The 62,617-nt window shown below is 42.1% G+C and overlaps 1 protein-coding gene across 1 annotated transcript; it reads right to left on the bottom strand.

The window, feature by feature from the left end:
- Window positions 1-22,257: 22,257 nt before the first annotated feature.
- Window positions 22,258-62,176, bottom strand: HEATR3 (HEAT repeat containing 3). The gene is made up of 15 exons (XM_054049350.1): window positions 61,947-62,176; window positions 50,866-51,038; window positions 49,581-49,668; window positions 45,569-45,681; window positions 43,020-43,129; window positions 42,168-42,308; window positions 40,427-40,710; window positions 38,928-39,018; window positions 35,027-35,184; window positions 30,140-30,222; window positions 28,900-29,036; window positions 26,226-26,314; window positions 25,184-25,327; window positions 24,907-25,083; window positions 22,258-23,896 (listed from the first exon to the last, which is right to left on the bottom strand). Exons 1-15 carry the CDS (start codon window positions 62,079-62,081, stop codon window positions 23,774-23,776), a joined length of 2,046 nt encoding a protein of 681 aa, XP_053905325.1. The 5' UTR covers window positions 62,082-62,176; the 3' UTR covers window positions 22,258-23,773.
- Window positions 62,177-62,617: the final 441 nt, after the last annotated feature.

The following is a 62,617-nucleotide window of genomic DNA, read 5'->3' as shown; positions in this document are numbered from 1 at the left end:
ACTATTAGGAAACTATTTAACAGCATACAAATTAAACATATTCAAGGCCCTACTTGAATCGTGGGATGATTATCCAAAAATTGCATCCGAGTTGCAGAAAAGCCAAGGAAAATCATGTAAAAATAATAATGGACCTTATTATTTGCAGTAATAAGGTCCATTATAACTTATCCGCAATTTTCCACTGTGAGCTACACAGGGCTGAGAGCAGGGGCTCCTGCTGTTAGCTTACCCCCCCTGCTCACACTGTCAGCCCCACACACAGCAGGGCTCCCGCTGTCAAAATGGCAGTGGAAGTCTAATATTGCGGGATCTGCATGTGATGGGTTCCCCCTGACGTGCCACCTGGAACTGGGGTACCACTGAGCCTTCTGATGCACCAGCCTGGGCTTCCTCTCACACTGTGCTGCTGTGACAAGCTGCAGACCTGCTCCCAGTTTTACACTTCCACCAGCATACACACAGGTAGGGACAAACCCAGCTGCAGTTACATGCAGGCTCTCTGCCTCGCCACTGCATGAACCAAAAGTAGAAAGGCTAAAGCCAAGGTAACTCTCAGCTCCCCATGCACGCACCCCCTTTGGGGCATAAATCCAAAATTATATCGTCTTGTTCTTCACATGGAACTGTACAATGCAAGCTCAGAGTTCCTCCCCCCTCAATGTGGAGAGGAATATGCAACTGAGCTCAGATTCCCATGCATGTCACTCCAAACTCACTGGTTTAGATTAAAACATAAAATAAATTTGACTACAAAAGATAGATTTTAAGTGACAGATCAAAGCAGATCTAGCAATTAAACAAAAATGCTAACTAAGCTTAATATACTAGATAGATTGGATATGAATTAACAGATTCTCACCCTGATGGTACAAGCAGACTTGTAGATTCTTAAGGCACAAGGTGCATTAGCTCTACAGCTTAGGTTTCTCAGGTCTTCACACACAGGCTAGAAATCCCTTTAGCCTGGATCCTGCACTTTCCCCAGTTCTTTGTTCCTCAGGTATTTCCAGGAGTCCTCTTGTGTGGGGAGTGAAGAACAATCAATGATGTCACTCCCTGCCTTATATAGCTTTAGCATATGGTGGGACCTCTTTGTTTCAAAAAATGGTTCCCAGACCAGTTTGTGGAAAAATATTGATGGAATCCAGAGTCATGTAATCTAGTCACGTGATCTTGCATACCTTGCTGAGTTATAGCTGCCATTATTTACAGGCTGTCTGGAAAATTCACAGGAAGGTTAAGTTCTTCCAGGGTCCATTGTCTTTGCTGATGGGCCATCAGCCCCATCTGGCTTCTTCATTGTTGTACCTGAAAGGTTGGCTGTAGGTGTTTTCCAGAGTAAGCCCATTTGAAATACAGTTCCCTAGTCTATATTCATAACTTCATATACAAAAATGATACATGCATACAAATAGGATAATCATATTCAGCAAATCATAACTTTTCCAATGACACCTCACACAACCTGTGTTGTACAAAATGCATCATAATTATACCTTAAATATATCATAATAATATCACTGTAAAGAATATGGGGTGCAGTGTCACATTGCAATTTCCATAATATCATGAATTAAGTAGGGTCTTAAACAGATGATGTTTCATACTACCTTTCCAGAAAGTAATTGATTGTCTCATTTATTACAGGACAAAATTAAAATAATTAGGGGAAAAGATATAGAAGCAAAATGAAATTAAAGTGTAATTAGTATTCAGAAATCAGTTCGTGATCGGTACATAATTCAGGTGTTCGGGATGAATTTTAGAACTTCTGAAAGGAGCTGGCTTGACTGCCCTAGGGTTTCATTCAGAGAACAAATACAGACAATAAAAGCTTTCCCACACAGCCTTATCCACGTGCCTCAGCTCTGATCCTGACGCAGAAGTCCTCTAAGAGTGAGAGAGCACGACAGTCCTCAATCCTTGGCCTCCGTTGAGACTGCCACAAGGGTTTCCAGTCAAGTGTCAGGGTTTTTATTATGTGGACTGAGAACACCTGCTCATTTCATATATGCCAGAAAAGAGCCATCAGATAATTCCGTACTACCCTGAACTGGATTTGAATTTGCAACAACAGGTACAAGACTCTATATTCCTTATAAATCCCCTAAGAATATCTGTCCTGAAAATCAGTTATTGAGAGAAACTGAATTTTCAAGCACATGGTTTTTTATTATGCAACATACCAATGTTCCACAAGGTGTGCACTTCATTTATAATTATAAAACAGTGAACTGCAGTTGCATCCAAGTTCTGGTTTTAATGTAATAGTTTTTATAACAATATTGTGTTCTCTCACTTCACATCCCATCTTTAATTTGCTCTCACTTTTGTATCTTAAGTGAGAGAACATCACAAGCTACAAACAAACAAACCAATACTGCTTAAACGTTAGGCCTTTTGGAGCAATGGACAGTTAAACCAGTTAAAGCCTTAACTTTAATGTACATAAGTGAGGCATTTTCTGAATTTGTCAAAGCATGACAAGCCAAGTGTATTTTAACAAACACTTTTTTTAATGTTCCTGTTTGGTGTTTGTTTTTACTGTCTGTGAAAGAAAGCTAATAGGGACAATTATTCCTTATTTGTGCATCCTGGGATGCACCAATTCGCAGACTGAGGAAAAGGCAGAGAAGCAGCAAGTACTGCCTACCCTACTGCTACTGAGTGGGGAGCGAAGCAGGAAGTTCACTTCCCTGAATTCCTTTCTTTTGGGTAGTGGGCCTATTTATTAACTGGGATCCTAATTTTCCATGATAAAAAACAAAACAAAATTCTCCTACAAAAAAATACCAAAAATCCACATTTTCTGTGATTAAAATGAAACACTGAACTTTAGTTCCCCTAGCCACAATATATATAGGTATCAGTTAAACACAATGCTTTATTGATATATTTACAATTTTTAAGCTGACAGCCCGAGCCCCACCATTTCTCCTGGATTATCCAAATGTTTGATTATCTGATCTGACCCCGGTCCCAATTAGATCAGATAATTGGGGTTCCACTGTGTGTGTTTATTTTTTCCCAAAAATGTAAAAACCAAAGGTTCTATGTAAAAATACAAAACCCATGTTTTTCCATGCTAAGCAGATTTCTAGGATCCCTGATTATTAAACACATACGGCCATACTGAGTCAGACCAATGGTCCATCTAGCCCACTATCCTGTCTTCCGACAGTGGCCAATGTCAGATGCTTCAGAGGGAATGAACAGAACAAGGAAACATATTGGGTGATCCATCCTCCTCTGTCATCCAGGCCCAGCTATTGGAAGTCAGAGGTTTAGGAACACCCAGAGCATGGGGTAGCACCCCTGACCATCTTGGCTAATAACCATGGATGAACCTATCCTTCATGAACTTATCTAATTCTTTTTTGAAGCCAGTATACTTTGCCCTTCACACTATCCCATCGCAATAAGCTACAGATGGACCGTGTGTTGTGTGAAGAAGTCATCAAGAACACATATTGTGGGAGCGCTGAAATGTCTCAGATGGGATCAAAGTTGCATTATGCGGAGCGTTGTACAAACAAAAATAAAAAGAGAATCCCCTGGCTGCAGGGTTTACAATCTAAAAGACAGACTGGGGTTGGCGACAGGCATAAACTGACAAGCAAATGAATATGTTATCAGAGTAGGCATCAGAAATATAGCTAATTGTGTGACATATGAATTGATATAAGATGTTAGACCACAATATTCTCTGCCCTCTCTCTGGATCCTCAATGCAGGCCATATCCAAATCATTCCACTTTTTCCTTCAAAACATCTCTAAGATCTGGCTTTGTCTGTATCCAGATTACCAAAATTCTTATCTGCATCCTCTTCATCTCCCATCTGGACTGCTGTAACTTTACCCCCACTTTAAATCAATTTAAAAGGCTGCTTTCAAAAATTATCTCCCTAGCTCATCAATTCAGTTGTGCCATTCCCTCTTTTAAACCAACTCCTAATCCTTATCTTGCAGATCCTTTACAAATTAGCTCCCCCTTACTTTTCCAGTCTCTTATCTCACTAAGTCACTCCATTAGGAATGAGCAGCCTCTTCGCTGATGTGTAAAAGTGTACACTGTCTTCCATCCTGACCTGTATGCATGGAATACACTCCCCAAATTAAATTACACAGCCACTACCACATTCTCCCCCATGACCTCTCTCTTCTATGAAATCAACAGCTCAACATCCAATTGGGGTGATCAGGCAGATGATATCTTAAACTCCCTTATTCGCTTTATTTAAAAAACCCATGAATTCTCCAAACTGTACACTTGGCTAGTTATTTATTTATATTTATATTATTTCAATAAAGGTCAGAGCCCCATTCTGCTAGGCTTTTTACAGAGATTTTACAGCTGAGGTATGAGGGCACAATAGGTGGATGGAACAGATTAACAGGGACGGTAACAATAAAAACAGAGTTTAGCATAAAAGCAGAAGTCTGCGCTCACTACTTGCCTAAGCAATGCCAGATGGTAAGAGATCTAGAAGGGGTAGTAGGGTCATTTTGCCAAGTCCTATATAAATCAGAATGGATTACAGTCCAGGACCCCACCCACTCAGGTAAAGGAAGGTGCTGGGTACTACTGGTGAGAAGGAATTAACAAAACTTGTTTGGAATGGTTAGGTTTCACCAGGTATCCCTTCAATTTCATCCTGAGTTCATGATTAACTCTTGCGAATCAAAAATGGCTTTTTTCATTTAACTCTATAGCACTCATTATGAGCTTTCATAAGACCCCATTATACTGTAACTCATATCCAGCCTAACACAACCAACACACTGTTGTCACAATATGTATCCAAAACATATCTTTTAAGGTATCATGCGTATCTGGTGACATGCTGGTCAGGAATATCTTTGAGTGATGTATGTATGGATTATTTGTAAATAATTCTGTATGTGTGCTGGAAATATATTTATAGAATGTGTTTTGGAAGTAGTGCATAAATTAAGCCTGCCCTAGACAAAGGAATGTGAATTTACCTGTCTGACCAGCTTGATTGCAGGCAGAAGACAATGAAAGTACAATTACGTATAAGATAAACAAAGCAATCAAATAAACAAGCAATGGAGGACAGTTTAGTGAAAACACTGGGGGACAGTCTGCACCCCCAGAAAGTCTTCCTGGCTCTTGAGGCAGACACAATGGACATTGGGAAACATAAGGGGAACTAAAAGGCATTCTAATTGTCCATCACTTAGTGAACGGGAACTGTGAAAGTTGGATCTTGAAGGGCTAGAGCTGCTGGTAATTTGATGTGAGAAAACTGCTTAAAGATTGTAACATGCTAAAATTAAGTTTTTGTCACTAGAAAGTGTATCTTGTTTTGTTTGTAATCATACCTGCCTGTTTTTCTCTTGCTTAGTATCACTTAAATATCTTTATGAATAAATTTGTGATTAGTTTTTACTGTAAACTATCTCAGTACTGTTATATATAAATAAGTGTGAATCCTCAGCTATACTAACAGGATGGTATGTGTGCTCTGTCTCTTTAGAGGCTGCAAACTTAAATTCTGTGAGTGGTCAGTGAGAGGGACTGGACACTAGAGACAGACGTCTTTGGGGAACTCAGGAATTGGGGTTCATGTATTGTTACTTGCAAGACAAAGAAGACTTTACATGGTAGAGTCTTGAGTTTGCTGGGGAACTGGGCAGACTACACTCTTGCTGAGGCAGAGGGCTAACACAGTGGCTTATAGTTCTGGGTTCCATGAAGAGACCATCACATTCCCAACACCTAACAGCTCTGCCAGGGAGCAATAGTCAGTGCTGCTGTGCAGCTTCTCATCTACTAATGCAACTCATAGTAGCAGGAATAGTATTTCACAGGAATGGTTTGATGCTCGTTACCAGAGTTGAAAGTGAACTTTGTCATTCTCAGGTTTCTTGGCCACTACTGGGTAAAGTTGGGTCTGCTCAGCCCAGAAACTCACTTTTCTGCCGTTTGCTTCTGTAGTACAATTGGACAAAAACCTCTTGAAGTGCAGCTCCCTTGTCACTGATTTCTCTGTCTTCTATAAGCATTTCTGACCTGCTTTGCTTTTAAGCAGGAAACTCCCAAAGTGGAAAGACTCAGCAACCTGAAGTGTAAACCCGGTATCTGTGAGAAAGGAGGATTATGGGGATTATATAATCAGTCCCAGAATCTGAATAGGGGAAATGGGGACGAGAGAAAACATCATGGAATGAACACCCATAATCTTCTCTGATGGCAGCAGCAGCTGAGGCACTATGGGATAGTTGTCCAGGTTTTCTCCAATGCACTAATACAAATAGTACTCAGTAGCATGGGAGATGTGGAAAACCCAGTACAGTTGACACTTGGTTGTATTATGATAAAAGCTGCTGTGTGGACACAATTTTGTTGTAACTAGGTCAAATGAGTGTATCATGACCTGGTTACAAAATTGTGATTGTATTTGTATTTGTAGAATGCAGAAGCTTTGGAAAAAATGGAAAAACTCAGTAATAATGGGAAATTTCAACTACCCCCATATTGACAGGGTACAAATCACCTCAGGATCAAATGCAGAGATAGTTTTTAGACATCATAAATCACTGCTTCTTGGATCAGCTAGACCTGGAACTCACAAGGGGAGAGGCAATTCTTGATTTACTCCTAAGTAGAACACAGGATCTGGTCCAAGAGCTGAATATAGCCGAAATGCTTGGTTATAGCGACGATAATGTAATTAAATTTAACATCTGGGGAGAGGAGAAGAATACCGAAGAAACACACCAAAGTATCATTTAATTTCTAAAATGGGACCAACACAAAAATGAAGAAGCTAGTTAAATGGAAATTAAAAGGAACAGCCACAAGAGTGAAATGCCTGCAAGCTGCATGGAAACTATTTAAAACACCATAAGAGAGGCTTAAACGAAACATATATCCCAAACCAAAATAACAGTAGGACCACCCAAAAAATATCACCATGGCTAAACAAGAAAAAAAAAAAAGCAGTTAGAGGCAAAAAGGCATCCTTTAAAAATTGGAAGTCAAACCCTACTGAGGCAAATGGAAAGGAGCATAAACGCTGCCAAGTATAATTAGGCAGGTCAAAAAAGATTTTGAAAAGAACTAGCAAGACACAAAAACTAGTGGCAAAAATTTATTTAAGTATTTCAGAAGCAAGAAGCCTGCCAAATATGAGTGGGGCCACTGGACGAGCAAGGTGCTAAATGAGCACTCAAGGAAGACAAAGACCTTGCAGAGAAAGTAAATGAAACCTTTGCATCTGTCTTCACTGTAGAGGATATGAGAGAAATTCCCACACTTGAGCCATTCTTTTTAGTTGACAAATCTGAGAAACTGTCCCAGATTGAAGCATCGTGGAGGTGGTTTTGGAACAAATTGATAAATTCAACAGTAATAAGTCACCAGGACCAGATGATATTCACCCAAGAGTTCTGAAGGAACTCAGACATGAAATTGCAGAACTACTATCTGTAGTATGTATCCTATAGCTTAAATCAGCCTCTGTTCCAGATGACTGGAGGGTAGCTAATACAATACCAATTTTTTTTAAAGGCTCCAGAGGTGATCCTGGCAACTACAGGCTGGTAAACCTGACTTCAGTATTAGGCAAGTTGGTTGAGATTATAGTAAAGAACAAAGTTATCAGACACTTAGATAAATACAATACGTTAGGGAAGGTTCAACACAGATTTTATAAAGAGAAACCATGCCTCATCGATCTATTCAAATTATTTGAGGGGGTCGACAAGGATGATCCAGTTGATACAGTGCACTTAGACTTTCAGAAAGCTTTTGGCAAGGTCCATCACCAAAGGTTCTTAAGCAAACTAAGCTGTCATGGGATAAGAGGGAAGGTCCACTCATGGATCAATAACTGGTTACAAGACAGGACACAAAGAGCAGGAATTAAATGGTCAGTTTTCACAATGGAAAGAGGTAAATAGCAGGGTCCCCAAAAGATCTTTTCTGGGACCTGTGCTGTTCAACATAATCATTAATGATCTGGAAAAAGGGGTGAACAGTGAAGTGGCAACGTTTGCAGATGATACAAAATTACTTAAGACAGTTAAGTCTTAAGTTGACTTACTAAGGAATCTAATTAAATTGGGTTACTGGGTAACAAAACGGCAGATGAAATTCAATGTTGATAAATGCAAAGTAATGAACAATGGAAAAAATAATCCCCTATACATACAATATGATGAGGTCTAAATTAGCTGTTACCATGCAAGAAAGAGATCTTGGAGTCATCACGCATAGTTCTCTGAAAACATCTACTCAACATGTAGCAGCAGTCAAAAAAACCCAAACCAAAAAAAAAACAAAAACAAAAAACTACACCCTAAAAGAATGTTAGGAACAATTAGGAAAGGGATAGATAATAATACAGAAAATATCATGCCACTATAGAAATCCATGGTATGCCCACACCTTGAATATCGTGTGCAGTTCTCATCACCCCATCTCAAAAGAGATATGTTAGAATTGGAAAAAAAGTGTAGAGAAAGGCATAGAACAGCTTCCATCGGAGGAAAGATTAAAGACAGGGAATGTTCTGCTTAGAAAAGAGACAACTAACAGGGAATATGACATATCTATAAAACCATGGATGGTAGGGAGAAAGTGAATAGGGAAATGTTATTTACCTCTTCAAATAACACAAAAACTAGGAGTCTTTCAATGAAATTAATAGGCAGCAGGTTTATAACAAATTTAAGGAGGTACTTCTTCACATAACGCACAGTCCACCAGTGTAGCTCATTGCCATAATTTTGTTCTCTTTGTGGATTGAGTTATAGCTAGGAAGATTTGTATTTTAAGGTGGCATGTATGGCTTTTTATTAATGACCTATATAAAAAAAAAGCTATGTTGATTTTGTTCTGCTAAGCATTCTAACTGTTCAGGGTCAGATTCCGGAGTAAGGTACTAAAGGGGAGTAAGGATAGCATGGCCCACTTCAAGCATTGCTTTGAGGGAGTGTTGTGGAAAGTGCTAACTGTATTTAAAAATGTAAGTATAGTGTTAATCTCAGTATTTATGAGGTGATTACTATGGAAGGTCACCTTCCTGAAATGTTAAATCATTTCTGACAGATGGAACATATGGGGAGCTCCGCAGGCAAAGTCATTAACATAGTTCTGCTTTGCAGTTTAAAAGAATCTTGCAAACACGTCCCACTACTGAACTTCTGGCTAAGAGTATACTGCAGATACTAGGTCGATGTGCTCACACGCATGTCTGTTCAGAGAGAAGCAGGACCTCACTTATCTATTCAGGAGGATTTCTGAGAGTTTCTCTCTGTGATCTCTTTCTCCAAGCCTCTTCCTTTCCTCACCTCACAACTTCAATTATTATTACATGAGGAGCACTTCAAGATACTTTACAACACACACACTCTATATGCTATGTGTTATAGATAGAGAGAGTGAGGTACAGAGGGTGCTGAATGACTTGCCCAAGGTCACACAGGAAGACTGTCCAAATTGGGAATGGAACCCAAACTCCTGCGCCTTAAACACAAGTCCATCCTTTCCTCAATTTTCCACATTTACACAATCTATGCTACTTCCCATTGTTTTCTCCCTCCCTCATAGGATCTTTCCTCAGTCAATTACACTTCCTTCAGACCCCTCCTACTTCCAACTGCCACTCTTAACTGCCACGGAACCTTCTCATTCCCTCCTTTTCCCCCACTAATGGGGCATCACAAATCACGTTTTGCCTACTCTCTGATGAGCAATAGGAAGGAAAGGAATTTAATTGCAATCAGTTCCATTGGATTAGATTCACTTTCTCCTCTACCCCATTCACTCACTTGGCAAAGTATTTTATTTCAAAAACTTCACAAAATTTGTATATATTTTCAAACTATTCAGCCAGCTCTTTAACCTGCCTTCCATCCCAGCAGTAACTGAATTGGAAAGAAGAGCACTATCTAAATATAAAACACCCTAATCTTTCTCCATGGGTCCTTTAATTTGCTGGATCCCACAAATCCAATTGTGAGTTTTCTATTGCTTTCTATACATTAGCCAGTTACTGTCTTGGTACACAGATCATGCTAACAGACAAGGCAATGAATAATAAAGCATATAGCATCTTTCATAGAGGTTATTTTGTTTTCTTTCTGCTATGTTGCCAGTAGAATTTAAAAAGAAAAGTCAATCAAAAGAGGGTACCCACACTTTCTAACATTCAACCCTCTAATATTATAACAAAAACACCACAAATTTAGTATTTGATTAAATAAAACATCTTTGGTCCAGTGGAGCATCAAAAACAAGTCTCAGGGTTACTGATTATAAAAATCTTAACTTGCAGTGGAAGGAAAGGGCATGCTGTTCAGGTAGTTCGCAGGTGGTGATGGGAACACATGAAGGATCTAAAGGTGACAGTAGTGGGGATGTATAGGACATCCATTTAAAAGCATAGATAATCTTTACAAGGAAGATTTGGAAAAGGGCAGCAGGATCCTCCACAAGGGAATGGGAAGAAGGGCTAGAGTTTGAAGAAAGACCAGCAGAAATCAAATGCAAAAGCTGCTGCCTCAGCAATTTGTCTTCCTCATTTGTGCCTTTATCATAGATTTGGGCCCTGGCCCACAGAGATATGGATGCAAATGTCATATAGTGGTCTGATTGTACAAATAATTATTTTAATAGTACAGGGAAAATATGACCCTCTCTTTTGTATTGGTTGCCTAATGATTGTGACATGCTAAAGATCTGCAGACTCAGGCCATTGTAGGGTTGCCAATGTAACTCACCAGGTAGCTCTTTTAGCTTGTCTTGGGGCTCAAAGTTTACAAGTAGTAGTCATTTGCAACTTGGCTTAGAATATGCAGTTCAAGGGATCATGAAGGGTCGTGTTCACTCAGCAAGAGTGCTTTTCGGAAGGAAAAATTCTAGCAGCTCATCAGTCCTACAAGGACAAAGGGGAAATTGTACCAGATGTTAGAGCAGGAGGGAAAGACTGAGGAAGGTAAAGGCTGGAGGGAGCAGACTACGCTGCAGAAAACACTACTGTGGAAGTAGTACATTTATTTCTTTTTCTAGTGGTAACAGTAGTTGTTTTCATAGTAGCTCCTTGTCATGTTCTGGAACAGAACAAGAAACACTGTCATATCTAAATTAGGATACCTTTTCTTGTGTCTTCATACCTCAAAACCATGCTACTATTCCACACATAAAATGGACAGATACAGATGTTTCCACACAAATTAGGAGATCTACTAATTACCAGTACATGGGGGCCACACAGACTATTAAAAAAAAACATCTTAAATTTACTGTTACTGACCAATTCTGTGTTGAACTAGACACCCATGACAGTAACATTCAGAGTGATATTACTCCTGATTCAAACACCATTTATGATCAAACTTCTGAGACATAAGATGGAGTTCAACATCCTTAACATCTGAATCGTGGGCACTTCTAGGAAATATTTGCATTTCTAGAGCAGGTCTCTCTAAACAACTACTGAGGCCAAAGTGAGAACAGGAGTGCTACAACTTAAAATCCAAACTCCAGGCTCAGAAAACCCACATGCCTTGCTGTTGCTTTAACCCCAAATGAACACAAGCTCACCTTAGAAAGGAGCACACTTTCATAGGGGTGATGGGGGCCCTTAAGAATTTAAAAACATGGTTCAGCCATAGATACACAGGAGTACATTTGATAAGTAAAACTACTAATAATACCTATTTCAAGACAAATTGCAGAGGGAAATATACCTAAAGAGGGGGGATAGGAAGCCTCATTTTAAGAAGCTATGTATACCTGCAGTAGTTTTTGTTTCAAAAAGATGCAGATGTGATTCAGTAGATGTGTTGCAGGTACAAAGATTAAAAAATTGTACACTGCTCTTTAAAAATGGTCTTCAATAGAAGACCAAAAAAGCACAGCATGAAAGCTGGTTTAAAGTTTCCACTATAAACTTTTAAAAGGAAATAAAGGACTGAATTTTATTATTACAAAACATGGTTAGTAGAAAGGCCTATATATGAACAGGGCCTGCCCAGGGAATCTCAAAAAGAGTATGGCTGAAGTTTAAGATATTTGGTCCCAATCAAGGAATTTTAGTATGCTGGAGCAGTAGTGCTCTATTGCAATCTCACTGTCTGTCCTTTAGCTAGTAAAGGTAGATAGAGCTTTACTTCAGTTGGTGTTCCTCTATCAGCTAAGTGAAGAAGTATCTGAAAAGCAAATACCAATCAGTGACAATTATGTGAATCAGAGAGAGAGAAGTGGGTGGGTAAATACAGAGATAAAAGAGGTTAGAAGCAAGATATACAGAAAACAAAATCTCAGGGACACAGACCCCCAACTCCTACCTACAAAGTTTAAAAAAAATCTTTTTCAAGTGATTAAAGCTTAACTCTGACGCAAAGGAAGGGTTAAAGAGGCCGTAAATAACCATTTAATACTAATTTGTTATGACAGTATAGCTGAACACAGCCTTATGGGATGAGGAACAGAAATTGCATGCATATTAATTAACGCCATATAGTAAAAGGCTTAAAACTTTTCAACGCAATTCTGCCATGAACTGTGACACAGACTAATCAAAACAAGGGAGTAACAAGTCTAGATATTTTTCCGTCAGATATTATCCAAGCCAAACTGATTAAATTATCAATCTGAAATTAACTGACGTATGGATGTAACTGCAAAATTGTTTTAACATTTAGTCCTGATAACGCAGTCATGTACAATACTGGAAGACTGCTCACTGACTAAACGCCATGCTCAGAGAAGAAATAAATATAAACAAGTTAAACTGAGAGGATAGGTACCCCAACTAACAATTTTAGATTCATTAGAGTTTCCTTTTTCCACTCAGATAAACTGGAAACATTAGATAATTTCCTTATTTTATCACAAATCCAATTAATCAGTGGATTTTCAGTCTGGATATTTAATAGTAAGACTAGCTCTGAAAAGGCGGTCATTAAAGCTCACCAAGTGAACACTTGGCCTTCTTAGATTTTCTTATCTTTACAGTATTTCTAACATCAGAGACATTAGACATTCATCCAGCACCTCCTCCACCTATTACTGTAAAATTAAATCAAATAGAACCAGATATATTTTGCTACTTTTTATTTGTGACTAATGCTATTAAATGATAGAAACCATCTTTAGCAGTCTGAAGAGGAAGTTACACAGCAAGTAACTGATGTTCACCTTTGGGATGCGCTTCTCTCTGGTCGTGAGCCCAGAATAGTTTGCTAACAGTTATTCTTGGAACATGAAACCCTACCTGCATGGAAACCTCTGGGATGTTATAAAGGGGAATGGCTTCCAACTGCCTCAGCTCCTTTCCAACTAGTATGTAAGTTATGTTCTAACAGAGAAAGGAGGAGTGGGGATCAGTGGGAGCAATAGACACAAGATCATCACTTAGTAGTAATCTTTTAAAGAATTGCCTTCCCAGAGCCCCACCTTTGGGAGATTAGCAAAGTGCTAAGTTTGAAGGTGGGTCAATGAGTAACCTATATTATAAAACTGCCCTTCCGACCTGAATACCAGACTTTGATGTCAGGACAAGGAGGGAGTGTCTTGTAAAATCTGAAAACAACAACATGGAGCTGATCTACATGTTACTGTACATGGAATGCAATTTTTAATTAATTAATTTTAACAGTTGGCCACAGAGGCCTGCCGTTAGCTGAATATGCCTGGAATCCTGATGCTGCAGCAACACCACCTAACCCATAACACTTCTGGATACAAACATGTTACAAACAATCTAGGAGTTTCTGAGTTCCTGAGGAATTCACTCCCACCTAAGGGCTTGTCTCCACTTACAGGGGATCTATGCGCAGCGATCAATTCCCCGGGGGTCAATTTAGCGAGTCTAGTGAAGACCTGCTAAATCGACCGCCAATCACTCTCCTGTCGACTCTGGTACTCCATCAGAAAAAGAAGCATAAGGTAAGTCGACAGGAGAGTCTCCCATTGACCCAGTGTGGTGTAGACACCGCAATAAGTCGACCTAAGGTACGTTGACTTCAGCTATGTTATTCATGTAGCTGGAGTTGCGTAACTTACGTCGACTTAGGGAAGGTCTACACCAGGGGTCGGCAACGTTTGGCATGCAGCTCGCCAGGGTAAGCACCTTAGCGGGCCGGGCCAGTTTATTTACCTGCTGACACGACAGGTTCAGCCGATCGTGGCCCCCCCCACTCGCCGCGGTTTGCTGTCCCTGGCCAATGGGGGCAGCGGGAAGCCGCAGCCAGCACATCCCTTGCCCACGCCACTTCCCGACACTCCCATTGGCCCAGGACGGTGAACCGCGGCGAGTGGGGGCCGCAATCGGCCGAACCTGTCGCGTAAGCAGATCAATAAACTGTCCCGGCCCACTAGGGTGCTTACCCTGGCGAGCCGCGTGCCAAACGTTGCCGACCCCTGCTTTACACTATGGGGCTAAGTAAGCACCCTGTTCACATCTGAGGTGTGTAACCTGACCTCCCCAGATGACTATGGGGTTTTGGGAATAATACTGGTGGGTTTTTTTGGCTCTAAAGAGCATGTTTATGGACCACAGGCGATTAACTTCTTGCTATCCTAGGGCTTGTAAGTGCCATGTAATTTTCCATGTCTAAGGGACAGTTACCAGGGCTGACTTAGCAACCTACAGTTTATCAGATCTTACTTGTCAGTGCCCTAAATATCCAGCTCCTGAGGACAAAGCGTTTTAAGTTTGAAATGACTCTTTCTATCTTCACAGACTGTAGAAGACAGGACAGTGCAGGCCAGGCAAGAACTCAGTTACACTCTTCCCTCATGAATTCTTCAGGCTCAGCCATAATCAAGCCTGGAAAAGGCTACAACAGGCTGCAAGGCTTAAATGACAGAAAGATACTGAAAAAACCAAAACCTGAAAACCCACTAACAGTTAGGCTAAGAACTGCAAAACCAAAACCTAGCACCAAGGGTATGAACAAAAATTAGGCAAGAATTTGCTGTCCGTGCTATTGCAGCCAGCTGACCGTGGAAGAAACCAAGGCAGTTGGGCACCATGTAACCTCATTGGATTTCTGTACACATGGAGCTCATCAACCAAAGTCCCTGGCAGAAAATGGGTCTGGACTTGCGGCCAGAGTTGCATTATCTTAAAGGGTGAGGCCTATAAACAGATTAATAGATTATAAGGCTATAAGGGGCCTGTGATGATCTCGACGGCAAGATTTCTTACCCAATAATTTCCTTTCTGCTAGCAACATCTCCCATAATTCTGATATGTATTGGCTATTTCCCTATCTCCGGGTTCCGGAGGCAGTTCAAACCTATAGCACAGCCAATACTAGCCATACCCCTCTTCTCTGGCCTGCTGCCACAATTCATTCCAAAACTGTGTAAAAACTTATACAATGTGATTAGTAACAATAACTTCAATGCCAACTAATAAATTATGTACAGTCGGCTATGGCCTACAAGTGTAACTACCAAATTAAATACTGTTCCTTGGCTATTAAGCCATCCACAGAGGGTAGAATTATAGAAGATACTGCCAGCAGGAAGGAAATTATCTGGTAAGAAATTTACCATTCTGCAAGCTTAGCATCTCCCACTATTATGATAGTTATGGGAAGCAGCAAGCACTGAACAGAAGTAGGGATGGATAAGAAAAACAGAATGCGTTTTTGTGATGTTTCTCAGCACATCCAAAGCTATGAGTCACCTTGTTGCCATTGTCCTGCAGCCTTAGGGAATCTTGTTTGTGCCAGCTGAATGTTAGCTCCCTAACACAACCAGCCTGTCAACCATTCAAGCACTCTCTTCTGGGCTATACCAGTCTTAACGGTTGACAAGAGATGCACCCCAGCTACCGAGTCCCTGCAAAGTGTCCCCCTGGTGTGTCCAGCCCCTGTTCACTGGACACCCACAGAAGTCCCAGATCCTCCATTCTCAAAGGAACAATTCACCCCAGTTAGCCAGTTTTACCTTAGACCACCAGTCCTGCATCAGACACAACACCTGAGATCAATCATAGTAAAACAAAAGGAAATGTATTTTAAGGATAGAGATTCAAACAGATTCTCACCCCCCACAGTTCACTACAGCGTTTGCTGGCCCCAAGGAGTCAGGGCAGTCTTTCATGAAGCACCCCATTGTTTCAAGGTGCCTAATCAGTGAGTGGCTCCAGGGTGTCTTTTCACACCCAATGATATACAGACTCAGCCTTCTGTCTTTACTCACAGACAGGGCGATCCCCTCACTGTCATACTGTTCCTCTTCACTTCCAAGTGGTTTCCATGGGTATAGTATATCTTTGATGTTTTTCCACTGACTTTTCTGTGTTGTTGCAATAGTAGGCAATTAAACAATACATTATATAATCCCCTCCTGCTTGAATGGACCATCACCAAGACACATGACTCCCTGGTGACTCACTTGCACTCCAAGACCACGCAGACATAATTTTCAAAATAGTTACATTATTCCTTAAATATTACCCATACACACATCTCGCAATGATTATAGGTATCAATAAGTTACAAGCTTTCAGCAGACCTCACATGCTACCCACATGGATAAATACCATGAAAGTGGTGTAGCGGGTGGAGTGAGTTTGTCAAGTCTGAGACAGAAGATGCTTGTAAAGAACAGTGAGCCTTTTGCCAATTGGCACCAATTGACCTCTGGGTCACAAGCCCCTAGAGTTAATTGCCCCAAATGGCAGTGCTATTACTAGATCAGTGCCTGCAGCACTTTCTGCCAAAGGAGGTCTCCTCAAAGGACAGAAAGACCAATTTATAGTGTCTAATAAAGGTGTTAACCGATCATCATGTTACTGACCCACAGACCTCTGTGGTAGAATCACAAGCTCTTTCTGCCTACAAGGTGGCCATAGATTTTGTGGCGTGTGCCTTGATGCCATCTGGTAGAGAAGCATCTGATGCTTTATATGCCTCAACAATGTATAGCTTGATCCATCTAGCTAGTGAGAGCTTGGATACCCTGAGCCCTTGGCACTTCAGATGAAAGGAAACAAACAAGGAGCCTGGTCATTTAGTTGATTTGGTGTCCTTGACACAACTTTTCAGTGCTCTTCAACATCTAAAATGTGCTACAGCTTTTCTATTTAGGGCTGTGGCTTTGGATAGAATGAAGGGAGGACAATCTCCTGTGAGGCATGGAAAAATTAATTCACCATGGGCAACATCTATTCTGGGATTTTTAGCACCACCTAGTCGTGGAATACACAGTGGAATTCCTGCATAGATAAAGCTGCCAGTTCAGAGACTCATGTAGCAGACATGATGGCGACCACAAAAATGGGTTTTGTAGGATAGGTAAATTGGAGATGTGTCAGAGGCTCAAAAGGGTAGGTTGTTAGGGCTTTTAACCCAGTGGTAGGTCACACTAGAAAAGTTTGGTCTAATCACAGGTTTAGCCAGCCTGACTGCTCTAAGAAATCTGGATACCTGAGGGTTCTCTGTCAAGGAACCACAGGTCTACTTACAGATGACACTGGACATGCTATGTAGCTGGGCTGAAATCCCTTGTCTATGGCTTCCTGAAGAAAATCCAGGATAACTGGGATACCAGGATTCATGGGATTTTGTGTGTTCTCAACACCATAAGCTAAACCTAGTTCAGGTGGAGAAGTAGGCTGTTAGTGTTGAAGCTCGCCTGCAGGAGAGTAAAGTTCCAATCACTTTGGAAGATCGTCCGAGCTAATGTTTCCCTTTCAATAGCCAGGCTACTGGTTGTAGCCAGCGTGGGTCTGGATGGAGGAATGGGCCTGGGTAAAAGATGTCTGGTCTCAATGGCAGCTGAAATGATGATTCCAATGTCAGTTCAGAGAACCATGGTCTCCTTAGCCAGTGCAGAACTCACACTATCACCTTTGCTTCTTCTCACCTTATCCTCTGGATCACCTTCCCCAGAAGTGGAAAGGGCAGGTCTTGTGACCATCTGTGTGAAGAGCATCCCTTCCCAGGGATTTGGGGTCTGCTTCCACGGTGAAGTTCTTTGCCCAGTTTTTGTTCTTATGACTGGCAACCTGGTCAGCTGCTGGAAGACTGCACTCCTATGAAATCAGAGTGAAGACCTCCTGAGTCAGACATCATTCTCAGTTGTTGACTGCACCAGACTGAGCCAGTCTGCCTTTTGGTTCAGCTCTCCTTTCATTTGTATTACTCTTATGGAAGGGAGAGTCCTCTCTGCCCATTCCATTATCTCCATCACTTGTGCGGGCAGAGTTACACTCCCTGTCCTCCCTTTGGTTACTGATATACCCCACAGTGATCCTGCTGTTGGATTGGACCAGAACACATTCACCCTTTAGGTAGCTCTGGAACCTCTGTAGGGCCAGTTTGACAGTTCTGAGCTCCAACAGGATGCTGCTATGGTACCTTTCCCTGGGGTTCCAGGCACCTTGCACAGTTCCTGTGCCCAAGATGCACTCCCCTTCCTGTCAGGCTGGCACTGATTGTATCTCCTGGTCTGAAAGGCTTATAGGAAGACCTTTGCAAATGTGCTGTGTGATTGTCCACCACTACAGAGAGATCAGCACCTAGTTCGGAACCATTACCATGCATTACAGTGACCAGTTCCATGCTTTCAGGAGAAGGCCTAAATGCACCTGATATGGGAACTTGCTCATGATGGGATTCCTGAACACAAAACCAAGAGGCCAAGTAGCTGCAGACAATGAGCTATGGTCAGCCCTGCACACTTTACCAACACGGATATCAGGTTCTGGATCTTGTGGAATCGACCAGCGATGGGTACACCTTTACCACAGAAGTGTCCATTTCCACTTCCATGTGAGCTATTTTTGAGGAGTGAATCAAGCAGCAATTCCTGGTGTTTATCACAAATCCATGTGCTTGAAGCAGATCTAGCATTTGGATTGTGGCACTGTGGGTTGGAGCTCTGATCAAGATGTCATCTAGGAAGAGATACAAGTGACTGCCCTGAAACCTGAGCCTGCCTAACTTGGCAAAGACCCTGGAGGAAGAAAACACAAAATAGGAGCATTTGGTATTGGTAGTGGACTGTGCAATATGAAAATCTGAGCTGTCTGTGGTGGCATGGTTTTATGGGAATGTGGAGATATGCATCTGCTAAGTCCACAGAAATGAGGAAGTCCCCTTGGGACAGGGATGCTAGTCTCTCTATCCCATTTTCTTCATCTAGTTGTTGAGCCATTTGAGTTCCAGGATGGCTCTGATACCCCTCACCCTCCATATGCTTCTGGACAATGAAGAAAATGAAGTATAGTTCTAAGAACCTTTCTTCTGAGGCAATCTTTTCTATTGCTCCTATTGTTCAGGAGATAGGAACATAAGAACAGCCATACTGGGTCAGACCAAAGGTCCATCTAGCCCAGTATCCTGTCTTCCGACAGTGGCCAATGCCAGGTGCCCCAGAGGGAATGAACAGAGCAGGTATCATGAACTGATCCATCCCGTCACCCATTCCCAGCTTCTAATATAAGTTAGGGACACCATCCCTGCCTATCCTAGCTAATAGCCATTGATGGACCTATCCTCCATGAACTTATCTAGTTCTTTTTGAAAACTATTATAGTCTTGGCCTTCACAACATCCTCTGGCAAGGAGTTCCACAGGTTCCTCGTGCAGTGTGTGAAAAAATACTTACTTTTGTTTTAAACCTGCTGTCTATTAATTTCATTTGGTGACCCCTAGTTTGTGTGTTATGAGAAAGATGTGAGATTTTGTTTAACACCAACTCACACTGGGTCACTCAAGAAGGGATTGGATGAAAGAGAAATAGGGCAGGGCCCTGAGTTCAAGGGAGTATTTACAACTCACTACCTCTCTCAACCACCTGTCTGTGGTTGACCGAGACCATTCTTATTAGGGCAGGTCTACACTGCCACTTAAGTCAATCTAACTTACATCGCTCAGGGGTGTGAAAAAGACACCCACCTGAGCGCTGCAAGTTAAAGCGACCTAAGTGCTGTCCACACTGGCACCATGCTGGCAGGAGACGCTCTCCTGCTGACATATCTTCTGCCTTTTGTGGAGGTGGAGTAATTATGCTGACGGGAGAGTGCTCTCCCATCGGCATAGAGCGCCTTCACCAGACGTGCTACAGCAGTGCAGCTGCACCAATGCAGCACTGCTAGTGTAGACCCGCCCTGAGAAGTGGGAAATTCTGCCTCCTAGATTCAGGCCTGGGAGGAGGCATGATCATTTGTCATAGTGGGCTCTTAGCCTGGTCTACACTGGGCGGGTGTGGTGGGGGTGTCGACCTAAGATACGCCGACTTCAGCTACGTGAATAGCATAGCTGGAGTCGGCATATCTTAGGTCGACTTATCTGGCCGTGAGGATGGCGGCGAGTCGACCCAGCCGCTCCCCCGTCGACTCCACTTCCGCCTCTTGCAAGCTGGAATTCCAGAGTCGACGGGGATTGATTTATCTAGACGAGACGTGATAAATCGATCCCCGATAGATTGATCCCTACCCGCCGATCCGGTGGGTAGTGAAGACCTGCCCTTAGAGATGGTGGATCCACTCTAAATTTTTCACTTGATCCCCAGTTCCAGGGTTTTCCCCAGTATCTGCTCTCTTTCTTCTGGTACATTTGTGAGGTAGATAGAAGGAGCGTTTGTCTGTTACTGGGTTTGTAGTCCCTTCTCAGAGTACTGAGTGGGGAGGCAAGGGGTAAGACTGTTTCAGTTTAGCTGTGCTGTCTGCCACTATTTTGTCTAGTTTTTACCCAAAGAGTAGAAAGCCTGTGAATTTAGATGATCACAGAATTTATTTGGAGCGAACATCAACCTTCCAGGAGCAAAGCCAGATAGATGTTGCATCTGGTTGATGAGTTGGATCCATGGCTCTGGCTAAAAATCTCATTGCATGCATTGTGGCATCAGCCTCTAAAAGCTGTTGCTAGGGAAATTTTCTTAAGTGTAGACAGAAAATCAGGATAGTCTCTGTCCTTCATGGCTTTAAGGTCATCAAGCCAGGACACTGGCTTTTGCAAAGCATGTAGCCATCAGGGGTGCCCTATGAATGGCCATCGAAGCTGAAAAGACCATTCTGACAGTGGCTACCACATTTATATCAGTTGGATCTTTGGGAAAGAATCCCTTTCAAATGGGATTACCCTATCTTTTGCTAGCGATACCACTGTAGCATTGACTTTTGGCATACCTATAATGGCATTTTTTGGCTCTTGCAACTTGTAGTATCTAAGTGAATGCCTGCTTATGCATTTACCCGTATCAGGGTTTCCCATTCCTCTCCGATTACATCCACGAAGGATGGGTGCAGCAGGATTTCTCTCTCAAGCAAGGATTTACATGGTAGGTATCTGCCTTTGGGCTTGTCCTCTAGTGCCTGCTCAGGTTGGATCTACACTGTGGATGCACGTGGTTTCAAACAGGAGGGTTAGATTAGATGACCTTTGCAGTCCCTTCTAGCCCTAGGATTCTATGATCTCAGGAGGAAAAAACTTTTATTGTATCTTTTGAATGTCCTGCTCAGAATCTGAACCCAAGAGCTCCCCTTCCTCAGTAGGGGATAAGGTATCGGAGTCAGAAGAAAAATACCTTTTAGTTTTTACTATTATACCTTTTCTTTTCCTTTTTGTTCTGCTCTGAGTCTCCAGATTGGGATGTTCTGTGCTGAAGTCATGGCTTCTTGAGTGGATAGGGGGACAACACCCAACATGCCTACCCAATTCAGTGCAAGTGTCAACTGGCTGAGAACAGGCAGGGCATAATTAGTTCTCCAAAGAGCCTGTAAAAGCTGCCTCACAAATAGAACATGGCTTGGATTTAGCTCCATATTTGCACAGCTCAATATCTGAATCAGAAGAAAGACAAGAAAGAAAGATTGCATGCTACTGCTGGACAAAACGGAAAGAAAGATCAGGAGCCAAGTGAACAGCCACTTGACTGCTCTTGCAGAAGCAGAAGATCTGGCAGAAGGCCGGAGAAGGGGTATGGATAGCATGGCTGTGCTACAGCTTCTCACTGCCTGCAGAAACTGCAGACAGGAGGGGACTAGCACAGAGGTATCAGAGTTGTAGGATGCAGAATGACCTCCTGCATAACACAGGTCATAGGTCTTCCCTGAATTAATTCCTGTTTGAACTAGAGCATTCTTGAAGAATAACCACCAAGTTAATTTTTCAACAATTAATTTCTCTAACTTTTACTGCAAAAAATATTTTATTAAAAAGTCTGCTAGTTCACACTTAGGAATGATTTGTATATTCACAATGGACAAACTCGACATTGTCCAAAAAGGAAAACCACACATAGAAGCCGGGAGTAAAATCTCCTCTTACAGAGGAATAAAGTAATATATTTTTTCTTCTCCACACTGGGACTAGGACACTGAACAACAAAGCAAAATACATCCATTCCTGGAATCTGGTAAAAACTCCTGGGCTGATAGGGGTAAAAATCTGATCATAACAGTTAAAATATTGAGTATTTAGAAGAATCCAATTTAGTGTTAGCTACTAAAACCTCTGTGGCACTGGCACAATAGCATCAGAACACTAAACACTTCAAATATTCCATTTCAATCATGCAACAAGGCTTAACAGGTAAGCTCTAAAAATACCCCCCCCCCCTTCCCCTCCCAAAAGTTTATACAATATTTGACATCTTTAAAGTGTTCAATTCTTCCCAATTTTATTTGTCTTTGAATAAGGCTCCACCTCACATAATGAATAAAACTGATTGGTTTTTAGATGTAATGTCTGTATTCCCAGTTCTCCAAAGCGGCCCCCCCCCACAAAACTTATTTTTCTACATTGTGTATTTGAGACACTTTTGTTTTCATGAATTGAACGAATACATTTTAAAACATTAATAAAAATTGTTTCATATATAAAAGTCCATCTTTGTCTTTATGCATCCATAATCAGTGACACTTCTTCAAAAACAGGTAACGTATTTTACAGGCATTTCACGGGTCTCAGTTTAAAATCTCTAACCAACACATTTGAGTAGATATCATTTAAACAATTTTTTAAAAAAATATTTTAGATCACATTTCAATACAAAACTAGTTGTATTTGTTATTAGGTGTATTACTTCCCCAAATCCAAACTTTTACCTTCACGTCGGAGTTACAGAAAGGAAGTAAAGCCTATTGAACTGATTTTCAGAAAGCTGAACACCCACAAAATGAAGTAAAAATCAGGCCGAATATCTTTTGCCGGTTTCTTCTAAACTAACTTCCACAATAGTTACCTGTCATGTAGGAATTTATTATACTGGATGAAAGTGAAATTGACATAGCTTTTTCTTTGATAAGCCTCGGAGGACAAAAAATCCAAATGCTAATCTATGTACCTATCATACTTTGCTCAGGAAACTTGCCAAAGCTGCCCTTTCAATTCTGAACACAGCTGACAGTATACCTTAACTTTCCTAGGCATTCAGCCACTACTTAGATCCTCTAAAAAAAATTCTAGGTTTCTTATGAGTTTTCTCAACTTTTTAGGTAACTGTGATTTTATTTTTTTAACTAATTTCTTGTGGTATAATTTTGTGCCAGGGTATATGAAGGTTTCCACACAATGAGAGTAAACTGTATTTACATATCCCAAGATTGCAACACCATTTCTTACCAGCACGAACATGACATTTCAAAGTAATGCAATACTTTCATATGCTGAATCCAGCTTTAATATTGCATCCTCCCAGAGAGTATAAAATATGCATGATGAAATGCAATGTTAACATAAAAACAGAACTTCCTCTCCCCAAAATTCTAGAATTCAAAACTTATATATTTGACAATCAATAAAGAAAACCTTAATTTAAAGTCCGTTTCAAGTAGTCTTTTTTCCCCCTAATGTCTCTTGATAGGCAATGAATCTTCTCAAATTCATTTTTACATTGTCAAGAACACACAACTGATCTGTACTGTACTGTCCTTTTCCTTCTTTCCGCATCTGCAATAAAAAAAAATACACGCACACACACATATATATATATATATATATATATAAAATTGAGAAGGCAGCTTTTCAGATTAGAACAGCCAAGCACTTCTCAGATACCCTCTGCTAGGATATGATGCTCCTGCCTTTCAATAATTACACAGTTAAATCTGTAACATGTATTTATCCTCTGTAGATATTTTAGGGAAAAGACCTAGCACTGCACTCAGAAATGTAATGAAGTGCAAAGCACTCACATTTAATGAAGGGTCAATTGGTGGAGTATGACAGCGCCTCTGCTACAGTGAATTTGTTGTGCCCTAGAATGATGGGCTAATAGATATTAGGCCATCCAGCAATAAACTATAGAAATAAAAGGTATCTATTTTAAAAGTATATTGGAGCTTTTAGCCTACTGGGTGTCACCTGGCTAAAGCAACACAATGCTTTGGAAATGTATCCCCCTTTTAAAGAAAAAAAAATTAATTTGAGAGATTGGAAGTTTCACTTGTATAATTTCACTTAACAGTACAGGATTCTGGTTAAGACCTATCTTAACTAAGCAGCAACAGGATAAGTATATGCACATTTGGACACCCATGCAAATTAAAACAAGAAGTCAAACTAGTTTCAGAAGAGGATTTCCTCTCTCCTCTCTAAAGGTTAACCATGTTTGGCCCTCTCTACCCATGGAGGAGTTGGCAAAATCAACGTACCAGGAGTTCAGAAAAAGATGGACAATAACTTAGAACCAAAGGTGCCTCATAGTAAATATGGGATTAATTCTTTATGCACATGGTTAATTTGACTGTCAAGAAAGGAACTTTTCTTCCCATCTAAAGCATACTAAGAGTAAGTGAGGTTTGGTTTTTTTTTGCTTTCTTCTGTGCACTGAATTGTTTAAAATCATGTGGGCATATTTCACAATTTCCTGGTAGTACAAGCAGCAAAACTAATCTCAAGCGTTAACTTAAACTGTGTTTTGAGGCCTTGGACTGGTTACTAGTTTGTGAGATGCCTACCCTTATTTTGAAGACTGGCTGGAATTCTTTCAGTGCAGGGAGCAATTTAATCTGAACTGCTGCTTTTTCAGCCTCTGTCCCATCTGCAAAAACATCAAAGAGAGCATCCAGAGCTTCTCCAGCTACCACAAGAGAAGAATCCTTCATAGCAACCTCAAGAAGAAATTTTCCAATCATCTGAAAAGAGATACTTATTTTTAAAAACATGGCATTATAAAACAATGGCAAGTAATAGCCGCTAAAGCAGTTTAGGGGTTGCTACCCATGTATTTTTTACCTTTAGTGTTTCAGCTGTATCTTCTATTTTTGCCAGCACGCTGCCAGCAATTCCCAGGATGCTAACTACATTTACTCTAACACTGATATTACTGCTATGAACACCAGCTTCACATAAAGACATCAGCTGCTCAGGAGTCATACACTGTTTAAAAAAAAAAGGAAGAAAAGTAAATGTCAGACAAATTTAAATTTCCAGAGAAACACTATTTCAGAGAAAAATCTTTAGGTCATTTGCTTCTATATAAGACAGACAAACTTATAGCAGATAAGCAGCATCTGTATATTATGAAAAAAGTTAAGACTGAAGATGGAATCAGCATGGAGCCAGAGAGGGGTCATGCTGCTGCTTCCAGGAGCTGCTTGAGATAAACGCCACCCGGAGCCTGCACCCCTGAGCCACCCCCACTGTGCCCCAACCCCCTGCCTGCCGAACCCCTCAATCCCAGCCCAGAGCCCCCTCCTGTACCCCAACCCCCTCATCCATGGCCCCACACCAGAGCCCGCACCTCCAGCCAGAGCCCTTATCCCCCACCCCGCACTCCAACCCCCTACCCCAGCCCAGAGTCCCCTCCCACACCCTGAACTCATTTCTGGCCCCATCCCACTACCCCAGCCCAGAGTCCCCTCCCACACCCTGAACTCATTTCTGGCCCCATCCCAGAGCCCTCACCCCCAGCTGGAGCCCTCACCCTCTCTCACACCCCTACTCCCAATTTCGTGAGCATTCATAGCCCACCATACAATTTCCATTCCCAGATGTGGTCCTCAGGCCAAAAAATCCCCCCCCCCCGTTGCAGGAGCATTTTTTTTCAGCAACCTTATTTATCTATGAGAAAAATTAGGATGAATTTTGTTAAACCTGTATTTCTAGCAGTGTTAATAAGCACTGTTACAACGCTTAAAACATTAAACATCAAGTTACAAGAATTTAGCGCTCTTTAAAGATGGGTTTGTTTCAAAACCATTCAAGTACAATCTGATGTAAATTTACTGAACCTGTATCTACCAGAATGCTCACATTTGTTAGAAAAACCTCTCACCTGAGATATATTCTTTGATGCCATTGTTTGCAAGAGAGCCCTCATAGCACTAGTTACGGCTTCCAGGAATTCAGTGTGTGTAGGAAATTCTGCTCAAATATAAACACAAAACCAAAGAGTCAGAACAAACTTCAAATCATTTTAAGGACTTTCTGCACTGAGAGCAGAGAAAAATTTCCTTCCATTCCACATCTATTGGTGCTGCTCCATGTTAAAACCTAGATTTTCAGAGACTGGGCCTCTAGCTTTATGGGTGGAAATTGCCAACAATTTCATGTTCATATTTGTATCTGCAACTTATGCCACAGATGTCTGAAGTCCTAGTTTTCAGACACAATCCAGGACTAGGACTTCTAAGTGACATCAAATATAGGTGTACAATTATGCATGCAAAAAGTGAGGCCTAATTAAGGCCAAACTGAAAATTTAGCACAAAGTGTCCCACACCAATATTTCAGACCATAAGTACCACTGGAGCACGAAGAGGAGCACTGCAAAGGAGCTAAGCAAGTATTTTAAAACTCACTTCCTAGCTCTCTTAAGAAAATCTGTAAGACGTCCAGTCTTTTTCCTGGGACTCTGAGCTCCAACATGCACCCAGAATATTAGCATCTCTACATTAACACCAAGAACGTTTTCACCTGTTCGTTTCCCCCTGGCATGCAGTAAACCCTGGGAAACCTAGGACTCGAACTGTGCCCACAAAATTTTGAATACTCAACTGCTCCCCAATACCAACTTCTTGCATGCATATTCTTCCGTATTTTAACACTTTTCATTCTCCCCTAATGTTCTTTTGTTGCTATTTACAGGCTTTTGCAGGAGTAAAAACCTGCAGCAGCACCTTACAGATTCCTATCCCAGTTAGGAGACTAGCACTTTGAACAGCTACTTATACAGTAGTCCACATAATTCACTACAGTGTTTTTAGGCCTGTCTACAATAACCGTGTGTTAGCATGATTATCTGCTACAGCTAGGAGCATCTGTCATCAGACACTCCTATTCACAGCAGAGAATCATGGGCTAATGTTGTTCTTGTAGTGTAGATGGACCCTTAAACTATTAATTTCCAGCATGCTTGTTCATCAACTGGTCACCTCTTAATCTGAAAGCAGCATTAGAAACTGGGAAATCTTCACAATAGCTCTCAGTGGTAGGGTTACCATACGTCCGGTTTTTCCCGGACATGTCCAGCTTTTCGGCAATCAAACCCCCGTCCGGGGGGAATTGCCAAAAAGGCGAACATGTCCGGGAAAAATACCGGCCGGGCACTTCCTCTCCCGCGGCTGCTCTGCTTCTCCCCGGACTCAGACTTCGGCTCTGTTTAAAAGCCAAGCTGCCCGAGCCAGCGCTACCAGCTTCGGGCAGCCCCGGTGCCGCCGGAGCAGAGCAGCTGGAGCCGGGGAGGAGAAGTGCCCGGCCGGGGACGCAGGGTCCAGAGGCATAGGGGCTGCCCGAAGCCCGAGTGCTACCGGCTTCATGGTTTGCCGGGCAGCCTCCAGACCCTGCGCCCCCAGCTGGGCGCTTCCCCTCCCGGGCTCCAGCTGCGCTGGGGAAGCGCCGGCCGGGGGCGCAGGGTCTGGAGGCTGCCCGGCAAACCGTAAAGCCAGTAGCGCTCGGGCAGCCCTTTTCGCGTGGCTGGGAGGGAGGAGGGGGAGTTAGGGCGGCGACTTTGGCGAAGGGGCGGGGCTGGGGCAGGGCCGGGGGTGGGAAGGGGTGGGGCTAGGGCCTGTGGAATGTCCTCTTTTTTTATTTTTTAAATATGGTAACCCTACTCAGTGGAATTAACACAGAAGCTTTTAGAGACATAGGAATAAGTTTGTTACTCCACAACAATACTGTTTTAAAAGAAAATTGTCCAACAGGTTTATCATCTTAATTCAAATCAAATCATCATCACACCAGGAAATTTGATAAGCAGCTTTGATGTTTAGTCGTAAATGTAAAATGTTTGGGGCAAATGATTAAATTTATTAGAGATATACATTTTCAAGAGTGGTACACAAAAAATACACACAACTTATGCCCCAGAGAAAGAGAGACCTGTTATATTTCCTATTTTGATAAGTATGCAAATACTAGAGTTTGTTTCAGCTTTGGAAATCACTTTGGGAATAGCTTCCTGTGATGCCTAATCTGAATTATAATGCTGGTGACATGTCATTTCAGATAAGTGAATTCTCTCACATTCAGATTTGTTTATACATACTCGGGAGATGTCCTGCTCTCCCTGACAATAGCTTGCCTTATGTGATCAATGGAAAAAACTGCCACCATCACAGGTATGACCAAATATAGATGTTGTGGTCTCACGTTAGGATGGGGCTCCCACACTGGTCAAGTCACTTTATATTTTAGTGCTTGCATATACTGATGTAAAACATACTATGCACTCCAAAAACTTTATTCGATCAGAGCTTTCCTAGATAAGGAGATTACGTGAGGTTTACATAGCTTGGCAGCATATTCCCAACATCATTTTTTTCTTACATTTGGAAGGCAGTGCAGAGGGGATTAGTAATAAAATTGTATTAAATTAAATGACATATCATTTAATATAAATGAACTTATAATTAAAATATATATAAAAATTATATAAAAAAATAACTTATAATAGAAGCAATCAAACCTTTCTGAGTTAAGTTTCTTTAATATTATGGCCTTAAACTTACCTGACTGAGAAAACACTAGCTGGGAGAGGTGCTGTGCAAGTGACTGAAGTGTTGAAGCTCCTCCAAGACAATCCACATCTGATACTAACAAAATGCTATGGAGACACGTTAGAGCTCTGCACTGTACCGTGTTCATTCTGGAACAAAGTAAATAACAGAAATATGCCTTTTGAGGCTCTATTAATAAAAAAATGACCAATATAAACAAGGAATTTTAATTTAATTATGCAATGTTGAGGTGGGGTATAATTTATCTGGGGATCACAAAGTATCTGTATGTAAATATTTGTATCTTGTTACTAAAACAATGTAGCAGACTTGTAAGGTCCAGTTCTCTAGGGTGACCCCACACACACTGAAGTATCAATGCAGGGCCGGCTCTAGGTTTTTTGTCTCCCCAAGCAAAAAATGTTTTGGCTGCCCCTCACCCGCACCCCTGCCAGTCCAACCCTGGGTTCTCCCCCCCACCCGCACCCCCTGCCACCCCAACCCTGGGCTCTCCCCTCTCACCCCACCCGCTGCCCCAGCGCTGGGCTCCCCCCTCGCCTCCAGCCGGTCCAGCGCTGGCAGGGTCAGGGTAAGCAGCGGGGCTCCTAGGCCGCGCCTCAGCACAGGGTCCCTCTAGCCAGGGCTCCCGCCTCCAGGACTGGGGAGGACAGAGCCGGGGGACCGCCCCGGCAGGGGGCTGAGGAGCCGGGGCAGGGCAGCCCCAGAGGGAACGGAGCCCTGGAGAGCGGGACGCGGGCCCTGCCCTCTATGGCCCCACTCCTGGCCGTCCTGCCGCAGTCCCTGGGCGGCTCTGGCTGCTTCGCCCAGCCCCGGCTGCGGCGCTGGGGGGCGGTTGCCCTGCGGCACCTGCAGGCGGCTCCATGTGCCCCGAGTGGCGGCCCCCAGCCTGAGTGTCCCGTGCTCGGAGCCTGCCCAGCCGTAAGGTGTGGGCGCTGCTCCCCGACGCGAACCGCAGTGGCCCCAGGGCGCCACCAGCGCAGGACACGCTGCTACTGCCAGGGCCGACTCTAGGCTTTTGCCACCCAAGCACCAAAAAAAAAAAAAAAAGGCTGGCTGGAATGTGGCCCCTGAAAATGTGCTGCCCCAAGCATCTGCTTGGTTTGCTGGTGCCCGGAGACGGCCCTGATCAATGTTTATGATCCAAAAAATCTTGAAATTGAAGATCTGGTGTTATATTAATAATTTAATTACAAATGCACTGAAAATTTTAAAAAGTCAAAGAAATTCCTACTTTCTAATTAACGGCTTCCAAGATGGACTGTGTGTACAGATGTCTACAGCAACACTGTTCGGAAAAGCGGTTTTTTCAAGAATCTGGAAAAAAAGTTTGGCAACAGGTTTTTTGGGGGTCAAGGACAGTTTAATGTTAGCTATTTCTTTGCTGATCATTCAGCAGAAACATTAACCTATATATTTATCCCACAATCCCAAACTGCCTCCAGTGCGTCCCCAGATGTCAAAAGTTCCAACCATGATTCACTCAACTGCTGGAATCTCCAGCTTCTCTCCTGACAACTTCTACGGTAGTTATGCCCTGGGTTTAGCATAAGATTTTTTATATTAAATTATAAAGTTCTTGTTTCCATATTTAATTTAAAACCTCTTTAAACAATTGAAAATGAATATGCTGCATAATTTCCACAATGCTGCAGAATCCAGGGACCTCACCAGAGATTTTAGGTTCAGTTTGCCACAGAGTACACGGGGCCTTGAATACAGTTAATCTTACGTAGACACCCCCTTTGTTCTCAATTCTATCACACTGCCATACTACTACTAGCACTACTACTACAACAACAAGATGAGGCATGTTACCTTCGCAACCCACAATTAAGAATAAGCTAGGCACTTTACAAATAAACAACCTTGAACTTTTGCCAATCCCTCATACCAAGTTTTTAAGGTTAAAAAGTTTAGGTAAGATTCCCGCAGCTGAAAGGATAGAAAGATTATCCAGGGAACCTCCAAAGATCTTCCTGTTGTTCACACAAAGAACTTGTTAGCAAGTAGGGAGGAAATTAGACAATCAAAGAATGACAGGAAAGGCTTTAAAAAAAATCAGATGTTATTCAGATCATCCAGTGACATTCCGGATCCTCGTTTGAAAGAAATCAAACTACTTCACCTGCACAGCTAGATGAAGCATTTTTCTGATATCATCAACCACTAATGGCAGAGTCCCCAATATGATTTTATAGTACATACTATCACTGAACAAAATGTTTGGAAGTTTGATCTTTTCATTAGAAAGGAACACCTTCAATGTGAAATAAGTCAATTTTCTTTCTAAATGTACTCAAACTTGCCTCAGATTTTACACCTAACTTGAAGTTCCCCTTTGAATTTTTGTTATTTTACAGTCAGTCCTATTTTCTTATCTCAAAAAATGTTTTCCTCTTCCTTGTCACTGCATGAAAAACCTACACACACAGGGGAAACTCACTAGCTTTTTCTGTGTAAAGTCAGGAGTGACTAAGCAAAAAAAAAAAAAAAAAAAAAACCCCAAACATTGTCAAATAAAGCAAACTAAAACAAATATTTTTCTCATGTTGCCAGTTACAGTTATCTGAGTTGTTACTTGTAAAAGTAGCAGGTGAAATATTTTTCCAGAAAAATGATTTTTTTAAGTTGGTGTCCTTTTAAGTACTAGAGGATTAAAGTTATTTTCCTGGGATGCATCAGTTATAAAGATGAATTAGAAATAAGTTTTAACAACCAAAAGCTTTTAACCTGTTAACAAAATATGGTGTGTTTTTGAGAAGGATCCAAGTATATATACATATATTTTAAAATAAACAGTAAGAGTCATGGCTCTGCTTCTGTTACAGTGGCCTAGAGAGCAAAAGCAAAAATTGTGCTAACCACAGAAACCTGTGCTGAGATTGGGGCAGGGAAGGGTAGGAACAAAAATAACTAGATTCATAGCTTCCAAGGCCAGAAAGGATCACCGTGATCATCATCTGACTTCCTGTTAACAGGCCATTGAACTTCCCTAAAATAATTCCTAGACCATATCTTTTAGAAAAACATCCAATCATGATTTTTAAATTGCTAGGGAAGGAGAATCCACCAAGACCCTTGGTAAATTGTTCCACTGATTGATAACCTACACTTAAAAAATTATTCCTTATTTCCAGTCTGAATTTGTCTAGCTTCAACTTCCAGTCATTGGAATGTGTTATGCCTTTCTCTGCTAGGCTGAAGAGCCCATGATCAAATATTTGATCCCCACGTAGATACTTATAAACTGTGATCTAGTCATCCCTTAATCTCATCTTTGTTAAGCTAAATAGATTGAGCTCTTTGAGTCTATCATTACAAGGCATGTTTTCAAAACCTTTAATCATTCTTGTGCCTCTTCTCTTAATCCTCTCCAATTTATCAACATCCTTCTGGAATTGTGGATGTAGTATGCCAGTAGCAATCACACCAATGCCAAATACAGCACTAAAATAACCTCTTTACTTCTACTTGAGATTCCCATATATGCATCCAAGGACTGCACTATAGCCTTTTGGCCACAAGATCACACTGGGAGCTCATGTTCAGCTGATTATCCACCACAACCTCCAAATCTTTTTTCAGAGTCATTGCTTCCCAACAGAGAGTCCCCCATCCTGTAAGTATGGCTTACATTCTTTGTTACTAGATGTATACATTTACATTTAGCTAACTGCTTGCTTGCGCTCCAGATTGCTCTCTATCGGTGATCTGTCATCTTCATTATTAACCACTCCCCCAATTTTTCTGTCACCGGAAAACTTTCAGTGATTTTATGTTTTCTTCCAGGTTATTAATAAAAATGTAAAATAGCTTAGAACCAAGAACCGATCCCTGCACGACCCCTAGAAACATACCCACTCAATAATGATTCCCCATTTACCATTACATTTTGAGACCTATCAGTTAGCCAGCTTTCATTGCATTTAATATGTACTATGTTAATATTATATTGTTCTAATTTTAAAACAAAAAGTTATGTGGTACCAAATCAAATGGCTTAAAAAGCCTATTACAGCAACACAGTTACCTTTATCAACCAAACTGGCAATCTCATCCAAAATAGGTATCAAGTTAGTATGACAAGATCTATTTGCCATCAACCCACATTGATTCGCATGAATGATATCGTCCTCCTTTAATTCTTTATTAATTGACCCATATCAGCCACTCCATTATCTTGCCCAGAATCAATGTCAGACTGAGTGGCCAATAATTACCTAGGATGTCCCATTTACCCTTTTAAAATATTGGCACATCTTCAATACTGCAAGCAGATCTGGTTGCCCCATCTCAACAATGATATATTGGAATTGGAAAAGGTACAGAAAAGGGCAACAAAAATTATTAGGGGTATGGAACAGCTTCCATATGAGGAGAGATTAATAAGACTGGGACTTTTCAGGTTGGAAAAGAGACAACTAAGGGGGGATATGACAGAGGTCTACAAAAGCATGACTGGTGTGGAGAAAGTAAATAAGGAAGTGTTATTTACTCTCTATCATAACACAAGAACTAGAGGTCACCAAACAAAAATAGGTAGCAGGTTTAAAACGAACAAAAGGAAGTATTGCTACACAGTCAACCTGTGGAACTCCTTGCCAGAGGATATTGTGAAGGCCAAGACTATAACAGTGTTCAAAAAGAACTAGATAAGTTCCTGGAGGATAGGTGCATCAATGGCTATTAGCCAGGATGGGCAGGGATGCAAAACCATTCCCTGAAGTGTCTCTAACCTCTGTTTGTCAGAAGCTGGGAATGTATAACAGAACAGGTCATCATCAAGTGAATTTCCTCTGAAGCACCTGGCATTGGTCACTGTCGGAAGACAGGATACTGGGCGAGATGGACCATTGGTCTGACCCAGTATGGCCGTACTTATGTTCTTAAATCACAACATTACCTTTTTCCAGTCTTCTGGAACTTCCCCAGCATTCCAAGACCTAAAATCAACATTAATGGTCCTGCAAGTTCCTCAGCCACCTTCTTTAACACTTTTGGATGCTAGTTATCAGGAACTGCTGATTTTAAAATGTCTATCTTTAACAGCCACTGTTTAACATCCTCTTGAGATATTAGTACACTAGAAAGAATGTTATATATGATATGATTAGGCTATGAAGTTTTTAGTGTTGTAGATACGTTGTAGCTATGCAGGATATGACACACACAAGATGGGTGAGATAATATATTTTACTGGACCAACTTCTGTTGGTGAAATAGACAAGCTTTCAAGTTCCACAGAACTCTTCTTCAGGTGACCTTCAGCTGGAGCTCAAAAGCTTGTCTCTTTCACCTACAGAAGATGGTTCAATCAAACATATTACCTCACGCACCTTGTCTCTATCTAGGTTGTGAAGGGTAGTCAGCACAGATGATTTATTTTGCCCTTCTTACAGCTTCTATAGAAATCTTCTCACTAGTTAAAGGCTAGTTGTTGAGGTTCCAGAACGGCTCATGCTACAGAATCAATCTAAGCACTGATGCAACAGAGAGAGCCTCCAAGTGTGTAGACACAGGGACTGGTGTACAGTGTTTAAGAAAAACTTTACTATAGTCACTTTAAAAAATGAACATTTCATATTTTCTGATGCCTGTGAAATCTTACTAAGATGAGTTCTGGGGACTCAACAGCAAACTCAGAATTGGCAAGTGGACTACCGAAATTAACAATTTAAGGGGAGGATGGGGGGGAAGAAGTTTGTGTTTATTTCAGTTTGCTCTCTGGCATTCTCCCCCAACCTGGCTAGGAGTGAAAATTGGCATTTATTCCCACGGCTTGTTCAATTTCCATTTTCTCTATGCAGGTCACCCTTAACATATCCAACTTGGAAAATCCTGTACAGTTTCAGAAAAGCCCAATATCTGACTTCATTCCTGACATACCGGAGGAATTGTCTAGTCCCATTTACACCACAGAATTATTTAAGCTAAGTCAACTTGTATGAATGATGCTGTATATCTAGGATTTTTTAAAAACGCTAAAGGTTGATTAAAAATCAATCTTCCTGTACTAAAGTTGGATTCGAATAATTCGTTGGTTTAAACTAAGGTCTAAATCAGACACAGTGAAAAGATTGAATCGGAGTTGTGATCAGATGATATACAGCGGTTCTACCTTCTTTGGAATGAGGTTGTTCATGAGTGCTGCGTGAACATCGGCAGAGAGGCAAAGGGGTGACATGGGCGGCCCACTTCCCTCATCGTAGGAGTTCTCCATAAACAGATCACTCTCATCACTGCTGGAGAGTTCTTCCCATTCGTCATCAGAGGGATCTGAGAATAGAACACAGATTTAAGAATGAAATCTGAAGTCACACACAAACTAGGCACCCCACTCCTGAATTATCTAGTATGCAAACCAGTGTCTGATGCCCAGTTTAACTCCAGAAAAATATTACAAGACAATCTCTAGGAACTAGTGCTCTAGTACATTTCAAGCCTACAGCCTTGTGCATGACACATACACAGTATCATATGAATTATTTTAACAAAAGGCTCATGTTTAGGTTAAGCTTATTCAATTTATCAAGTACTACAGGATGGAACATACTGCTGAGTTTGGTATATTTTTATTCTTTCCGAAACTGCATCTGTAGAGGGCAAGAGATATTTACATATATACATATGTAATATAAATATTATACATATATTACAATATATTTAGATATTTCCTCATTACAGATGATCCCCAGTCAAACCCACATTTGCAGCCCCACCTGACGACTCCTGCTCCCTGCCTTATGCCCCCATTGAGAGGAAGCCAGGACCTGGGGTGTGGAGTCTGTCTCATGCCAGTTCAGCTAATTCCCTTGGGTCCCCTGGTGAGCAGAGTATGTCTGTGAATTCAGTACACTGGCTGAAGTTCGGAAATCAAAATATCTTCGTCCCTAAGCAAACTGAAAATTAAGTGAACACCCATCTCTGGATTCCTCTTAATTTCTACAGACCTTATTTCTGTCTAATCATGGACTGTAATAACACAAGGGGGTTGTATTTTATAGTGAGTAAACCAACAGCAGGATATGCAGCTACCCACAAGAGATTTTCTAATTAAATGAGGAAATCTTATGAATTACTGTTCATTAGATGAGATATCCATTTAATAGGTGCAGAATTTTTCACATGGTAGAAATTACCAAAAGGAATACATGGCGTTAGTACGGTTTTCATCAGAACCAGCAAGATTTACTTAAGAAGTTATCACCTAAATGTGGGCAGCCCGGGGATCAAATTTACGTTATAGTCCGGAGCAACAGTGTCAGAGATTACAAGTTTCAGCTGCTCATTTTAATATTCCTGTTGAGGACTCCTCAGTTATTTGATTATTTTATTAACTCTCAGAAGAATGACTAATAAACCAGGATTGAAAAGAAGAGACAGACTAACTGCTGAAGAGACTAGTCAAAACTGAAAAAAAAAAAAAAAAAAAAAAAAAAAATACTGTTCCCCTTTTAAAAGGGAAGCAAGCTGTTTTCAAAAGAAGCTTCACGTATGTAGAGCCCTGTGAACTACCCGCACAAACCACATTGTCCGCATATAATTCCTATTGTCAGCAAAGTACAAAAGCTGCCTCTCCTCCCACTTTTGAAGTTGCATTCCATAATTCTAGGATGCGAAGACACTAAAGGAAAATAAAAGAGAATAAGGCTTGGTCTACACTACCCCCCCCAATTCGAACTAAGGTACGCAACTTCAGCTACGTGAATAACGTAGCTGAAGTCGAAGTACCTTAGTTCGAACTTACCTTGGTCCACACGCGGCAGGCAGGCTCCCCCGTCGACTCCGCGGTACTCCTCTCGCCGAGCTGGAGTACCGCAGTCGACGGCGAGCACTTCCGGGTTCGACTTATCGCGTCCAGACTAGACGCGATAAGTCGAACCCAGAACTTCGATTTCCAGCCGTCGAACTACCTGGTAAGTGTAGCCAAGGCCTAAGAAAGCCAATGCAAGATGAAGAAGATAGCTCCATAACAAGAATGTGATTGCACAGCAGAAGATCGATCTACTGTAATAAACTGAGGCTCCAATCCTGCAAGTGGATCCAGGTGCTCATGGAATCCTACTGACTGTCCAGGATTCTGCTCAAGAGCCACCTTCCTGCACACTCTATACAGATCCAAATGTAGGATCAAAGCCTTTAATAGCACTGAATGCCCTGGGACATAAAGAACGGGGGAGGGGGAGTGGAGAGGGCAGGGGAGAGAGAAGAGGTTTTTGTAAGTTATTCTTAAAAAGCCATCATCAACCTGAAAACCACATTTCCAGCTGAAAATGTTGTACCTACTATTCCTGCAAATAACCAGTAAGTAAGTTCACTAGAACAAAAAAATTAATGGAAAAAAAATCTATTTTCCCCCCAATGTACTAGGTATATTTGCACAGAATTTCATGTATTAATCAGTTGCTCTTCTGTTGGTGGTTAGTTCCATCACTTTCATGCATTGCTCTAGGGGAGTTTATGCACATTTTCTTCCCCAAGAGAGCGTTTATCAGTAACAGCAACAAAGCTAAAATTTAAGAGGTAGATCTATGCACATAAAGGAAGGAGGTGGGAAGAGAGGTGGGCCTGGGCAGGTTTAGTGTTGTTGTTCTCTTGCTTGCCCAGGAAACTTTCATAACCAAAACAAGGGATCAGAAAAGCCTTTATTTATTCCCCTCTCTCCCCCAATACATAAAAATGAAAGTCAGGGCATATTATTTAAAAAAGGGATCTATCAGACAGTTACTTTTTGAAATTACTTTCATGAAACTCAAGCTGACATTTTTACACAATTGCAAGACGACTGGGGAGGTTCTTAATATCCGCAAAAGAAAAATATCTGGTGCACAGATTAACAAAAACAGAGCTAAAGTTATTGTCATTATTTCAAATCTAAAAAAAGCAACTGGGATGCTTAACTGCAGCTGCTATAGCAAGTCCTATAGCAAAAATGGAGATAAAAACCAGATTATTATATATAAACCATGATTTAAAAACAAACTCATGATTCTCTGGCATCGTTGCACTCATAAGAGAAACTAAGAGATTCTTCACACAGAAGGTCCAAAGGATAAACAATGCACATTTCAATGGCGTTGTCCATTTCTTTTAAAACCAACCATTTATGACTTTATCATTTAGTGAGTAAGCAAAAGAGTTGCTGTTCCAGCTCCATAAAAAAAACATTTGCTACATTACTCTTTAAAACATTTCCCCCCTTTTTTTTTTTTTTTAAATTTAGAAGTATCAATGGTATCAGGTTCAAATTTCCCTCTGTGATGGTGGACCTGGATAGCAACACGTAGGGTGACCAGATGTCCCGATTTTATAGGGACAGTCCTGATTTGGGGGTCTTTTTCTTATATAGGCTCCTATTACCTCCCATCCCCGTTCTGGTTTTTCACATTTGCTGTCTGGTCACCCTAGCAACACCATAAAAAGCTGAAACCTGAGCTACAGTGCTCCCAGCCTCTAACTGAAGACGGAATAGCTATTGAGCCTTTGGCTCTGCCTACATTTGAAAGCCGGGCAAAACCTTCCTACCGTAGATGCAGTTATCCCAGCAAAAGCTGATACAGATTTCAGCCAGCAAAATAAGGTATGCCAGAAAAGCACCTTTTTTTTTTTGCCAATATAACTACAGACACTAGGGCTTCTGACAGCACCGCTATGTCATGAAAAAAAGAAAAATATCACACCCCTAACCAACATAGCTACGTCTGGTGGAACTTAAGTGGAGACTTGGCTTCAGATTGTGTATAATTTTGCTGAAGGATTCCAACAAAGAGGGAAGTTTGAAACTGATACACCTCAGATCTGCAATGTCAAACACAGAGAAAAAAGGATTAGAAATTAATATCTTGAGATTCTTTATGTACAGTAAGGGGCATTAAAGGATTCAAATCTCTGGTTTGTTCACTTTTAAGAATGGGAGGATTAGGTGGTCAAGTCAGATAAGATCCCAGAACAGTCCAACTAAATTTGCCATGTTACTAAAAATGGAAGCCTTGGTAACAATGAAAAAGCTGCCGACATACCTTCACTGCAGCACATGTTAACAATGATTTCCAGGGCAGTCTGCTGAGCCATCAGTAAGGCTGTCACTTGTTTCAGCTCCCACTTATCAGACTAGAGAAAACAAACACTTAATTTTGGAGCATAGCACTCTAGTTTTAAAGTAGCTAGACTGTCAACCAAAGCAGATAAAATACAATAATTGTGAATAGTTGTCACATAAAAAACTAACAAAATAGAGAATATCAAATGTTCTATTAATACTGGTGTGTGCCAAACTCCAGAAATTGTTTAGTATTTCGTTCTGCAGACTAACAGAACCTACTAATAGGCACAGATCACTTGTTATCCCGAAAGGTCTAATCTCATCATCTAAACCTGCCAAAAGCTCAGAGTTGTTCTGTTTTCCCCCTTTTCAATATGTCCGAATTCTCATAATTTGTAAAGAAGAATTACAGGTGCGACTGGTACCACTGTCTACTAAGGTTGCCGGGCACTTCCCATTAATTCAGTTACACTCTACCCCGATATAATGCTGTCCTCAGTAGCCAAAAAATCTTACCACGTTATAGGTGAAACCACGTTATATCGAACTTGCTTTGATCCGCTGGAGTGCGCAGCCCTGCCCCCACTCCCCCGGAGCACTGCTTTACTGAGTTATATCCGAATTCGTTTTATATCGGGTCGCGTTATATCAGGGTAGAGGTGCACTTCATAAACTTTAACCATGTGGGCTGAAATTTGACAGGCTGGGTGTCTGCCTCAGGCTGAATGTATTTTAAAAAATTTCAGCCAAAATGACTCAGCGGTTTCTGAGAATGAGGCTATTGTTTTGCCCTTGTTAAATTCTGACAATCTTTAATTTGAAAAGATTTAGCACCCCCATGCTTTGGAGCAGAGACCTGAAATTTGGCAAGGGTTGGGCTTCGTGTCAGGCATATGCCTTTTGCGGTCCCAATGAAAATCTGCCCAAATTTGGTCTAGTTGTAAGGCCTTTTGTAAACTGCAGGGTTAAAAAAAAAAGAATCCCAGCAAAATCATGGGTAAGGGTTGGAATTTCACAGGACAGGCACAACTGCCAAGCCCCTCTTCGCCTCCCACTCTGTGGGGAGGCTGTGGCTGCATGATGGGGGTTAGCATGATGGTCCTATGCCAGAAGGGGGTGGGTAGAGGAAGGGGGGAGAAGCCACACTCCAGCCCCAGCAGCCACTGCGGCTTCCTGTTTGGGCGGCAACCTGGCAGAGGAAAGGAGGCGGCACTGATACCATGCTGGTAGCTCTGCCTATAATTAAGGGTGAACCTTCCATTATAGGATCCTATTTTCAGTTTCTTATAACTTTGCCAAACTTTAACAGACCAGGATGGAATTCTCTATGCCAGGAGTCTGAGGCTGAATTTTTTGGGAAAGTTTCACCCTACTGCGAATGAGTTATGGGAAAATGAGATTGACAGTTAACCAAAAACTAATCAGAAGCATAACACTCCACTAAGTTCTATGTCAGCCACAATCGGCCATACTTACTGGAAGTAGATCTGAAACGTCATTTTCTCTTTTGACTTTTCCTTTAGGTGGTTCTTCCATTTCATCATCTTCTTTCAATACAGAGTTGTCTATTGTATCACTCACATTCTCCTCAGTTTCTGCCTCTGCAGTGAGTTTTAACCTTTGTGTTTCAGCTTCCTTCATGTGAATAACTGTTTCACCAGCATCCACCACTAGTGATTCTGAGAAAATCTTCAGGATAGCATTAATTGTGTTTGCCTGGCTACTGGATGGAATGGTGTCCTTTATATTCCAGACAGAGCCTAAACATGGGAGAGTTAGAATGTTAAAACCTTTAAGCGACATGGTGCATGGCCTTCTTGTAGCCATTGCAAAACCAGAACTTGTGCTAGCTATAGTACTCAGTATCTATGTCACATCTTTCATCAAGACTCTCACAGTACTTTTCAAAGACAGATATAGATCCCCATCTTACAAAAGGAGACTCTAAGGCACAAAAAAGTTTTCCCATGATCAGAGGCTTCATGGCATGGCTGAAAACAGAACCCATGTCCCCCAATTTCCAATCCCTTGCATTAACTGAGAAACAACTGCCTCCTTCAGAAAGGTACGAGTCCTTTATGAATTGAAATTTCAGAAGTTTCTTATAGACTTGTGACTTTCTGTTCAGTTCTTCAAGTGCCAACCTATATCGAACATTCAGGGCCCAAAACTGTAAGCTGGGGCAAACCTCATTATGTGAAGATGGACAAAATATTTCCATAGGGAAATCCTGGTGACACTTTGCCTGATAGATATAGCAGATCTTCAGGACACTGAATGAGTTTAATTTTGAGCTATTCGTGGTCTTAAAAGGACGAAGGGAGAGATTTTCTTCCACACTACATTGCTTGATTTTATTATTTGTCAGACCTATAAACAGTCAAAAAATAAAGAGAAATTAAATAAAACCCTCCCTTTCCAAGCACAGGTACTGAGTGCTTTAGACAGGAGAATTCTAGTTAATTGTACTTCAGTGTCAGAAAGCATCTTAACTGGAAGATGTAACACAAGATGGTGAAGCTAAAGGCAAAGCACCCAGTGGCCCAGGCCCTTTATATTGGGCTTTAAAAAACATGTTTGAAAACAGATTTTCAAAGTCCGTTTCAACACGCTTCCAGCTAAACCAATTTCAGACAAGTCTTGATTGGCCAGCCTGGACAGGCCACACTGTTGTAAAACTGCTTTCAAAAATCTCTGTTGCAGTGTAATAGGTTGGCCTCACACAGAGTGGCCAGATAAATCATGTTAGAAATGGTTTAAACATTGTTCTTGCTAAAACAAAGTTCAAAATCTATTTCCAAATGCTTCAAAGCCCAGCATAGGTAAGGTCAAGAGCAACATAGTTTCTTTAATATTTACTATTGCTTTATTTCCGTAGTAAGAACTAATGAATGAGTAACCATATTGGGACTGAAATCACAATCAAGAGACAGCATTGCCTTTAGGCATGATTCAGATATTGGCTATGTTACGCTATATGGTTGTGAAAGAGGACATATGAAACCCCAGGCTCTATGACAAAGGTATAACAGTGGCAGGAATAGATTTGAGAACAATCTACCCAACTCCTGCTTCTAAACTGGCACTTTGGCAACATCATAATTTGTTCCTATTACTTTGGCACGATGGAGAACTAAAACCTCTGCCGCTCCCATCCCACTTTACCTTCTATACAGCATGTTCCAAATATAAAAGTTAGGGTCCAGTTGAATCATACCTGCCGACAATGTCCTTAAAAGGATATGCTCCATGGTATTGTCTTGGGACAACATTATGGATTCCAATACTTGGTGTGCAGAAGTATTGAAAGAAGAAAGCAGCTCTGGGTTATCTTCCGTCACTGTCTGCAAGCAATGTGCTGTAGTGACAAAAACCAACCAAACAAAAGTGTATTGTTTTCAGATCTCTAACTGGATAGTACACTATCGTCCTGAAAGCTGCTCAATTTCAACAAGTGCGGGATAAAAGTAGTTTACGGTACTACACCGCCCCGACAATCTTTTTTCTACTAAAGATGGGTTTTCTTCTCCTTTTTTGTTGCATGAAAGATGCGTACAAACAGGTGAAAGTAACGCAAGAGCTTAGTCTTGCAAACCCTTTTGGGCATGAATAACTTTACCGAGGGAGCAGTCCCACTGAATTGAGTTACTCACATGCAGAAGTTATGTAGATAAAGCCCTGACTGACTGTATAAGAGAAACAGTGGAAGTGTTGTGAAGTACTTGTAACAATATTAGTTAGAGCAAACATTTTCAGAGAAGTGGGATTTTTCAATTGATGGTGCCCCCATTACAAACTCATCCCCTTTCCCTAAAAAAGCTAAATTAGTTTATTTTTCTCCAGAAAACCTTCCCTCTCCCTCAAGCACTACAATACATCACTCCCCTTTTGGAGTGAGAACAAGCATACAAGATTTCAAACTCCAAAGTGTAATTTTTAGAAGGAGCCTTTTTGAAGTTCTTATTTTCAGCTGTGACTCTATAGGATCATTAATATGACCTTATAATACAGTGTATTGCAGGGCTAGATATATATTCGTAGCTCAGACTACATGATGAACACCACTTACCTACTGAGATAGCCAGATCTACATTTGTGGAAAATTTCTTCAAATATTGTAACACAACATCCAAGCACCCTTCTTTATTAAATATAGATACTGCCGTACCATTGCACTCACTAAGAAAAACAAAGAATGATAAAACATTTTTAACTTTTAACAAAAGTCACTCTAATAGAACTCAAACAATTTATTCAAACATTTTATTTTTGGAATTTATATTTTTATTAATCAATTTTTTAAAAAAACTAACAGCTCCAGGACACATTTTCCACTTTAGGATGGTTCTTTTCCAGTCAGTAATAAGAAGTCATTGTTCCAGCACAGATAGTACAGACTCCTGAATGCCAACTAAGTTTCTAAAACCATCTGAAAGGTCCCATTTACTTTAATTATCTTACTGATCTTATTTGTATTTATTTAAATTGCCTCACCTATTTCACTTAGAACTAAAATATTAAGACGGGACTGTGACTTCTACAGATCAGAAACACCACAGAACTCAACCATGGCCAGGAAACTTGTGAGAATTATTATTTATCTAGTTCCCAAAATATGTTAAGTGCTTTACAAAACATGGTCCCTGTCTCAAAGTCACTTACATTTGAAATAAGACCTGACAAGTGACGAATACAAGAAATCTAGTTCTATCGAGGGCAAGGGTTACACAACAAAAGGTTATATGGCAGCACAGAGACTTGTGCATGCAGTTATTTTATAGTTCTGTGTGTGTCAGATACTAAGGCCCCAACCCTGCTACTACCCCATGCTGGTAGATGTCTGGAGCCCAAATGAAGACAGTAGGGCTTCAGATGGGCTCAAGGTTCCACCCCCATGGAGCAGCTTACATGATGGAGCCAAAATGAACAACAACAAAAAACAATTCTAGGTTGAAATTCAGTTCGAACTCTTAGCCCAAGTCTTTGTCAGATTGTGTCATCCCAATGTTTGCACTAGAGTTTCTATTAATATTGTTTCTGTTTCTCTTTGTGCAACCTATAATTTTCTTCATGTCAGTTACACAAATCAATGTAAATTAGTAACGGGACTATTCACATGCTTAAATATGCTTAAGCACTCATCCTGTATCCAAGCACTAAGGGGCACTGGGAACATCTGCAGAGGGAGGAGGAAGAAAAGAAATCCTCACTCTTTCCAATGGTGGCGCCTAATAGCTAAAAAATCATGGCTCTTATGTATAGCATAACTGGATGTGTTCCATTGCTACGAAGTCGCCCATCCCCACACAGGAGGTGGCAGGATTTGGCCCAACAGAGGAGATGCCTGCCTAAAACAAGTGGCATTTCTCTTTACAATGTCAGATAGCAGGAGGGAGGGGGAAGCTATTTCTAGCAAGGGTGGCATGATCCATCATTTTAATCTTCCCCTCAGGATTGCAGTACCTGGGGAAAGCACACAGTGGACAAATCTGTTATCAGGTTGTGCATTGCTTCAGTTGCCTTTGATTTTAACATTTTGCTGAACCCAGTCAGTGTCCCCTTTCTTTATGCTACAGATCTGCATAGGTCACTTTAAGCACTCTCTTCACTATTCTGTTACTCTTCTGCAGCATTCTCTCCATTACAGACACCCTAAAGGTTTACTAACCTCTATGTTCTATAGGTCTTAATTCTTTCCCTATTTCAATACTCCATATTCCTACTTAGACATTCTGCATTCTCCTTAATGTCCTCTCCCTCTAGATTCAGCACTCTTTACACTTTCACGGAGTGATCTCCAGGTGCTGATAGAATGGGCACAGGAAACTCCACTCTACCCCTTCAGTGGAGAATGCAGAGCCCAGCAGTATATGGGGCACCCTAGGTTTCCATTCTGTGGCTTTGCTATAAATATTAGGGGACTCCCATGTATACAATCCATGATTTGGAGCATTCCAGAACTCAAGAGGCCGGAATTCAACAAAATCAATTATAAAACTCCTCTTGGCTTCACTGAGCGTGTGATCAGGCCCACAGAGAGTAGTTTAATTGTAACAAAACATTAGGCTCCAGCAGCAGGGACTCAAGTGGGGCCTACATTCCCCATTGAGGCTGGGACAGCACTGGAGTCTCCTTGTTGGACTATAATGTTCCCCTACTTCTCCATTACAGAATGGTCCTACAGGAAATTTGGGAGGTGTAGTCTTCAATCTCCTATGAACTGCAGAAAAAGTCTTCATCTTCAGAGTGACTATGATACAGTAGTTGCACAAAAGCCAAAAATCACGGTTTAGGCTGAGTAGCTCTTGGAAGTCAGATTTCAGCACAGTCCTACCTGTTTGATTAATAATAATTTTAAAACAATAACTTTGTGGATCTTCAAGATCTTTCACTTACAAAATATGTTTTTTGTTATTTGCCATTTATGGGGAAAGGTATATAAATACATTTTCCAAGTTTGAAAAGGAATAACCATGTTAATATATAAACTACTTTCAGGAATGAAGTGATCAGATATTATTGCTTTTATCTTCACTGGGGCATATCAGGTCAAACCATTTTTCAAAGGAACTAGATATATAAGAAAAGCATCTGTGTTAATATTAAAATGGAGCTTACCATACATTCCACAGCACATTAACAGCCTCATTGGCTATGTCTTCAACACAATTTTTCTTTGTATCTTTGCATTTCGTGGGGGAGACCTCGTTGGCCTCTAGTCCAGCACTGCACTGTAACCAAATAGGCAAAAAGGAATTGGAAAAGAACTGGACAAGAGAAAAAAATTGAAAGTAGAGATCTCAGGACAGCTACTTAATGACAGAAATTACAGTTCATCTGCAACTCTTCATGGCAAACAGGGTCATATACAAATTCAACTATTCCTTTCTACAGAAAAGAAATTATCATACCTTTACAAAATCACCTTGTACGATGTCTTGTCACAAATACCCTCATTTTCAAAAGCATTTTCTTATAGATAAATAAACTTGTTAAACTTTTGTCTGACTGCCACAAGAAAAAACAGTGCCAGATACTTCTCAGAAACACTGGAATGTCCATTAATACTAATAATTAAATACTTTTACAGAATGTCATCTGCATATCTCACAGCACGGAGAGGATGGATTTGGGGAGACTCAGGACTCCAAGGGCTGTTGGAGTCACCCCTCAAGGAGTGACTAACGTTACAAACATGGCTAATGTGGAGAACTGGGAAATATGTTGTTTTTTTATAAATGTCATATGCCCCTCCGTGTAATCACCCTGTCTGAATGCATATTTAGACCAAAAAGGATTGTTAACGAAACCAGACTGGAAAGACTCAGAATTTAGGAGAAACACTGTTCTGTTAAATGATTGCCCCTATGCTGAGGGAAGCTATCAGGCTGACACAGAGACTTACTGGAAATTAGGGGTCTGCAGCAACCATGCTGTAACTTGGTGCCCAAAGAGAAGAGAGGGGCAGCAGAGCTAAGTCAGGTCTACCCAGGGCCTCAAGGGGAATGCCAAGTGTAGGTAAGACAATGTACGTGTAGATCTCTGTTAATTTAAATCCACTTCTCTAAGAGCTGAGTACCCTTTGGCAAAACAAATATTCTTTGTTTTCAAGAATCTGTTCCTGTGTCACTGCATACTATTCTTGTCCATAAACCCCCAGAGGAAAACTCTTGCAGGTGCCAAGTCCATGGGCTTACTACATAATATCGTTGACAGCTAGCAGGCATAAATCAGAGACCCAATGGGAGAGTGGAGGTTCGTGGAATCCCATCCCAAAGGGAAGTGGAGACCTTCTACTTAAAAGGGATGCACTCAGTGGACTGGAAAAGGGTCTCAGAAGGGCAGCCTACACAGGGATTAACAGTTATCCACATTTTATAAATGGGGAAAGTTAGGCACAGAGGTTAAGTAGCTTGTCCAAAACACAGTAAAGTCAGCGGATAGATGGAACCCAGGTCTTGACTCTCAGTCTTGGGCCTTATCCATTGGACCAAATGGAGACTATATAGTACAATTAGCGGTATTAGAAACACTATCTTACTGTGACTAGTACAACGTTTCCAACTGTAAATTCAATCATTATTTGGATTACAGCACTCACTGTGAACTTCAGTAGACATAGCATGTAATGTAAAATTGTAAAGATCCTGCAATCAGATTTGCTTGCATGATTCGCCCTCCCTATACCTGTGTGGGGTCCCATTAACTTCAATGGACCTCTGTGTGGGCACAGGGGTCTGTGCTAGCATATCAGAGTGCAGAATCAGGTCCTTGCTTGGGATCTCTCTCTAGATTTGCATATAATTTTGATAAACTCTCATAGAAATAAAGTGTTCCATTTGTATAATAATTTATGTGAAAAGGGATTAGTAGCAATTCCTTAGGGAGCTGTGACATTTTGGGGATCATCACAACCAGTAAAGGGCTCAGTCACTGCCTGCCCTCTGACCTTGGGGTGCCTTAATGCTCTGCTGCTAAGGCTCTGATTTCAAACATAAGCTCCTAAGCTGCTTTTTATCCATTGCATACAAGGACTCAGATTTTCTCATTCTCCCCTTTCCTTCATTATTCCTCTTGACCCGAAATAAACAAAAGAAAATAACCTGTGAGCTTGTACTTTGTTCCCTCACTTTTCAATCCACTAGGGTTTGTTCAGCAAGTGTTTGGAGTGTGAACCTTAGTTCACTGATACTGAAGTTTCAGAGTAACAGCCGTGTTAGTCTGTATCCGCAAAAAGAAGAACAGGAGTACTTGTGGCACCTTAGAGACTAACAAATTTATTAGAGCATAAGCTTTCGTGGACTACAGCCCACTTCTCGCATCCGAAGAAGTGGGCTGTAGTCCACGAAAGCTTATGCTCTAATAAATTTGTTAGTCTCTAAGGTGCCACAAGTACTCCTGTTCTTCTTTTTGCTGATACTGAAGTGCAACTCCTGTACCAACTATGCTACTGTGACATCTCGGAGATCATCCAGATGAGTAAGGAGCTCTGTAACCACCTGCCCTGTACCTTGGGGTGCCTTAAACGCTGTATGGCTCAGAACCCTGATATCAGTAGCTAGCCCACAAGCACAAGGTCTCACCCTGGCTTCCACCAGCTTAGTCACTCCTTGAGGGGTGACTCCATCATCCCTTGCAGTCCTGAGTTTCCCCAAATCCATCCTCCCCGAGTTCATAAATACCAGTCACCTGGACCATTCCTATGAAGGCATGAAACAGGCCCCCTAGTTATCAGTTTACTTTGGTGCACACACTCCACACAGTTTGCACAACAGATCTGCTTGGGGGTAAAAAACAAATACAAAAGAAATGGATTTAATAGAAAAACCCCAGATTCAAATATGAAATAGTAAAGGAAAGCAAACATACACAAGTTACCCAGCAAACAAAGATGCAGCCTCACCCTTGGTCTACACCACACACTTCCTTCAGTACAACTATGTCACTCAGGGGTGTGAAAAATCTACACCCCAAGCGACGTAGGTATACCGACCTTATCCTCCTGTGTAGACAGTGCTACGTCTGCGGGAGAGCTTCTCCCACTGACATAGCTATCGTCTCTCATGAGGTGGTGTTATTAAGCTGACAGGAGAGCTCTCTCCCATCAGTTTAGAGCATCTTCACCAGACTCGCTGCAGCTGTGCCAATGTAAATTTGTAGCGCAGAACTGCCCTCGGGGTTTACACTTCTATCTTCAATAAAATCCCTTTTCTAATACAAGTTACCTATTGCCTTTGAACAGTTAAGCTTACGCCCCAGATATTGGGGGGCATTAGCGTCCACAGACTGCTTCCCATCTAGAGACTGTCCCTCAGTTGCCTTTCACTTCCAAACCCTTCCATTTTAAAAGGTTTTGCAGGGTTTTCTTTTTCTTCAATCACTACAGATATTCAAAGTGGGAAAACACCCACTTGTCTCAATGACTTTCATTAACTTTAATGGCCCATCATTGTCTTTTCCTGGGTTGTGCAATGGTTACTTGAGTCTGATTGTGTGTGAACACCTGGCTCGGGAGGTGCCTCTCCCTGTCTGATTGCTCAGTGTCCTGCTGGGAGGTGGAGTTGAAGTTTATGAGCATATGAGTTCTCCATATACACAAATACATAATTTCTTAACCATAGTCTGTATACATACCTCATAATGATTTTTAAGTTTAGAACTTTACAACCTTTCACAAAAGACCTTATTTGGCATGTTTGTCTAGTATAACATAATTATATACAATCAGTTGATTCAACTGCTTATTCTTTAAAAAGAACAGGCACCTTAGAGACTAACAAATTTATTAGAGCATAAGCTTTAGTGGGCTACAACCCACTTCTTCGGATGCTTATTCTTTAGCATTCAAACCCCCTGTTCTCCCCTTGGGGTGTCTGGTTGCTGATTGTCACACGTGCAATTTATTTTCAGCTAATATCCTAATTCTGCTTGATTGTATCTACTACAAATAGAAAAAAAAACATTTGCAATTCTAACACTATGAGATATGTTAATCTTGCCAGAATTTCTGCTTAAATATCAAGTGACTCCTTCAGAACAATTTTACAAACACTTCACAGTAGTTTTGAAAAGAGAAAGACATGGAAAATTTAAAAATTGTATAGAAGTTAAAAAAAAACAACTAACATACCTCTTTCAAAAGCGCTACAAGGGGTGTCATGATATCTTTAGTCACCATGTCATCACAAACTTCAAATCCTCCACAAGCACTGAGATTTCTGGAACAAGTTAAATGCCTTGGATCACATATTAGAAAGTTATCTGCCTTGAATATTTCAAATATATTTAAATATTTCTACAGTAACAGATTTGGAGGTTATGACAGGTTTCACTTTTTTCTTTAAAGTAACGTTTAATTACTAAGGTGATACTGCATGAATCACCTGCTTTTAGTCTATTACATTTCTTAATCTAAAAATATATTAAACTCCGTTTTAAAAAAACAGACTTATGTAGCTAGCAGAGCAATGAGCCAAAGCCACGGCAGCAAGTCTCAGAGCCCAGGTCAACTGACTCAGGCTTGCCCTACGGGGCTAATAATAGATGTTTAGTGTAGATGTTCAGGCTCAGGCTGCAGCCTGGGCTCTGTGACCTGCTGAGGAGAAAGCGTCTCAGAGCCCAGGCTCCAACCCCGAGCCCAAACGTCTACACTGCTATTTTTAGCCCTGTAGCACAAACCCGAGTCAGATGACCTGGGCTTTCAGACTTTGCCATGAGTCTTCCCCCCGCAGCGTAGATGTCCCCTGAGCCTATTTTATTCCTACTAAAATATGGCAAGATTTCATTTGGGAAACATATCCCCAGGCCTTCCTTCTGATATCCTGGAAGCTAATCTTTAAAGCATGTGTGCGCAAAACATTTACAGGAAACTGTTACTAAACACATTTCTAAAGGAAACACGAACATTATGCTTTTGTGCAAATAAAGAAAGCCAACAGTAGGTCAGGGTGCAGTACAGTTAGTCCCATACAATTTTGTCAGATATAAAAACTAGCTATTTTGAATTTTCTCACTAACCCACTGCTCCCAAACCATTATCAAAACAAAGATTTCTACATGAAACATATTTTCAAGCATTTAAAATTCTCTCTCTTAGTATTTCTTTCTATTACAGAGATGGAAAACAACATGCCACAAGAAGCAGGAACCAGAGTAGCAACAACTACTAAGGTAAGCTGTGATCTTGCAATGAGACCCTTGTTGTGCTTTACTGAAGTTAATGAGCATCTGTCCATATGAATCTCATTGTGAGATCAGGATCATAGTCATTAGTACATCAAGACTTTTCTGATTACAACAACATATATAATAGGGTTAAAGTAAAAAAACCCAAAGATGACAATATTCAAGAAATTCCTCTTCTCTACTGTACCAATAGTAACTCCTCCTTCTATAATACATTATCAATCACTTACCGGAGAGCTCCCGCAGCTGTCTCACGAACAGCTAAACTTTGATCAAGCAACATGGGACCCAAACACCGGACAACATCTCTCTGCAGAAAGGCTGGGATTGCATGCTTCTGCTGCAACATTTTGGAAATGCTAGCACAGGCAAACTCTCTTACATCAGCACTTGGATGCTGCAGCTGAGGAGACAGGACAAAGGAGATTAGAAAGCAAGTTCACCAGAAGGTTACATTGTAGCAAGAGACAAATCTTGTCATTCCCTCCTCCCCCCCGCCCATCACTCTGCATTGTCTTCCCCCTCATCATGTTTTCTTATTTCTGTAAAGGAAGAAGACTTAATTTTTAAAAGAACTAAAGACTTCTAAAAATCAGAAGATCTTCACCTAGTTTTAAACTCTGAAAGGCAAAAATCATATCAAAAGAAAAATGAGCATACAAGAGACAAGGGAAGCAATGATTTGTTCAATCAGTTCAAGTAATCACGGACTACCAAAAGTCTGATTATTGAAAAACAGATTTGATTTCTCACACTCATATAACATGTCTACGTGAGTTTTAAGTGCAAACCTCTTCAATGACACTAGTGAAAAATGAAGGGTTATGATGGGTGAGTAGCTACATCTATGGGGGGGGGTGTTATGTATGTTCTCTTAATATTGCTGAGTCCTTGACGATCTCCTCTCCCTGTCTGCAGGCGAAAGCTCTGCTCAGGTAGACTCATTTTTTCCACAGGGTTTACGGCCCACTGGGTCAACAACAGCTGTTTCAAAGAGCAGGAGCAGCAGACAAGTGGAAAGAGGCAGAAGACGCACAGCTGTGCCACCCACCAAAGAAAGGCCACCACTGCTGCCCCTGCCGTCTCCAGTGACGTACTAGTTCCCAAGACAGGGCTTCTGGTGGCAAACAGGAAGAACACAGAGAAGTGGGTTGGTCAGGGGGCCTTACGTGTCAAAGACTAAACTACACTATTTTTCTTTCAAACGGAGAGCAAGTTTGGCCATTTATTCTGCGTGACCTTCCCTTTTACGAAAAGCAATAGTCAAGGAGAAAAAAGAGTGAGTCAAACTTCAGATGTCCAGTTGCCTCCTCTTTCCCTCCTCAAGAATGGTACCAAGACTCAAGGGAAGAGCTGAGGTATATGTGGCAAAACAGATGGCTGGTGAGATGGAGGCACCTGAAAGCTTGCCAGTGGAGGAAGGCAGAGAGGTATGGTTGTGTGTTAGACTCAGACTTTAAGGCCAGAACGGATCATCATAATCATCCAATCTGACCTCCTGCACATTGCAGGTCACAGAACCTCACCTGCTCGCTCCTGCAATAGACCCATACACTCTGGCTGAGTTACTGAAGTCCACAAATCATGGTTTAAAGATTTCAAGTTACAGAGAATCCACCCTTTACACTTGTTTAAATCTGCAAGTGACCTGTGCCTCATGCTGCAGAGGAAAGCGAAAAAAACCCAGGGTCTCTGGAATCTGACCCGTGGGAAAATTCCAACCCCAAATATGGTGATCAGTTAGTCCCTGAGCATATCGGCAAGACCAGCCAGCCAGACACCTGGGCAAGAATTCATTGTAACTCAGAGCCCTCCCCATCACCAGCCATTGGAGACATCTGCTACTAGCAGTCACAAATCAGCTACATGCCATTGACAGCAATCTTCTTATCATCTTCTTTTGCGAACAGGGGCTGCTAACAGGGAGTTTCGCAAGGGAGTTCTCCAGGTGAAGGAGGAGCAATACAGCAACCTTTTGGGCTGACAGGGGGCTGCAGACGGGAGTTTGACAGAGGGAGGCTTACGATGGTTAGGAAGACCCGCAACACCTGTGCCAGCACTGCTACTGTCTCCTCCACCTGTGCCTGTAGCCAGACAGAGTGCCTAAGCATGGATGCCTCTACCCAGATCCTGGTGTGGTTTTGCAAAGACTGTACCTTGCAATTTCCACTTACTGATATCCAGGCTGGGGGGACCATCCAATGTGAAAGGTGCCTGCTGGTGGAATCTCTCAGGCAGCAGGTGGGAGAGCTACAGGAGGAGGTGGCTAGGTTGAGGAGCATCCGTATCCACGAGCAATTCCTCGACAGTGTCCATGTGGAGACAGCTGAGGTAGCTGTCCCAGTACACAGGACTGCTGATACACCACTGGTGGAGGAGGAGATGGCTCAGGGTGGACGCTGGCAGCTGGTTACTTCTGGCAGCAGGCAGTGCTCCACCCTTGCTCCGAACCCTCCTGCCGTGGTTATAGGTAACCGTTATGCTCTTCTTGATACAGGAAAGAAGGAATCACTCCCTACAGTAAAGGAGGAGAAGCCTCGTACCCCTAAGGCTGGAGAGTCTGCTGCCACCACTGCGAATAGGAAACGTAGGGTAGTGGTGGTCGGAGACTCTCTGCTGAGGGGGACGGAGGCGCCCATCTGTCGCCCTGACATTTCATCTCGGGAGGTATGCTGCCTGCCGGGGGCCCGTATCCGAGATGTTACGGAGGCATTGTCGAGGATTATCCGGCCCTCTGACTACTACCCCATGCTACTCATCCATGTGGGCACAAATGATACTGCGCGGTGTGACACTGAGCGGATCAAGAGTGACTACAGGGCTCTGGGAGCACGGGTGAAGGAGTTTGGAGCGCAGGTGGTATTCTCTTCAATTCTTCCTGTTAAAGGTAGGGGCCCGGGCAGAGACAGATGCATCATGGAGGTGAATGCCTGGCTGCGAAGATGGTGTCGCCAGGAGGGCTTTGGCTTCCTAGACCACGGGATGCTATTCGAGGAAGGACTGCTAGGCAGAGATGGCGTTCACCTTTCGAGGAGAGGGAAGACCCTATTCGGACACAGACTGGCTAACCTAGTGAGGAGGGCTTTAAACTAGGTTCGACGGGGACAGGTGAGCAAAGCCCACAGGTAAGTGGGGAACATGGAGACCGGGGAAATGAGTTGGAAACAAGAGGGAGTGTGGGCTATATTGGCAGAGAGAAAGGAGAGTCAGGAAAAAACTGGGAGGAAAGATCAAACCAGTATCTTAGATGCCTATATACAAATGCGAGAAGTATGGGGAATAAGCAGGAAGAACTGGAAGTGCTAATAAATAAATACAACTATGACATTGTTGGCATCACTGAAACTTGGTGGGATAATACACATGATTGGAATGTTGGTGTGGATGGGTACAGCTTGCTCAGGAAGGATAGACAGGGGAAAAAGGGAGGAGGTGTTGCCTTATATATTAAAAATGTACACACTTGGACTGAGGTAGAGATGGACATAGGAGACGGAAGTGTTGAGAGTCTCTGGGTTAGGCTTAAAGGGGCAAAAAACAAGGGAGATGTCATGCTAGGCGTCTACTACAGGCCACCTAACCAGGTGGAAGAGGTGGATGAGGCTTTTTTCAAGCAACTAACAAAATCATCCAAAGCCCAAGATTTGGTGGTGATGGGGGACTTCAACTATCCGGATATATGTTGGGAAAATAACACAGCGGGGAACAGACTATCCAACAAATTCTTGGACTGCATTGGAGACAACTTTTTATTTCAGAAGGTTGAAAAAGCTACTAGGGGGGAAGCTGTTCTAGACTTGATTTTAACAAATAGGGAGGAACTCGTTGAGAATGTGAAAGTAGAAGGCAGCCTGGGTGAAAGTGATCATGAAATCATAGAGTTTGCAATTCTAAGGAAGGGTAGAAGGGAGAACAGCAAAATAGAGACAATGGATTTCAGGAAGGCAGATTTTGGGAAGCTCAGAGAGCTGATAGGTAAGGTCCCATGGGAATCAAGACTGAGGGGAAAAACAACTGAGGAGAGTTGGCAGTTTTTCAAAGGGACACTATTAAGGGCCCAAAAGCAAGCTATTCCGCTGGTTAGGAAAGATAGAAAATGTGGCAAAAGACCACCTTGGCTTAACCACGAGATCTTGCACGATCTAAAAAATAAAAAGGAGTCATATAAAAAATGGAAACTAGGACAGATTACAAAGGATGAATATAGGCAAACAACACAGGAATGCAGGGGCAAGATTAGAAAGGCAAAGGCACAAAATGAGCTCAAACTAGCTACGGGAATAAAAGGAAACAAGAAGACTTTTTATCAATACATTAGAAGCAAGAGGAAGACCAAAGACAGGGTAGGCCCACTGCTTAGTGAAGAGGGAGAAACAGTAACAGGAAACTTGGAAATGGCAGAGATGCTTAATGACTTCTTTGTTTCGGTCTTCACCGAGAAGTCTGAAGGAATGCCTAACATAGTGAATGCTAATGGGAAGGGGGTAGGTTTAGCGGATAAAATAAAAAAAGAACAAGTTAAACATCACTTAGAAAAGTTAGATGCCTGCAAGTCACCCGGGCCTGATGAAATGCATCCTAGAATACTCAAGGAGCTAATAGAGGAGGTATCTGAGCCTCTAGCTATTATCTTTGGAAAGTCATGGGAGACGGGAGAGATTCCAGAAGACTGGAAAAGGGCAAATATAGTGCCCATCTATAAAAAGGGAAATAAAAACAACCCAGGTAACTACAGACCAGTTAGTTTAACTTCTGTGCCAGGAAAGATAATGGAGCAAGTAATTAAGGAAATCATCTGCCAACACTTGGAAGGTGGTAAGGTGATAGGGAATAGCCAGCATGGATTTGTGAAGAACAAATCATGTCAAACCAATCTGATAGCTTTCTTTGATAGGATAACGAGCCTTGTGGATAAGGGTGAAGCGGTGGATGTGGTATACCTAGACTTTAGTAAGGCATTTGATACGGTCTCGCATGATATTCTTATTGATAAACTAGGCAAATACAAATTAGATGGGGCTACTATAAGGTGGGTGCATAACTGGCTGGATAATCGTACTCAGAGAGTTGTTATTAATGGTTCCCAATCCTGCTGGAAAGGCGTAACGAGTGGGGTACCGCAGGGGTCTGTTTTGGGACCGGCTCTGTTCAATATCTTCATCAACGACTTAGATATTGGCATAGAAAGTACGCTTATTAAGTTTGCGGATGATACCAAACTGGGAGGGGTTGCAACTACTTTGGAGGACAGGGTCATAATTCAAAATGATCTGGACAAATTGGAGAAATGGTCTGAGTTAAACAGGATGAAGTTTAACAAAGACAAATGCAAAGTGCTCCACTTAGGAAGGAAAAATCAATTTCACACATACAGAATGGGAAAAGACTGTCTAGGAAGGAGTACGGCAGAAAGGGATCTAGGGGTTATAGTGGACCACAAGCTAAATATGAGTCAACAGTGTGATGCTGTTGCAAAAAAAGCAAACATGATTCTGGGATGCATTAACAGGTGTGTTGTGAGCAAGACACGAGAAGTCATTCTTCCACTCTACTCTGCTCTGGTTAGGCCTCAGCTGGAGTATTGTGTCCAGTTCTGGGCGCCGCATTTTAAAAAAGATGTGGAGAAACTGGAAAGGGTCCAAAGAAGAGCAACAAGAATGATTAAAGGTCTTGAGAACATGACCTATGAAGGAAGGCTGAAAGAATTGGGTTTGTTTAGTTTGGAAAAGAGAAGACTGAGAGGGGACATGATAGCAGTTTTCAGGTATATAAAAGGGTGTCATAAGGAGGAGGGAGAGAACTTGTTCACCTTAGCCTCTAAGGATAGAACCAGAAACAATGGGTTTAAACTGCAGCAAGGGAGGTCTAGATTGGACATTAGGAAAAAGTTCCTGTCAGGGTGGTTAAACACTGGAACAAATTGCCTAGGGAGGTTGTGGAATCTCCGTCTCTGGAGATATTTAAGAGTAGGTTAGATAAATGTCTATTAGGGATGGTCTAGGCAGTATTTGGTCCTGCCATGCGGGCAGGGGACTGGACTCGATGACCTCTCGAGGTCCCTTCCAGTCCTATAATCTATGAATCTGTGAATCTATACAATCACCTCCACAAACTTACCAAGCTCAGGCTTTATATGTTTTTTGCCCCCACTACTACCCCTTAGGAGACCGTTCCAAAACTTCACTCCTCTGATGGTTAGAAACCTTCCTCTAATTCCAAGCCTAAACTTGTTGATGGCCAGTTTGTATCCATTTGTTCTTGTCTCAACATCAGCACTAAATAACTCCTCCCACTCCGTGGTATTTATCCCTCTGGTGTATTTATAGAGCACGATCATATCTGCTATCATCCTTCTTATGATTATGCTAACACAAGCCAAGCTCTTTGAGTCTCCTATCATAAGGTAGGTTTTCCATTTCTCTGATCATCTTAGTAGCCCTTCTCTGCACCTGTTCCAGTTTGAATTAATCTTTCTTAAAAATGGGAGACCCAAATTGCACACAGTATTCCAGATGAGGTCTCCGCAGTGCCTTGTATAATGGTACTAACACTTCTCTGTCTCTACTGGAAAAACCACGCTTGATGCATCTTAGGACTGCATTCGCCTTTTTCACAGCTGCATCACACTGGCGGCTCATAGTCATCCTATGATCAACCAATACACCCAGGTTTTTCTCCTCCTCTGTCGCTTCCAACTGATAAGGCCCTAGCTTATAGCATAAATTCTTGTTGTTAGTCCCTTTGCACTATTAAATTTCATCTCATTTCTATTACTCCAGCTTTCAACATCAAGATCTTCTTGTATGATATCCTAATCCTCCTCCGTACTGGCAATACCTCCCAACTTTGTGTCATCTGCAAATTTTATTAACACACTCCCTCTTTTTGTACCAAGGTTATTAATAAAAATGTTAAATAAGATAGGTCCTAAAACCGATCCCTGAAGAACTCCACTAGTAATCTCTCTCCAACCTGACAATTCACCTTTCAGTATGACCCATAACCAGTTCCTTATCCACCTTTCCGTTCTCATATTAATCTCCATCTTCTCCAATTTAACTAATAATTTCCCATGTGGCACTGTAGCAAATGCCTTACTGAAATCCAACTTAGATTAGATCAACTGATTTTTTAGACAAAGGAAATGCAGTAATCTTCTCAAAGGAGGAGATCAGGTTGGTCTGGCACAATCTACCTTTTATAAAACTATGTTGCATCTTATCTCAATTACTGTTTACCTCTATGTCCTTAACTACTCTCTCTTTCAAAATTTGTTCCAAAACCTAGCATACAATTGAGGTCAAACTAACAGGTCTGTGGTTTCCCAAATCACTTTTTCTCCCTATTTCTGTTGTTGGTTTTGTTTTCATTTTCCCACCCCGCCCTCCCCCCTTCCCTTAACTTGTAGGTACTCTACAACAAAGAACCTGCCATGGGAGGACAACAATGGGTTGCCAATACCACGGCTAGATTTTCCTCTACCAACAATGGGGCCCTCGCCAGACAGACAACCTGGCCCTGGAGGCTTCCGCCCAAGCCCTGGTCTTAACTTGCTGAGAACGCAGCTTGCACATTCCCACCTGCTGCGAGAGGTGTCTGTTGATTGAGTCTTTCAGGAAGCAGGTAAGAGAGCTAAAGGATGAGGCAGCTTGTCTGCATAGTATCAAAGAGCATGAGGACTTTATTGACAGGATGCACATGGAAACATCTGAGATGGCGGATGCTAGCCAACTACAGACGACGACTGCACCAGAGAAGGAGAACTGGCTGCTGGCCACCTCAGGCCATAGACTTTGCTCCGCCCTCAACCCAGGTCCCCCATTCATCAAGATAAAGTACCAGTATGCAGTATTTGCAACAGGAGGTGAGGAGCAGACCTCAATGGCTGAGGAGGAGCCACCTGTCCCCAAGCTGGGAGGCTCACGACCACCACACACAAGAGGAGGCAGCATAGGGTGCTGGTAGTCAGAGACTCTCTTCTGAAGCGGACAGAGGCATCCAACTGCAGACCTGACATGATGTCCTGAGAGGTGTGCTGCCTACCTACAACTTGCACCTGAGACATTACAGAAAGGCTGCCAAGGCTCATCTGTCCCTCTGACCACTCACTACTCCATGCGACTCATCCACATGGTCACCAATGATACTGACAGGTATGACCCTGAAAAGCTCAACAATGACTATTGGGCTCTGGGAGGGAGGGTGAAGGAATCAGAAGTGCAGGCTGTATTTTCATTTATCCTCCTGGTTGAGGGTAAGGGAGGAACATGCACATCCTGGAGAAGAATCCATGGCTTCACAGATGGTGTTGACAGGTGGACTTTGGTTTCCTCGACCACGGGATGCTGTTCTGGGAAGAAGGTCTGCAGGGAAGAGATGGGGTCCACCTGACCAAGAAGGGAAAGAGCATCTTCACGCACCAACTCGTCAACCTAGCAAGGAGGGTTTTAAACTACATTAAAAAGGGGCAGGTGATAAAAGCTCACAGGTAAGCATAAAAAAAGATGACCTTAACAGAGCACTAGTTGTTGTGGGGTGAGGGAGAGAGACGGAAAATTACAATAGGGCCATAGGAGCAAGAGGGAAATGAGTGGAGAAATCTGCTCAACATCTTAGATATCTATATGCAAATTCAAGAGGTATGGAAAATAAACAGGAAGAAGTGGAAATATGAGTACACAAGCTAAACTATGCCTAAGTTGGCATCACTGAGACTTAGAGGGACAAATCTCATGACTGGAATACTGGTATAGAAGGATATAGCTTGTTCAGGAAGGACAAGCAGGGTAAAGAAGGAGGCGGTGTTGCATTATACATCAATAATATAGAGACTTGTTTTGAATTCCAGAGGGTGAGAGAGAGACCAGTGGAAAGTATCTGGTGAAAGAGAAAATGGATAAAAAATAGGGGTGATGTCATGGGAGCGGCTACTCCAGACCACCAAATCAAGAAGAGGAGTTGAATGAAGCATTTCTACAATAAACAACAGAAATATCCAATACACAAAACCTGGTAATAATGAATTATTTTAATTAGCTAGACATCTGTTGGAAAGTAATTCGGCAAAACACAAAATTTCCATTAAGTTCTTAGAATATACTGGGGACAACTTTTTGTTTCAGAAAGTGGAGGAAGTAACCAGGACTGACATTTTTGATGGATTCTGACCAACAGGGAGGAACTGGTAATGAAACTGAAGGTGGAAAACATTTTGGGTGAAAGTGACCTTGAAATGACAGATTTCATGATTCTAAGAAAAGGAAGGAGTGAAAGCAGCAGAATAAGGACAATGGATTTCAAAAAAAAAAAAAAAAAAAAAAAAGACTCAGAGAACTAGTAGGTAAGGTCCCCTGAGAAGAAAATCTAAGGGAAAAAGGAGTTGAGGAGAGCTGACAATATTCAGGAGACAATATTAAAGGCACAGCTGCAAACTATCCCACTGCAAAGGAAAGACAGGAAGACTAGTAAAAGGCCAATATGACTGTATCACAAGCTCTTTAATGACCTGAAAATTAAAAAGAAATTCTACAAAGAGTGGAAACATGAACAAATTGCTAAGGAGGAGTAAAAAAAGAATACCACAAGCACATAGGGACAAAATCAGAAAGGCTAAAGCACAAAATGAGTTACACCTAACAAGGGATTTAAAACATTATAAGAGGTTCTTTAAATACATTAGGAGCAAGAGAAAGATGAAGCAAAACATAGGTCCTCTACTTAGTGGGGAAGGAGAGCTAATAATAACGGATGACATCCAGGCAGCTAAGGTTTTGCTTCAATCATCACTAAAAAGGTTAATAGTGACCAAATAGGCAACACAATTAATATTAACAGGCCAGATCCGCCCCCAGTCCCACTCCACCCCCTGTTCCACCTCCTGCCCAGCTCTGCCCTCATTCCTTCTCTGCCTCCCAGACCAGTTCCACCTCTAGCCCCAACTCCTTCCTCTCCCCAGTTCCACCTTCAGACCAAGGTCCATGGCTGAAGAAGCCTTGGCTGTGCAGTAATAGAGGGAGGGGTGAGAACAGATTCCATTAATGCTTAGGAGGGATGGTGACTGAAAAAGTTTGTGCACCACTGGGCTAGGTCATAGTAGTGCTGAAAAGGATGTGGAGGTTAATAGGAGTTGACAATATGATGCAGTTTCAAAAAAGGATAATATTCTTGGGTGTATTCACAGCAGCGTCATATGTAAGGTACAGAAGGTACTTGCTCTACTTGGCAGAGATGAGGCCTCAGCTGGAGTAGCGTGTCCAATTCTGAGCGCCAAACTTTAGAAAAAACGCAGACAGACTGGACAGAGTCCGGAGGAGAGCACCAAAAATGATAAAAGATTTAGAAAACCTGATCTATGAGGAAAGGTTAAAAAAAAAAAAAAAAAAACTAGCCATGTTTAGTCTTGAGAAAAGAAGACAGAGTGGACCAATAACAGTCTTCCAATATGTTAAGGCTTTTATAAAGACAACAGTGATCAACTGTTCTCTGTGTTCACTAAAGGCAGGACAAGAAATAATGGGCTTAAAATCTGCAGCAAGGGACATTTAGGTTAGATATTATGAAAAGCTTTTGAACTATAAAGGTAGTTAAACTCTGGAATAGGCTTTCAAGGGCAGATGTGGAATCACCATCATCGAAGATTTTAAAGAAAAGGCTAAATAAACACCTGGTCAGGTGTTTACTAGATTTACTTGGTTCTGCCTCAGACTGGACTTGACTTCTCAAAGGCCCTTCCAGCCCTACACTTGTATGATTCTCTACTAAAACAGATGACAACCCACCACTTGGTGTCTGACAGCAATCTGTGCATTTCTCTCTCACAGAAGCTACTGCCCACATTGTAGCCACTTCCCCTCTGAAGAGATGCTGGGGGCGGTCCATCTCCCTGTATACACATCCCAGGTGGGAAACTGGCCAGCGAAGGCTTTAGAACCAAGGCTACCTACTGCCCACCACAGATCAAGCCTTAGCCAGCTGCAAAGTGCAGCCTCTTCCGGCACAGACACCACAGCTCCCCTCCCAGATTCAGGGGAGGGTAAACCAGGCTCAAAAACCACCTACCCATCAATCTGCCGGAGCCTGCACGGCTCAAAGCACGCTACTGAAGACACACACAGGCCTTCTCCTCCTCCCTGACACACGTGGGCGGGGGGTCCAGGCTGGGGGTCCCGGCCCACAAAAGGAGAGACACCCCCCCTTGCTGGGAGAGCTGCTTGCAGAGCACTAGCCGTGTGTGTAGGGGAGGGGAGCAGCAGGGCTCCAGCCCCCCACACACCGACTTGCGGGGAGCAAGGGAGAAGCTACTTTCACTTACTTTCTCCAGGAGCTCAGAGGCAGAGGAGCCTCCATCGCCGTCTTCCCCGGCCGGCCCCTCCCCGCCAGCTGCTCGCTGCGGGCCGGCTGGGGAGAATGGGGCGCTCCGAAACCTCTTGGCCTTGCTCTTGCCCATGGTGTCTGCCCGCGGATGGGGAGCGGCGACCCTGCCCCGCCGGGCCGAAGGAGAGCGCAGAGTCCCCACGTGTGCGGCCGCAATCCGGCCGGCCCTGACCCCTGCGCAGGCGCCGTGGAGAGGAAGGAGCGGCAGGTTCCCGCTCCGCTAGGGGGCGCTGCGCCGGCCCGGTAGCGTACGCCGCGGCCTACAATAGCGCCCTGGGCTCTGCGCAACTGCAGGCTCTGTCGGCGCCCCAGCCCGGCTGCAGCGTGCACGGGCCGGGGACAGGACACCCAGCTGCACGGCCAGCGCACATCGCTTGTGACAGACGAGGCCCAGCCCCGGCTGCTCCTTTACCAGGATGGAAAGAAGCTAGGCCGTGCACTCCTTCCTTCCGCGGCTGCCCGGCTACATTTTTCACAGGTGAGAAGAGCCGAGCCGTGGTATCAACTCAGTTTGAGCCCAACGTGCACAGTACTTGGGGTTTTTCTTAAAGCTCCCACTCCTGGAGTTACAGCTTCTAGGGTTTTTCTCTGATGGACAGCGCTGTCCAC

The sequence above is a fragment of the Malaclemys terrapin genome, chromosome 14, assembly GCF_027887155.1.
Source record: "Malaclemys terrapin pileata isolate rMalTer1 chromosome 14, rMalTer1.hap1, whole genome shotgun sequence".
Lineage (NCBI taxonomy): Eukaryota > Metazoa > Chordata > Testudines > Emydidae > Malaclemys > Malaclemys terrapin.
The sequence above is the reverse complement of the archived record's forward strand: the minus strand, read 5'-3'. Positions and strand labels throughout refer to the sequence as shown.

What these genes read in the sequence shown, in the direction of transcription:
- HEATR3 (XM_054049350.1), bottom strand. Translation starts at nt 62,081, where the DNA reads ATGGGCAAGAGCAAGGCCAAGAGGTTTCGGAGCGCCCCATTCTCCCCA. An exon ending in CCTCTGAGCTCCTGGAGAAA is followed by an intron (nt 51,039 to 61,946) that starts GTAAGTGAAAGT and finishes CTGTCTCCTCAG; the next exon opens with CTGCAGCATCCAAGTGCTGA. An exon ending in TGGAAGCCGTTAATTAGAAA is followed by an intron (nt 29,037 to 30,139) that starts GTAGGAATTTCT and finishes ACTTTGTTCCAG; the next exon opens with AATGAACACGGTACAGTGCA.